Below are 72,089 nucleotides of genomic sequence, written 5' to 3'. Positions count from 1 at the left end.
TTTTGTTGAGCTCATTAAAATAATTTCTTTGGGCTATTTTCGTGACAAATGTCATTTTCACATTTGGCTACATATCGGCTACTTCTCTCTCTTTGGCGTTTGGTGCTCGGACCCATTTGACAGCTCTGCTTGAGGCGCATCCACATGCTTAACCGCGTGCGCTCGGGCTGAAAATCCTCTCGGGACTATGCCACCACCTGTGTCGCAAAACCAACGCGGACTCCCTATTCTTGCCCTGTGGGTGTTGCGCAGCGGAAGTGCAACCTTTTCTTTCGGAGCAACCTCGGTGCCAGTATTTGGGCTTGAAGGGGGCTTGCAAGCAAGTGTTGTTTTGCTTTTTCAGGCACACAGCACACGCATACTGACTCTTAACACACCCCCACCCCCACCCCCCCCCCAACGAAAAAAAAAACAAGACTGTAGCTGCTTGAGTTTCTTCGAAACACGTAAGCATGGTTTAGCCAGCCACGTGGTTTGAGTAACGCTGCGTTTACCTGAAAAATACAATTCAGCCGAAACATGTGAAGAAAACAAATCGTGACTCGTTTATACGACCCCCGTTAATATGGACGACTCGAATTAGGGACAATTTAAAAAAGCTAGCCGACGCGGCAAAAAAATGTCATGACATCTGACGCGAAGGCAACCAAGGGCCTGTGCTCAGTTGCTGGCTGAGTTTACTAAATCACACACACAAAAAAGTAGGCATATTTGGCGCCGTTCCTTTCTGCCCCTGTGCAAAGACTGCGGGGAGGGAGCGCCGACAAGCCGACATGGCCTTGAAAACAACCCGGCATGCCGGCCCGAACAGCGTTTCCTTCTGCTCTTTGTCTTTCGCCGCGCGCGCGCGGACAGCTGCGGGCAATGCTGGAAAAAAAGAAAATAAAAATTTTTCTCGTCACGTGACCGAATAAGCTGGAAGAAGCTGGAAGCCGAAGCCGAAGGCAATCTTTGCCGGCGGCATGGCCTGCATGGCTGCGGTAGCCGCGGCCCGTTAGATGTTGGGCACAATTTTCCTTCATGTCGGGCACTATTCGGCGTTTGCACGGACGTTTGTCTGCTGCCTGTAGCTGCTTCGAGTCCTATCGTGCCCTTTTCTACTGTTCCCTCAGTGGCGAACGTGTTCAGTTCAGGATGCTTGCTACGAAGACGGATTTGGTTTGCAACGATTTGGCGTGCGCGACTTCGTGAGGCCACCAGCGAGGGCGGATCTAGCACGCGAGAAGAGTGGAGAGTTGCTTCCATCTTGACTTTGTTTCGATACATGTAAGTCATCAAGCAGTGCATGCACAAGCGTAGAAAGTTGGGCTTGTTGACGTGAGTTCGTCTTGAAAACAGCGCTTAAGAAGGAAGGGAGGAAGGAAGGCCTCAGACGTTGCTGGCACATACCCACTACGGGGGAGTGGCCAAGACACAGGCGGTTAATTGCAGCGCTTAAGATGGACAACACGAGCGCCTTCGTCTTTCTCGTCCCATTCAGCAAGGCGGAAATTTGGGCGAGTTGGTAAATATTCATCATTTTTGCTCACAGCGCAACAAGAGCGGGACACGAGGCTAAAGACAAAAACAAACAAGCGCTGACTGTCAACTGTTTTTTTTTTATTGAAAGAAATGCGTATAAAGCCCCCACGGTGGGTGAGTGGTTATGGCGCTCGGCTGCTGGCCCGAAAGACTCGGGTTCGATCCCGGCCGCGGCGGTCGAATTTCGATGGAGGCGAAATTCTAGAGGCCCGTGTACTGTGCGATGTCAGTGCACGTTAAAGAACCCTAGGTAATGAAATTCCCGGAGGCCTTCACTACGGCGTCTCTCATAGCCTGAGTCGCTTTGGGACGTTAAACCCCCATAAACCAAACCATGAAATGCGTATATATACAGGCAGTGAAAGACTTGTCAAGACAACAAAAGTTATCTGGAAGGCACGTGGGAGGTCAGATAACTCAATTTCCTCTCAGATAATGTATATATGTACGCCTTTTGTTCTTCAATAAAAAACCAGTGAATAGTCGGCGCTTGTTTGTCTTTCGTCTCGTGCCCCGTTCTTGTTGCGCTGTGAGCAAAAATGATGAATATTTCTCGTCCCGTCTTTCCCGCAGTTATCAAGACGAAGCTGGGTGATTCCACGCAAGATCAAACTGCCTAAATATTTCATATTTTAAGTTTTTTTGATTCAGTAGGCCAACAGTGAATTTGGTTTTGTGAAAGTGCTAATATTTCAGAAGAAAAAAGTTATAAACGACGGCGTGGCAGAGGCAGCGTTTTCAAGCACAGCTCAATTTCGCAAATTTGTTATGACTTAAGAATCTAGATGTGAAAGCCATGATGGATATATTTCTCGTGCTAAATGTACAGGTGAGAAGGAATATGTCAGGCTTATTTCCTCATGATTGAGGTAGTTGTTTGCTGGAAAAAATTTCGAAAACGAGACTTTTCAAAACAAGACTATTTTCAAGAATTTTTTTGGCGCAAATATTAAGCACGTTTCCATCAAATTAGTACAATAGATAAACATTGAGGTGCTAAAAGGGTTTACTGGCTTTCATTGTTATATAAGATATGGAAGTGCAATAAATATTGCCCTAAATTTGGCATTTTTGAACACAGTAGTGTTTTTCAAAAATGTTTGTCAACCAAAAATCGCATCTCCAATTTTCTTAAAACTCTGGAAACAAGTCTCAAGAAGGAGGTGAAAAAAATGTATGAAAGAACATGTTGCATTATTTTGTCTCCAACAATGTTGTCCTAGCTCAAACTTGTAATTTTTTTAGCGTCAGCAGGAGCGCCTAAATAAGGAGACGGAAGCTGCAAACATGCTCTCCGCTGCTCTAAATTTTCTTCAGATCCCAACACTGAGACCTTTTCCATCAAGAGAGAGGATACGTAATGCTTTTTGTGGACAGACACTGATGTGTGATGTAAGAAGGAATCGATAGTGCCGTTATGGCCGGGTGCAGGTAACACCTTGGAGTGTGGCCCATAGGAATGCATCTAAACAAAAGTTTTGTATGTAATTCTATTCCTGCACAGTGCACCTATGAAGCTGTGTGTGTCCCCAGGCCCTCGCTTTGTCGTTTGACTGCAGGCATACTGTGGCTAATTTTCTTTTCTAATTCGCGTTTGATTTAAAAATACAATTTGGTTTCTTTTTTAGCCGCTGTTAATTTATTTCGATTGGTTATGCTGGTATATCCTAGATTGGTGATAGCTATGCTGCAGTAGGCATTCGTTCAACTTATGTACAATTTTCTTTAAGCTTTTGCTTATCACAGGGCCTCCAAAATGCCTATGGTACAGCTATGGTACAGAATGTGGTTTTGTAAAGCACCTCTGGCAAGCACATATTAGGATGTTTTCTTTTTAAAAAAACATTGACTTTGAAATGCTGCTGTTTACTTCCACGTTCATTTCTACTATGTACTTGGCATATTTTTAATGAAAGACAACCTTATAGGGGCACTGTGCAGTCAGAAAGTTAAATTAAGAACTTTTGTTTACCTGCACTCAGCGCTAGCGGTGCTACTGAATTCTGTTTATGTTACAGATCGGTGACAATACACACAGAGTATTAGGTACGCTCTCTCTTGACGGAAAAGGTCTGTCTTGGGATATGGGGAAAATTTAGAGCAGCGAAGAGCGTTTGCTGTTTCCGCCCCCTCATTTAGGCGCTCTGGGTGATGCTCAAAAAACTACAATTTTGAGCTTGGATAACATTGTTGGAAACCAAATAATGCAACACGTTCTTTCATACACTTTTTTTCCTTCTAGAGGCTTGTTTCATGAGTTTTAAGAAAAATTACAGATGGGGCGTTTTTTCCTTTGATTTTAGAAAAACACTACTGTATTCAAAAATGCCAGATTTACGGCAATACTTCTTGCACTTCCCAATTTTATGTAGCAATGAAAGCTGGTGTACTTTTTTAGCACCTCAATGGTTATTAATTGTGCAAACTTGAAATATATGTGTTTTATATTTGTGGAGAAAAAAATGAAAATAACGTCGTTTCAGACTTGTGTCGTTTTCAAAATTTTTTCCAGCAACCGACAACTTCCTCAACTTGACGGAAATAAGTCCACATATTCCTTCTCACCTGGACATTTAGCACGAATATTATACACATCATGCTTTCATATAGATACTTACGTCATGGCAAATTAGCGAAATTGAGCTCTGCGTGAAAATGCTGGCTCTGCCTTGATATCATTTATAATTTTTTTCTCCTCAATAATTCGCATTTTTACAAAACAATTCACTGTTGGCCTACTGAATAATGTGCACATAATAAGTAAAATCATTGAGAAAATTAAAAACGAAATCTTTAGGCAGTTTTATCTCTCATGGAACCACCCAGCTGTCAGAAGCGATAAGATGTGCGTCTAAAGTTGTAATTATATAACCCTTGCAGCGCAGTGATTAAGCATCGACCGTACTCGCTGCCATAAACTGGAACCGAGAAAGCGTGAGTACTGCCTCATGTTTATTTGGCATTATGTACGCTTGCAATCAGCCAGGTTTTTTTGTGAAGTTTACAGTTTGTTCTTTTTTATGTACGGTTAGTTTTACTAGCAGAAACATTTTTCTTTTATTTGAACCTTATGGTTTACGCTTCATGGGGCCTGACGTTCCAAAGCGACTCGGGCTATGAGGGACACCATAGTGGAAGGCTCTGGAAATTTGGACCACCTCGGGTTATTTAACGTGCACGGACATCACACAGTACACACACGCACCACTCAGCACTAAGTGCATATATATTTCTAGAAGTCTGTAAAACTAAATTCTGAACATTTTGCATAATAAAATGTATGCCCGATGATGCAGACAGTCTGTATTTACAAATGTGGGGCATTAGGTAAATTTAGCACCTCTCGCTGCTAAAGCAGTGCTAGCATCACACCTCCCCCCGCGGCAATTATTTTTTGTGTGTGATGCCTCAAAATGTAGTACAAACATTCATTAGAGTAAAAGCATCTAAGTAATCACCGAGAATAAATCCAACTGCTTTTGCTTAATTGTCGAATCAGATGTCTGATTATACCATAATTTTTCACATGCAGTTCAATTTAAATGCAGTGCTCTACACGTGGTACGCCCAAGAAATCAAGGAAATAAAGGGCTGAATTCTGTTTTATTAAAAGTGCACTAAGCTGTGTTTAACACTGGCAAAATTTAAGCTGTTCATCTTTACGACTTTGGGTGCTAGCGTGGCTTATGCTTTTCATAAAAAAAATACAAGCGTGCTGTGGCATTAAATGCTGCAACCCCAGCTTCAACTTGCAGTGTTCTTGGCTTCCAGGCTCTATCTTCTACTCTCTTTTAATGTGGCCCAGGATATGAAGTACACTGTCGGAAATCATTTCCAATAGTCGAAAGCATTCATTAAAGACTATTGCCTATCTGCGCTCTGTGATGCCTAGTCTGCTGAGCTGCCGCGCTGTTGTATGAAAGACAGCAGCACTTCCTGCGGCTTTCCAGAGCGTAACGGGCTGCCGAAAAGGTAGACGCGCCCTCCCGGTCGAGCCACTGTGATATATTCTAGTTCACTATAATGATGTCATTCTAACTGTTACAATGCTGCCTGTGAAATAAAATGATGTGGCTTTCTAGACAGTACATTTGTGCAGTAAATTTATATGAGCAGGAGTGTTTGCATTAAATTGTTACATGTTTATGGTGATAAAAAGATGGTATGCATTTTTCAGAGGATGACCTACATCATCGTGCCCTTATTTAATGCAGGTTGCCAGCAGCTGGTTTTGCTGCTCGCCCTACAAGCAGTGCCACTGCCTCCACTGGTCCAGGCCCTGCCCTTTTTTGCGCTTTGAAAAGCTACGAAAGCTGGGATTTCTTCAGTGAGTGCAACATTTAGAACCTTCTTACAGATTTCTGAAGGTATAAGATATCATTAACACATTCAACACTTTGCTTTTGAAATGAGCAATGTTCGGATGTTTGTGGGTGAAGACTTCTGCTTGCCGATTTATTGTAGACGATGCCTTTGTGAACTGCTCATTAGACTACACAACCCAGCACTGCTGCTTCCCTTTGGTCAGAGTGACTGAAAAACGATTGTTTCTGTTGTCGCTATGTCAGCAGAATGAGCATTAGAGCATGGTCTTGCATTACCAGCTTGTAATGGATAGTTCACAGTAGCAGTACCAGTTACTTATTCTCTGTAATTTTTGCGGTACAGTAATGTACTCCCATAATACCGTGGTCTGATGGAGGATATGAACTCATAGCAGTGTGAACTAATATTCTGCACATAGAGAATAAAAACTGTGTTCTAACATTCACAGTTTATGAATATTGGATTATGCTGCTTTTTATGCCTTTGTGATTGTGAAAATGTTTACTTAGGCATTATAGGGACACTTACAATGGATTGCAGTTTACGTGTATCAAGCCTATGTAATTCTAAACACGAGACCACTCTCACCAATAGTGAAGCTTTTGTAAGCTAGCGACGACCAAACAACAAAATACAAGTGTTACCGTGGCCAGCCGGGTTAGCAACTGCGCGTGTCTACAGTTAATTTTTGGCAGGGATAGCAGAGGCTTCGCTACATTGTTATTCACTTGAGAACGATGGCAACCAGTCTTTGGGTGTGCATGTCAGGAGTTTGAATCGAGTATTTGGATCACGAGTTTGAATCAAACATTAGGAAATATTAAAATTCAACTACCTCAGTCCTAAATTAGTTCTGGCTGCCATACAAACAATAATGTGTTAAGAAAGAGCCAGAGAGTGTACCAAGAACACTAATTAGATTCTAATTAGCATGACTGGGTAGAAGTGAGATTGATGAAACCGTTACTGCACTCCAAATGCCCCACATATTGCGCTCGACTATCTCCAGTTTGTTGATGAAAATTCATTCAAACTGGCCCCAGCGTGCATTATCTAAGCTAAAATTATTTTTGCCAAAAAAAAGTGTATGAGGTGATGTCAGTTTGACCATTTCTGAAAGGTGTGAAACCAGGCACTGCTCAAGAATGATCAAACATCCAAATTTTTTGAAAACACTGCAGAAATGTTTTAATGACATTTGAACATATTCTGGTTTTCGATATAATTCAGATCCTGTATTTTTGTGTGGTATAAGTAGTTTTAAGTTTAAATAAAATTAAAAATTTACTATTTTGACATTTAAAAAAAATATCAACTTCCTCTCAGAATGGAGTGCTTGGCTACCCAGACATCTATTACCAATAAAAAATGTTACAGCTGAAGAAACTGAATGCATCGATGTGACTCAAATTACTGAAGTTGGAGAAAAGTGTTTCGGAACATAAGTAAACACTTTTTTATTTCACCTTGAGGTGGTCAAAGTCAAAATACAGACGATGGCGGGTTTAGTGGAACTATTTATTGGCTTTCATTTTTGAAGTTTTAATAGAGGTAGTTTTTGTTCAAAGCGAGAAAAAGATTTTTAAAGTCGAGCTCTCGTGCTGCAAGTTGCGTCATCTTTTAACGCTTCGTCGAGTAACAGAGCACCTGTCATGACACATTTATGACCACATGACCACTTTAGTTTACCCTCACTCACTGTAGTGAATGTATAGGGCTGGCGCTAAGGAAGGTATCGCATGACATTCGGCGGGTGGTATGCAATATGCGAGTTTGTTTTCGCTTTTGAAGTTCAAACGAACCCGCTATGGCAAAAGGCCGCCAAGAGCAGCAAAACTATGGCTTTCAGTGTGTTGTCTCGCTTCAGCCACAAGGAAGGAACGACCACCTGGCACTATCGTAACACCAATCCTTTTAATGTCCGAATAAGATCATGGAAAGCATGTGCCCCGGAGCGCACGTGACGGTACGACGTCCTCACCATGGCTTCTGGTAATGCGAGACACGCTGGCGCTGGCACGGCCCGATCGAGTGGAGCTGCCTTGCTCTCGAGAGGTCAACCATACTGTGACCGTGGCACCGGCATGCAGTCGCCCCCTCCTTGAATTCTGTATACACTTTTTCTTGCTTACCAAGCAACGCTGCCAAAACTAGCACGCCTTTTTGCAAATGTCAAGTCCATGCCGAAAATGTAGTTTACCATAAAAGCACAGTGGCCCCATGCATAATTTGTGCTGTAAATCTCAATTACCGTGAGTTACTGCCTCCTGCCATTCGTTTTACCTCTTGCCACATTTTTGTCCTGCAGCTCATCGAGACTTCGAGAAGTAAAAATGACATGTGCTGATATGATATGCATCTCATAGGGCGAATCGCATATACACCATCCGTGCCTAAAAAGTACTCCTCACTCAGTGAAAATTATATCCAGAAGTACTGAACACTAAGCGCCTCACTGCTTTTAGCGCGGTTTTCAGTGATACCAGTTAATTTTATACCGCTTTGTTTTCATTCAAACACTCAGAGAGGCTTTGAGAAGAACAGATATGTGGTGGACTAAAATGGTTTTGCGAACACACTACATCCGCAGCGTTGCCTGTTATGTCTGTCATGTCTCTGAAAACAGTGACTTAGTGTGGTATGAACAAACTGAACAACAATCTCACTGATGCAAGTGCCAACCCGGCAGCACAAAGAAAATCTTTTCCCACGATTATCTGTTCGCGTACACAATGTTCTGAGGGCTGTGCTGTGCTTTGTGTGGAAGAGGCGCAAAGAGACGACGCAGCTCGTGGCAGACGAGCTCTACTTCATAAATTTTATTCTCGCTTTAAACAAAAAACCTCAATTAAAACTTCAGAAATGAAATGCAATAAATTGTTCTACTAAACTTGCCATGGCTGGTAGTATTTTTATTTGGACCACCTCAGAGTGAAATGAACGAGTTTTTATGGTCCCAAATGCACTTTTCTGCAAATTCAGCATTTTATTTCACTTGGAATCATTCACTTGCTTGAGCTGTAAATTTTTTTATGACTAATAGACATCTAGAGAAGCAGGATGGCTATTTCTTAATTTCCAAAAAGGAATTCATATTTATATAAGTGGCAGTGGAATTTTTACATTTTAATTTAAATTTAAAAAAAAATTATACCGTTCAAAAATACAAGATCTCAATCATATCAAAAGCCAGAATCTTTGCAAATCTCATTAAAACATTTGTCGTGTATCTTCTAAAAATCTTGATTTTTGGTTGATCATAGAGCGATGCCGGTTTCACACGTTTCCTAATTGTTCAAACTGCGCTCAACTCATGATTAAATTTTTTTGGCATCTGGCTGATTTCACACATTGCAAAAATTTTACATTAATTTTTTGAACAAATCGTATATGCTTGGGATTAAATCTGGGATGTTTGGCTTGGAATGACCCGTCATTGACAGAGTCGAGGGATGATGTTTTGGGTGAACTGTGACTTCTTTCACACTTAGCTTTCCTGATTGTGACCAATGTTCCCACAGTGCTCCTATCTCTTGACGTTGTTATTTGCATTTGAATTTTGTTTCTGGTCAGTCATAATACAAGTCAAATTTTTTTACCCAAAAAACCCTGTGTTTCTGGTTAACCACAGCTTTTGCACTGTTACTCTAAAGTCATCACGGTAAGGAGACACATAGTACCTTGGTTGTGACAGTGACCAGTGCGACTGACTGTAAGTGCCAGAGAGAATAATAAATATTGCAGTCAAAGTAACAAAAATAAATAGTGAGAGCAGGAGCTTTGTATAGCCTGCCCTCATTGAGTGCACCCACCATATCACATTTGCTAAAGCTCCCCCCCTGCTGCATGTGGCTTAGGCCGTCTTGCATTTTACTAACATTGGACAGCAGGTCAGTGTAGGCATTATCAACTGCAGGCCTTAACCCTCGTTGAGGTGGAGTTCCAAGTGTGGGCTCACTGAGAAAGAAAGTCCACTACAAATAATTCATCATAATGCTGATATTTTGTGTGGTGTACAAAACTGAAGTAACACAGCACTGCAACGTCAAAGTAAACTAGCTACGGGGTGGCACTAAGATGGGGTAAAACCCCTTGTGCAGTCATTTCACTGCTGACGGCGGCCCAGCCATATGCAGATGTTCTTTAGTGTGGCAAGCACACCAAAAGAAGGCCTCTGATTGCCATTTGATGCTGATTTATCGTGATCTGGCTGGTCACTATCTCCTTTTTTTGCAACCTCTAGTTGGATATAACCCGAGAACAAGGCTCCAAATTCCCGTTAAAGAATGCCCTCCAACCAATGGATCCGATCGATTCTCAGTGTTCTGGTTATTCTCCTTAGACCTGCTAGTGTGGCATCGCCATGGGGCGGCAGATGAAGAGGGATAAACCAGAGCTTAAATCAGACTAACCGGGACATCAGAAGAAGCGGTCAGTGCCATTGGTTGAAGGGCCTTTTTGAGAGGCATCTGCTGCTTTGTTCTTGAGTTGTTTCTGACTATAGCATGCTCTGACGGAACTCATGTCACTTTTGTGTTTTCATGGCACACATGCTCACGCACCATATTATATTTGCAATGCAGGAAGCCCCCAGTTAGCTGTCATCTAAAATTAATAAATTAAATTCTATGTAGCTATTGCAAGGAGGTTATGGTATATAGAGGCATCGGAAAATGCTCTTCTCGCGGCAGTGCCATTGCTGCATTATATAGCCCTAGTTAAGTTTTTGGTGCACACATCTAGTAGCCTCAGAGCATGAAATGGTTTTCACCTACTTATAGCGGTTGATGCCATTTTGTGATGAAACCTTAATTTGGCACAATGTTGTGGCACATGAACCTATCTGCCTTACTTTTTCAGGAAACAAAGAATTGTGAGAACTAATTTTTTTGGGCCGGTTTATTTTTCTTGATTTCATGCGAGCACTTGAGCACAGATTGTTTCATAAATTTTGTAACTAAAAAACATCAGTTCATTTAAGTTACTGTATTACAAAATCTCTCGTCCTTCTATGCCTCTTTAAGTGTTGTATTAAGTGCGTGTGTATTTTTATCTGCTGCCCAGGTATCTCCTGCTTTCTGGCCCTCCAGGATAAGAAATAGGTGGACTTGTAAGCATTTTCGCTGTAACCTTCCACAGTCTCTGACTTTGGGACCTCCTTCTGTATTCCAATGCTTTTCTCTAACCTTGTACCATAAACATGTAATAAACGAGCCTTGAACATTGAACCTTATTTAAAATAAAGGCCATTTGGGGTGTCCTTTTTTTTTCACTTGTGAAAACTCTTGTTCTGGTATTGCACTGTCTAAACCAAAACACGCAACTACTACACATTATACATGCCTGCTTCTTGTGTACACATTGCACCACTACTCTGCATGATTAGAAGGCCAGCGATTGCATTCTGGAAATATTAACCCATAGCAGTAAAGCTTTATGCTGCTGTGGAAGTTATGCTGTCTGGAAAAAACACTCGTTCTCAAAAATGTATCAATACTCCTAGACAGCCTAACGTTGCACTGGTATTGATGGCATAAATTTACGCTGCTGTGGGAGTAAGAGTTAACTCCTTTGTACTAAAATATAGTATTCCTGAAAAGGTGTAACTATAATCTTTGGCAGCATAAACTTATACTGCCTTTCAAGACGTAACTTTACACTAGAGAGAGTGTAACATTCGTACTGTTTGTCGCGGACTAAAACATAGTCTTTCTGAAAAGATGTAACTATAGTCTTGGGCAACAAAAAACTTACACTGCCTTTCAAGGTGTAACTTTATGCTAGAGAGAGTAACGTTTACACTCTCGTAGACTAAAACAGTCTTCCTGAAAGGTGCCACTACAGTCTTCAGCAGCGTAAACTTGCACTGCCTTTCAACATGTACATTTACACTAGAGAGAGTGTAACGTTTATACTGTTTGTTTGTGGACTAAAACTTTAGTCTGGAGCAAATAGTGTAATATTACCCTCCTAAAGGTGTTAGCTCAGCGACAAGTGGTTTACCCCCAAAAAGACTAAAATCACACTCCTTTTTAGAGTATAGTAAACCAAAGATATAACGCTCTTTACATCAACGCCTTCTAGACGATGGTGGCCTATTTTGTCCGACATCTCACAACAAAGCAAGCTTGGATCACTCTCCTTACTAAGACCGATATAAGCACTTTCGTGATAGCAATAGTCAGCGTTATCGTTTCGCGTGTCACAATGCAGCAAGCAGGCGACGTCCATTTCTGATAGGGGGACGCGATTACCGGCCGCTGAGGTCCTTTGCAAGTTGTGCTCTCACTGCAGCTGCTGTTGCCAGAAGCAGTCCGTTCTCGCTGTCTAGGAAACTGCATTTCAGCGACATCTGACACGGGATAAGAACTAAACGCTCAAGTGTTTTTGATTCAAGTGGCGTTGGCAGATCTCGTCGTTTAGAAGTGTTCGAATGAGCGAAAGCACTCGCGCTTCGATGTCTACGCTTTAACTTTCCGGTGCTTCGGACGTTGATCAGGTGAGTGGTCTGCGCCTGACTCACTTTGCCTCGCGATGTTTTCTGCCTGTCGTGCGTGGAATATCTGCCGAAAGTAGTGTTAGCCACTGAACGGCTCCAGTCGTATCGAGCCGGACGCTTCAGTACCGATTTGGCAGCCGCTGCAATGGCGAGCTGGTACAATAATGGGCGCTGTCATGCGGCGGCTTCATATTCCTGTATTGAGCCGCAGATTCTGCGTTGACCGAACGTCTGAAGTTGATGGGATTAAACAGGGAGCATACGGTGACTGTGTTACTTTGTTGCTTCACGCTCGCGTTATTCCGATACGTTTGTGGTTTGTGGACAAAGTCGGGGAAAGGAATTGCCCCTAAGTGGGTAGAAGATGCAGCGATGACGTAGAGGTAGAACATCCGCCTTGCGTGCAAGAGGACCGGGGTTCAAATCCTGGTGCCGCGCAATTCTCCACCGGGTTTAAAAAAAAAATTCCGCGTGTCGATGGAATTGCATAACCAGGCCTGGAGTGCGGCTTTATCTCGGTGACCAGAACCGACAACGCACTCTCTCACCAGAGCAGGATTTGGCCACCCTGGTGTAGTACTTGGCCACAACCTTCTATGATCAAACCAATTAACCCTCGGCACTCAGTCCCCAGCGGCTGCAGAGCAACTGATCACGGTGGCGGTCAGACCTGTGACGCAGCAGAGGGTGCTAAGAATCTCTGGCTCCGGACAGGCCGCCATTGGAATCTGAACCTGGCAACGTTTAACGCTAGAACTTTAGCTAGTGAGGCTATCCTAGCAGCGCTGTTCGAGGAACTAGCGGGAATTAAATGGGATGTGATAGGGCTTAGCGAAGTTAGGAGGACAGGTGAGGCGTATACAGTACTAAAGGACGGACACATACTGTGCTATCGCGGGTTAGAGGATAGACGAGAACTAGGTGTGGGTTTCCTCATTAATAAGGATATAGCTGGCAACGTAGAGGAGTTCTACAGTATTAACGAGAGGGTAGCAGCTATAGTTATTAGGCTTAATAGGAGGTACAAGCTGAAAGTGGTGCAGGCCTACGCACCCACATCCAGCCATGATGACCAGACCGTTGAAAGCTTCTATGAGGACGTAGAATCAGCAATGAATAGAGTAAAATCGCAGTACACTGTACTGATGGGCGACTTCAATGCGGAGGTGGGCAAGAAGCAGGCTGACGACCACGCGGTAGGTCACTATGGGATAGGCTCTAGAAATAGCAGGGGAGAGTTATTAGTCGAATTCGCGGATAGAAATAATTTACGGATCATGAATACCTTCTTCCGCAAACGAGAAAACAGGAAGTGGACCTGGAAGAGCCCCAATGGTGAGATTAAAAATGAAATCGACTTCATACTATGCGCTAAACCTGGCATCATTCGGGATGTGGCCGTCCTCGGAAGGGTGCGTTGCAGCGACCATAGAATGGTAAGGTCTAGAATTAGCTTAGACTTGAAGAGGGAACGGAAGAAGCTAGCGAAGAAGAAGACCATTAACGAGTTAGCCGTAAGAGGGAAAGCACAGGAGTTTAGGATAGCGCTGAAAAACAGATACTCGGCTTTAACTGAGGAAGATGATCTTGATGTTCATTCAATGCACGATAACCTGACATCAATAATTACGGAGTGCGCAGTAGAAGTAGGCGGTAGGACAGTTCGAAAAGATACCGCGAAGCTATCTCCAGTGACGAAAGATCTGATTAAGAAGCGCCAAAACATGAAGGCATATAACACTACCGATAGAATAGAACTAACGGAGCTATCAAAGTTAATAAATAAGCGCCAGGTAGCCGACATAAGGAAGTTTAATATGGATAGAATCGAGCATGCTATAAAGAACGGAGGTAGCCTAAAAACAGTGAAGAGGAAACTAGGCATAGGTAAAAACCAGATGTATGCATTAAGAGACAAGCAGGGCAATGTCATTAGCAATATGGATGAGATAGTTAACGTAGCCGAAGAGTTCTACACAGACCTGTACAGTAGCCAATGTAATCAGAGCGCTAATGAGAAAGACAACAGTGCACAGCAATGTGTCATCTCGCCAGTAACGAAAGATGAAGTAAAGAAAGCCTTAGAAGCAATGAAAAGGGGGAAAGCAGCTGGGGAGGATCAGGTAACAGCAGATCTGTTGAAGGATGGAGGGGACATCGTGCTAGAAAAACTAGCCACCCTGTATACGCAATGCCTTATGACCTCGACTGTACCAGAAGCTTGGAAGAATGCAAACATTATCTTAATTCATAAGAAGGGAGACGCCAAGGACTTGAAAAATTACAGGCCGATCAGCTTACTATCCGTTGCCTACAAAGTATTTACTAAGGTAATCACTAATAGAGTCAGGGCAACGTTAGACTTTAATCAACCAAATGATCAGGTAGGCTTTCGTAAAGGATATTCCACAATATATCATATTCACACTATCAATCAGGTGATAGAGAAATGCGCAGGATATAACCGACCTCTATATATAGCTTTCATTGATTACGAGAAAGCATTCGACTCAGTGGAAACCTCAGCAGTCATACAGGCATTGCGTAATCAGGGGGTAGAAGAGCCTTATGTCAAAATACTGGAAGATATATAGAGCAGCTGCACAGCTACTATAGTCCTCCATAAAGTCAGCAATAAAATTCCAATAAGGAAGGGCGTCAGGCAAGGAGAGACGATCTCGCCAATGCTGTTCACCGCATGTTTGCAGGAGGTATTTCGAGGCCTGAATTGGGAACAGTTGGGAATAAGAATAAATGGAGAATACCTAAATAACCTGAGATTTGCTGATGACATTGCCTTGCTGAGTCACTCAGGAGGTGAACTGCAAATCATGATCAACGAGTTAGACAGGCAGAGCAGATCGATGGGTCTAAAAATTAACATGCAGAAAACCAAGGTAATGTTCAACAGCCTAGCAAGGGAACAACAGTTCACTATTGGCAGCGAGAGCCTAGAAATTATGCCGGAATACGTCTACTTAGGGCAGGTAGTGACAGCTGATCCTGATCATGAGAGGGAGATAACTAGAAGGATAAGAATGGGGTGGAGCGCATATGGCAAATTCTCGCTGATCATGAGTGGCAGTTTACCAATTTCCCTCAAGAGGAAAGTGTACAACAGCATAATCTTACCGGTACTCACCTACGGGCAGAAAGGTGGAGGCTAACGAAAAGAGTTCAGCTTAAGTTAAGGACAACGCAGCGAGCCATGGAAAGAAAACTGATAGGTGTAACGCTAAGAGACCGGAAGCGGGCAGAGTGGGTGAGGGAACAAACACGGGTTAATGACATCCTAGTCGAAATCAAGAGAAAGAAATGGGCTTGGGCAGGGCATGTAATGCGAAGGCAAGATAACCGCTGGTCTTTAAGGGTAACGGAGTGGGTTCCAAGAGAAAGTAAGCGTAGCAGGGGGCGGCAGAAGGTTAGATGGGCGGAGGAGATTAAGAAGTTTGCAGGCAAAGGGTGGATGCAGCTGGCAAAGGATAGGGTTAATTGGAGAGACATGGGAGAGGCCTTTGCCCTGCAGTGGGTGTAGTAAGGCTGATGATGATGATGATGATGATGATGGGTAGACTTAGTCACTAGTACGTCTGACAACGCGGTAGCGTACCCGCTCTCCATAGAGACCCATGCTGTATAGGCACCCATAGTGTCTCCCGTTCTTATAGACACTCTTGCTTGTGCTGGTTCACTTACCGATGCCTGGCACAAGTTTCCACTAGCAACTGTGTTTGATCTCTTGCAGATTCGAACTCAGTCTGTACTGCTATAGTGCGACCATTAGGGGGCCCACAACCTTAGCACAAGAATACCGCAAACCTTCACCGAGTGTGACAGAGGCACAACGCCTGAATAACTCCTCAACGTGCTCTTCTATCGCATAGTATTAAAACTGGTCCTGAGGAAAGAATAGGCGCAGTAATCGTCTCAATTATAGGTGCGCACTTCAGTTTCGCTGTGAGGAAAGGGATGAATGCAGAATGTGAAAGGAGGAAGAGGCTCCTTCATTGTGGGCCCCGGATTAATTCCGAACACGTAAATGTGCACTGGCTTCGCACAGAGCACGGACTTGCTCTGCACTTAACTCGCACAGAAACGCGGCCGCCGTTGCTGAGGTGTGAACCCGAATCCTCGTGCCGATGCTCTGAATGCTTTGAGCAGTGGCAGCCCAATGCTCACTCCCCAAGGCACTGATACGCTGCTTTTTACAAACGCAGACATCCTCCAGCATTATCGGCTCGAGCGGTGTATACCCTCCAGCGCACCGGAAATTCTCCTGGGCGACGCCGTCCGTTGGCGTAAAAGATAAACAGGAACCTTCCGAAACCCATGGATATCTCACACTTCCCCAAACGTACTGCACTTGCATGCAATCACTGCTCAGAACCGGCAATATTCCGTCAGATGTTCTGGACATGCACACAACACAACGCTAAAAATTCAGCTACTGTAGATGCGTGGGAGTCCCTGCTGCGTACTCCCGAGCTTGCCTAACAGCGCCAACTCATTTCGAGCGTGTTTAGGGCCCCAGAGTCATGAGATCCCTGCCGACCTCCTCTACGGCACCGCAACCAGACTTCTGGCTCGTTCCCCTATGTTTGGGAGTAAATAAAGTGTTTATCAGCATGATCAGCCGCCGCCGCCGGTTATCAATGCGAACGCATTACTAGGTTATTAGGCATTTGACGTGTCCGCAAAAAGTGGATTAAAAAAAAGCAAATTGGTCTCATGATATGACGTCATCAGCTAGTGTATAGTAGTCACGACTGAATGTGCATGAGAATTGATATCAAAATAGTGTCAGATCACGGTCATGTGAGACATTGTAATTTAGTCGCGATTCTGAAGTCATTACCGCGGTCCTAATCAATGTTATCAGGACCAGATTTGTTGTCTGAAGGAGGAATTGAGTGATGGTTACCAAACGGGCCATAGAGTTGTAGAGTCATGGGTCACAAAAAGTGCCGTCTCATGTGTCACAGAATGGGTCACAAAAAGCGTAAGGTTGTGTTGAGGTGTTCACCGAGATCTGAGAGCTACTGCGCCCTTTCTTTTCCTTCAAAACGTGTCCTTTGCTCAAAGCACATGCTTTCGCATTCCTCCTCGTAAGCAGACTTAAGTGCCGTCAGTTTTTTGGTCAACAGAAGGGATACACGTGACCCACCCCGGTTCAATGCATACCTGATGCTCCGCTCGTTGATTTGAGCTTCTGATGTTATGAGGTGCATTATACGTGTCAAGACAATTGGCCAAGTCCGCTGAAACACGAGTATCACGCGTGCGAGCACTAACGCGTGTTTGCGTCGTGTCGAACGGCGCTCACTTCCCGTCGTTCGGCCAGTCACGCTGTAGACCAGCTAAAAGCGCTAACGCCAGCGCGGGAGTGGAGTTGCGGACGCAGGAGGGCGCCTACGCGCTTTAATTTGCGGTCGCTTGTTGACGTGAAACAACTACTGATTTGTTGCCTCTACAAACGACGCATAATGCACTGAGCAAGCTTGATTTTGATTATTGTTATAGCTTCGCTTTTATCGCATAGACAAGAAAGCCGCGTAAGATTACAAAAACACATGACCACTCACGTGCGCTCCGCGTCATCATTCCCATCAAACGAGGAATTGCAAAATAACCGCTATTGTTCCGCGCCAACTTCTTCAGTATGCATATAAACCAACTAGCCCAACTGTCGGCTCTCCTTAGCAGCTATTAACCGAGGCATATGACGCTGAAATCAATAAAGGTGATAACAAAGACGCGGCCGCTGATTAACACGGGCCCAAGGCCTGTTCGCGTCCAGTGCAGAAAACGGACCGGCTACTTGTGGTAGCGAATGAACGGAAGCAAAAACCGGCGTTACTTTGGTATCGGCCGCCGTTTCACCAAAGGCGTTCGAAGCGGTCGCCCTGCTCGTGACGCCGTCGGCAGAGGACGCTTTTTTCAGAGCTCCAGCGACTACGTCCGAAGCTAAGTGTTTTTTGGTACTTGCGCTAGTAGTACATGCTGTAGGGGCGATAGCTTGAAAACATGTCAAGGGTAGGAAGGCTGGCGGAAGTGTGTATGGCGAAGGTTCTTGTGTAAGAATTTTGGCAGACTTTTAAGCTGCGTAGTGCCGAAGGTTTCTGTGTAGGAATTTTGGCGGGCATTTACGTTGCGTAGTGCCAAAGGTTTCTGGGTAGGAATTTTGGCGGGCTTTTACTTTGCGTAGTCGGTAGGACGACGGGTCAGCAAGCTCGGAAAGTCAAGGTGGACGAGGACAGGGAGTTAGTGCTGTGCCAGGAGTGCGACCGTTGCTGCTATTTAGACGAGAACAAATTCAGGAGCTTAGGCGAGGCAGATGGGGCTAGCTTCGCGTTCGTGATATGTTATCGTTTTGAGGAGGGCGTTCAGACTTTGAAAGGGGAATGACCAGCTAGGACACCCTGGCGTCCGTCGTCTCATAGTCTCTATTGTGTGTATGAATTTTTTGTGCCAGGGTGTTTTACAAATTTCAGGATGGGACGTGAGGGAGATCAGGAGGGATGAAACGAATCACAGGATTCCGGAATGCGTCATAGGCTGTTGAGAAGGCGATTGGAGGCAAGGAAACGACGACGCGAAGGTTCCATACTATTGTCTCGGTGCAAGAGGAAAACCAAGAAAGGACAGCGAGCCTCTTGTTCGGAGCCGGAAACCTTTGAAGCGTGAAGCGTGGACCTTGGTCATCAATTTCTCCAAAACGACTCCAAACACTAGCGTAATGTTTGTGGTCGTGTGCTGTAACCTCTTTGGTACAAGCTGTGATAAAAATTTTACTATGAAAATACCAAAAATATGAAACAGTAACTACAATTACCATGCACAATAAATGATCTTTGAGTGTTTTACTTGTGATACATGTGGCAAACAAAGTAGAGCAACACACGTCCAACGTCCAAGCAACTCCCTTCAACAGTAGAATGATTCGCCGGTAGGAGTGAAGAATGCGATATTTTTTATTCACAACAACATAGACAGATTAGCCTGAGCCATAGTGATGTGGCCCGCCCTTGTGTTTCTGGGCTCGCTCTAAATGACGCGACGCGCTACACAACAGTGACACCAATTCAGTACGGCTGGTATTAAAACTTCGCGTAAAAAGAGCAAACCCAAACAGAAACGAGTAGAATTGGGACTGGTAACAACTTCCGATGCTTTTAATAAATAAAGCTGTCGTTTATAAGCAAAAGCGTATGCAAGAGCCATCAGTACAAAGTACTCATAACCACAGTAAAATACCAAAGAACAATCGACAGCATTAAAAAAAAAACTAGCGGCCTTAGCTTCGCTGCTTGAGAAGGCAGGTTCGTTTTCTGCTGATTTTTTTTTAATCCAAGCAATATATGTCTTTTCTTTCTTGTAACCCGCCTGTTCGCGCAGTAAATTTGCAGCAAGTAATCACGCTTGCTGTTCTTCAAAGGCCAAATTGACCAAAACAGTTACTGCGTGACTACACTATATCACATATCAACAGTGGGCCGTAGAGCCTCTAGATCTATTGATACCTATAATTTAGATCCGTTATACAGGGCGTCCCAGCTAACTTTAGCCAAGGTTTAAATAAATATCGCGGCACTCTAAGACGGCGCTACCAAATGCATGTTGCTGGCTATTGTATAGAGCAACTCACACTATTTTTGTATTGCACTTAACTGCGTAATTAGTCGAAATGAATTACCCAACTTCACAAGCAGCGATGATAGCCGAAAACGTCCACTGAGAAAGTTGTAGAACGGTTCACGAGACGTCCCGCTGAACAGTTTCTAACTCTTCATCTACTACGTATCGGCTTTTTTCCGCTGTCTGCAGACGCCCGCGAAATACAAAAATACCACGTGACATACCCACTTGCACGCCACGATAGCAGTGCTCTCAAACGTTCCGTCCAACAACCGAACAGATTATTTAGCCGGGGGTGCTGCTGATTAAGGGGACAGGGCTGCGACGAAAGCGCTGGCTGAGCGCCTGCGGAGCGCAAGCGATAAGTACTGCGTCCGCTTGAGGCTATCACCAAGCGCCGCGAGGGAGGCATACTTATTTATTTATTTATTTATTTATTTATTTATTTATTTATTTAGTTATTTATTTATTTATTCATACTACAGCCCCTTTATGGGGCTAGTGCAGGAGTGGATTAGACAAAAAGAATTCATACAAAAAACAAGCAAACAATAACATTTAAAAATTCACGAGAAATAAGGCAGATGGCACAAATTAAGCTCAAAATAACAGAAACACTGAGATACAGTACAGAAACGAGAATGAGTCAATACACTGTAACAACAAGAAAGTGCATAAAATCAGGTGTAGTTAACTTTTAACAGCAAATCGTTTAATGGCAGTGACCTAATTGTTCCGGGAATTCAGTTCCAGAATTCGAATGAAGGTGCAACACACCGGGATAAATGATCTGCTGGTTCCTGTACGGAACATTTGAGAGCACTGCAATCGCGGCGCTCAGGCGGCCATGTCACGTGGTATTTTTTTTTTGTATCTCGCTGGCATTTGCAGTGAGAAAAAAAAGCTAAAACGCACTAGATGGAGAGTTAAAAACTCTTCAAACGGAAGTTTTGCGGATCGTTCGAAAACTTTCTCATTGACCTTTTTCGCCTACCTCCGTTGCTGGTGAAGCTGGTTAATTAATATTGACTAATTACGCAATTAAGCACAATGCAAAAAATAGTGTGACTGGCTCCATAAAAAAAGCCAGCAGCATGCATTTGGTCGTGTCCACACCATTTGCATAAAATTTGGGGCCACACGTTTGACGCAGAATGTTCGAACTGGAATCAAACGACTTGGAATGTTCCGGAGAATAAAATTAATTGACATGAAGGCCAAAATATGTATGGGATTCGCACCGATGACCTTTCCGCCCCCAAAGCGTTCGTTGCGAGGACCTTCAGACGGTCGCTACGACCGAACCGCTGGTCACGGGAGGTTCCGGGTGGTGTCAAACGATTCGTCGTACTGTGATGCACACGTTTGTAAATTTTTTTAATGATATAACGAGGAAATCTACCGGATATAGCGAAGGTGGCTGCAAATTGCAGTAGTAGCGCAAAATCCATTAGGATCGCGCTGCTTGTGCCTTAGAAGGGGTGCTTCAGAAAAGGAAACATCCGCGGTTGTTTAGATTTGGTCTTCTCCACGTGTGCCGAGCACGGCGATGTAAACACTTCAAGCTCCCGTAGCTAACGCTCTGAAGTCCAACACTGATTCAGTGTTGGCGGAGAATTTTTCTTTGATATTTCGCGGGCTTTTGTAAGGGGAGACGCGGGTCTTGAAACGAAGATTTTTATTGTCAAAGAGATTGCTATGAAATTAGGAGTGTTCATGTGTTTCTTCTTACTGTTTCCAAAAATATATTTAGTTTAAATATATCTCAATTAGTTACCATACTGTAGGACAGCGTTTTTCGCCAATCGCTTGCGCCACCAGCATCGAAACCTTCGCTCAAAGCCTCGTGAAGGTGAGCGACACCCGAAGACGAATTTTTGGCCAAACCCAACAATTCTCGGGCCGCACGGCCCCTTTATCACCCGAGCCAGCCCGCCGCTTCCGTTAGGCCTCGCTCCGCCTAGAGCTTGTCCTACTGCGCCGTGACCTCCCCTCGAAGCCCCACCAGAGAAGCTCCACCATGCACTGAGAGAGCTCAGTGGTTAGGGCGCTAGGCTACTGATCCGGAGTTCCCGGGTTCGAACCCGACCGCAGCGGCTGCGTTTTATGGAGGAAAAACGCTAAGGCGACGTGTGCTGTGCGATTTCAGTGCACGTTAAAGATCCCCAGGGGGTCGAAATTATTCCGGAGCCCTCCACTACGGCGCCTTTTTCTTCTTTCACTCCCTCCTTTCTCCCTTCCCTTACGGCGCGGTTCAGGTGTCCAACGATATATGAGACAGACACTGCGCCATTTCCTTTCCCCAAAAATCAATTATAACATTATGCACTGAGAGACCCTCGATCCACGGGATTACGACCCCCATAACTGGACTCATATTTTCATTGTTCCAGACCGACGCCAGGAGCTGTCAAGAATTCCCGATAGCCCGAGAACGCCGCCACAAAAAGCCGTGAATGCCGGCATGAACGTCAGCGCGTGAGCCGGCTCGCCACCCGCTGTCTCCGCGTCCCACCTCAAAAAACCCACTGCACCCCACCACCGCTCATGGGCCTACAGATCAGCTGGCAAGACACCCCCACCCCATGCGGATCCCAGGGACGAGGAGCTACAGGCCGTAAGGGCGGAGGTAAGCCTCCTCTCCTCCCTAATCCATCCCACACAAACCGCTTCGCCCCCGTCACAAAGCCCCTCATCACACCCAGTCCTCCCTAGCCAACCCACCTCTGAATCCGATCACCCACCCGCCAAAAAGAAACGCACACCGGAATCCCCCCAAGTCACCCAAGACGACCACAGGAAACTAGAAGAAAACTCAACACAAAATTGCAAGAAATGGAGGCGCGCCTTGGGGCAATATTTACCATCACCATAGATCAAATCACTCACCGATTTGAACACCAGATGGAACAACTGTACAACAGAATGATGCAGGTGCTGGAAACGCGTTTAGCAGCTTCACACCCCTCAATCGCCAACCCCCCCCCCCTCCAGCATGGCGGGGAAGATGCTTAATTATACCCAATTACCTCTCCTCCAATGGAACTGTCGCGGCTTCCGTGGAAAGCGAGCGCCTCTTCAACTTATCGTCCCCAAACTCACCCTCGCGCCCGAATCCTCCTAATACAGGACCCCCAACACACCCGCCACACTCCCCAGTCATGTATCGGTTCACACCGGCAATAGGCATACCCCGCGCGCATCTACGCTCTTACGGCGCTCGCTCACATTTCAAACACATAACATAATATCGGGCGTGCCTCGCATCATCACCGAGATCGTACACCGCAGAAACATAATCCTACCTATTTTTATAGCCAACATATACCGCCCCTCTCCTCATCCAATGTCCTCACTGGAGACGCTCCTGCTAGAACTTCGTATACTCGCAGGGAACCGTCCTCTGATCATTGGGGGGACTTCAATTGTGCACACACTGATTGGGACTACAGAGCCACCTCGAGCAGGGGGCAACGCCTCTGGTCCATGGTGCGGGATCTGCGACTCATTGTGCACAATAATTTACACAATCCCACGAGAATCGGCAATAGCATCTGCATGGACACCAGTCAAGCCGCCTACTCGTGGTCATGACCTGGGACAGGACACACCATACACTAGGCAGCGAACACTACATTATATCTGTCGCTGTCCCGTTTAAACAGTCCCGCAAGAAATACCTTACACTCAAGCTAACAAATTGGGATGCCATCCGCAAACTGTGAATGGACACCCACCTGCCGCCATCACAGACATCGGCCAATGGGTGAGTTCACTCATGACCGATGTCGCCACACACACCCAACACACTGAAACAACACAGGACACCCCCACAATAGGCTTCCGACTCGCCCACCTCTGGGGGGCTTACCACAGCCTCCTACAGCGCTGGTAAAAGAACAAATTCAACAGCAGTCCTGAAAAAGCCGCTGGCGGCGCTGCAGACACAGATCAACCAACATGCAGAGGACCTCTGCCCCTCCGGCTGGGGACAAATCTGTGACAGCATCGCCGGTACTGTCTACCAAGCGAGCCTGGTATCTCCTCCGCGATTTCATCGACCCGATGCAGTCCAAAACAGCTACACAGCATCACGTGGCAGGGCTCATAGACAACACTCACTTATTCCCAGACGCCCCCCTGGACAACCTCAAGCAAACACATACATCACCTAGCATATCAAACCCCCTTCCTCCCTACACAGGCCAACCAAACTGTACCCTCGATTCCGATATTACGGCAGCGGAAGCCACACCCTTCTTGCTCTCCGTAACCTGTATGATCAATTTATCACCGATATTATGGAGTACTTCATCAAATGCTGGGCAAAGGGCACCCCCTCCCCCTTAAGTCTTAGCATCACGCCAAGGTTATGTTTATCCCCTAAAAAACTACTAACACTAGCCAACTTCCGCCTAATCTCTCACGTTGTGTCTCGGGAAACTTTTCGAGCACGTCATGCTGACGAGAGTCACTCAACACATGACGGACAACGACCTCTACCCCCAAAGTGTGGTGGGCTTCCGTTCCCATTTGTCTGCGCAGGATTCCACGCTGCAGCTCACAACCGACATTTGACCCGGCCGTTCCAGGTCACACAAAAGCCATCCTGGCTTTGTATCTATCTACAGCCTTTAATCGTTTTAACCATCAGGCAAACATGGCAGCCCTTTCCTCGCTTCATATAGATGTACGTACGTACACCTATATCGGAGCTTTTCTTACCAACCGCGCGGTTGAGGTACACTTTGGCCCACATACATCACCTCCTTACTCCCTCAGGGAGTCGGAACCGCTCAGGGCTCCGTCCTCTCCCCTTTCCTTTTGAGCGCGACCATGATCTCCCTCGCCAATAAACTCGCGACAGTACCACACCTCCGGCACACCTGCTATGCCGATGACATCACGGTGTGGACCACCCACGGCAGTGATGGTGACAGAGGACACACTACAAACTGCCGCCACATTCACACAAGAACACGCTCGAAGCATCGGACTCTCGTGCTCTCCACAGAAGTCCGAGCTCCTCATCCTCCGTCCCACCACCCGTCACTGTCCCACCACGCTCATAACCGTTGCTCTGGATGATCGCCCCATTCCGGAGGTGGACGCTGTCGGGGTCCTGGGCCTTCATATCCAAAACAGCGGTAGAAGCAGCCTTACCATAAAGAACTTGAGCAGGTGACAGGTGCGATCACGCACCTCATCCGGCAGCACAACCTATGTGTCTCATTCACGCCTTTATCCTGAGCCGATTCATATACACGCTCCCGTACCTCAGAGTTAGGGGTGAGGAGGTCTCCAACTTGGACGTGATGCTTCGCACCGCGTTCAAGACGGCCTTCCACCTACCCCTCCACACTTCCACAGAAAAACTAATCCAGCTGGGTCTTTACGATACTGCTGGGCAGCTTGTGTAGGCCCATAGACAGACCAAGTATATCCGATAAACGCAGACTCCCACCGGACGCTACATATTCTAAACACTCTCGGCATTCACGCCCCGCCTAACGACCCCATGTTTCCCTGCATCGCACGCTCTATCCACTCCAACCTCCTCGTCAAACCCCTGCCGAGAAACACCCATCCGCCACACCACGTGCCCCGCCGGCGAGTCAGGGCAAAGTCTGCCCACAAATATTACGGCTCCGAGGAGTATGCCGTGCGGGTGGACGCCACATGCTCGGGCTAGGAAGCGGCGGCAGCCCTGGTGGGTCTTACCCTTCAATCCCTTGCTATTCTCTCTCTCCCTTCGGTTTTCTCCTCAGGTGTGGCTGAGAAGGCAGCCACCGCCCTTGCAGTTGCCCACACAGAAGCACGTTTTATTCTCATAAATTCGAAAACTGCACTCCTAAATTTCGCATGCGGGCGAGTTCATCTCCCTGCATACTGACCTCGCCCGGTGCCAACCCGCCCCGCCAAGTGGAGCTGCTCTGGGTGCCTGCGCATTCGGGGAACCCCGTTAATGAGGCCACCAATAGCTTAGCCCGAGGCCTGATATGCCGGACACAGGCGGCCCCCGCGTCGTAGTTCTCCTGGGAGCGCATGCACATATTCAGTGAGCTGACTAAGGCTCACCGAGCCGAGAGACCGCCCTAGCCGCCACCACACCACTCACCTGATAATTACCATCACACCCTATGGCGCCGCCTCCAGACACGAACCCTCTCATCCCCTTATACTAGGTCCCGCTACCACCAAAGGCTCACCAACCCCTCTTGCACCCTCTGCAACCACCCCACCGCCACCCTCGCCCACATTCTATTCCAATGGCCGGCGGGTCCTCCCCCGCGGAGCCTGAAGCACCTCAACAGCTGTGAGGACTCGGAACCCCTGTTACGCTCTGAGAACCCGGTCCGGCAGAAGACTGCCATGGACCGGGCTGCCGACGTCATGTGCCGTACGAACATAAAAATTTGAGTGTAGTGGGTCGTATGGGGGCCCGTGTGCTCCAAACACCATTGTCATAATAAAATTTTTTAATACTACTACTACTGCCATACTGTAGGAAAATAACTGAAGCCTAATTACTTAAATTCTTACGGGTCGTTAATACACTTTCTTCATGTCTTGGTTTCGATTGAAATGGTGTTATATACAAGGACCTGAAATTTGGAGCTTTGCCAATTATATTATTGTTGAAGTATACCAGCATATAAAAATGTTAATTATCTCTAAGTACCATATTTATCAGGTATAGTTAGGTGGAATTATGGGTCACAAATATTGAAAGATTCAACTCAGACGCACAATACCAGCATAGCTACGCAGTTTAGTTCTTGTTGAATTCAACGGTATCAGATTAAGAGAAATTGCACCATAAAAACATGATAAAAGCTCCAGCAAGTCTATTCATGTTGCCAAAAACATGAAGCCCTTATGAAGTGCGCGCGCCAGCCATTCGGGGATAATTGTAGAGGTCTAAAAAACTGCGAAATGCTGATATAGTAAAAATATTTCACACTAGTGAGCAATATCAGGTAGTGGGGAAGGAGCTTAGCTTTCAAACAAAACCAATATGGCGGCCTTTGGGGTCGCGGTCGTGGGAAGTGACGGGCGTGAAGTCCTGCCGCATTCGCTCCGAAATCGTCGTTTCCGGGCTAAGTATACGCGAAGTATATAGATATTTTAATACTTGAAGGTAGAATTTATACCTCGAAACCTTTGAGGCGGGTACTTTAGAGTGCACTGAACCCAAATAGGACATTTTTGCAAAATCGAAGTTTTCGCAAATCGTTTCAGGACCAGCGTCTCCCTTAAGTGCTAGAAAAAAAGAACCACGTATAAGTCACGTTGGTAGAAAAAACACGATAGGTTGTTTCGTAACTCCTTCTACAACTCAAAGAAACTCAAGTGACTCTGAAGTGAATAACAAATTTTGGCGTAATTTATATAGACTAAATAACTAATTAGGTGCAATTTCAAAAATAATCCGACGAGGGCCACCCGATAGGAAACAGTATGACGTTGGTTTCACCCAGCTCCCGTGCGCAACTTTTTTCAAATCCTTCATTCAAGTTCTGTGAAATGCCGTGTACATCGGAGGATTAGTGGCAAGCAATGGCCCACTTTGAACAACCTATTAAGCAGGCGCTGGTCATACTCTGTAAACATTAGACAACTAGGGCCATTGTTGGCTGTGTAAAGGATTGGCGCTGCCAATATGGCTGGCACAATAGAGAACCATGGATCATTACTGGAAATATAAGAGTCGCACTGCCAATATCAAGAAAATAGTGGTCAACCAGGGCCGCTGATGGAAATTTACGAGGCGGTAATGCTGATATTGGGGAAACAGAGGACGAGAAGGACCATTATTGGAACCGCCAGATAGCGGCACTGCCAATATGGGATACACACACGAAAGGTAGGGTCATCATTGGAACTCTCAGAGAGTGGTATAGCGTATATTAAGAACACAGTGGCGACGCTGGTCCTTTACGGAACCGGCCTTTGCCAAACATATTAACAATGTTGGGCCGATGCCTTGTGCTGTCTAGCAGGTAGCTTGAAAAAGACGATCTTAGCTCCTGGCGACACCTGCATTTTCTTGACTATTGAAAGCGTCGCTGCTTGGGCCTGCACTGTACAAGTCGCTGTAGAAGATCTCCGGAAAAACGTTCCACTAGGCCAGGTACAATTTTTTGCCGTTTACTTAACACAAATATTCGTTTCAGAGACGCGTTCCCAGAATACGAACACGTTATACAATTTATTTATAGTAACCCCATTAACTTGTTGCGGTCGATACGTCAGGGTTTCCCCTTCAGCCCACTCTTGTTTTGTATCTACATTAAGTTCTTGTTAAGGCAGTGAGGTTGCAAGCAGCTGAAGTAATGTGCTAGTGTATGCTGACGATGTTCCCGTTCGTACGGTCGATCAAGTGAGCATTACCGAGAGTGTCAAATGCACCCGTGGATTTTGCCAAATCACCGGCAGTGGGGTAAATTGGTCAAAATGCCTTGGATTCTGGCATTGCCGCTGGCCATCAAAGTCTGAAATTTTTGCGAATGTGTCTTGGGTGAGGACCCCTGTCAAGTACTTTGGTGTCCCCCTTGATGCTTTCCGTGAAAGGGAGCGATACGACACTTTGCAGGCTAGAGCGATATGGGAGAGAGCAGCAAAGTGGACGTCACTGATCCTTTCCTGCGCACGGCATGCCAAGTGAGACTTGGCCGCGTGCAGCTACACTTTGTTATGTCCACCGAATTGTTTCGGGGAGGCCACGAAGGGTCACTGGTTAAAGCGTCTTAGAGTGAACGCCTAGTGAACGGATTGTGGTCTGCATGAGTTAGTAACGTGCCCCATAAATTAAGTGCCCACTTGTGCTAATTGGTGCATTACGGAATGAGCAAACCACCGTCGTCCCGCTCTTCCGCTCTTTCGAGGACTTCATCGACAAAGTCCCGTCAAAGCTGGGAATCGGATTATCGGCAGGCGAGAGCAGGCAACCGTGCACCGTCGAGCCTCCGAGCGGACTTAGCGTCTGGCTTGACCTGCTCATACCGAGTCAAGCCAACGCGCAGTCGCCGAGTCTGCGTAGCACCGCCTATACCCGAAGGTTGTCTTGACCAGCTCCTGTCGGAGTCGCGTATTCTAGTCGTGCGCTAGACAATCCGTTCGTTTCAACAACCGTATGATGTGTTTAGTGGTAAAAGCAGGTTTCTGTTGCGTTAATTCCCGTGCAGCGCCGCGAGGCTTACGAAGCCGAAGAATAAACGAAAAAGAGTGAAATATGTAGGTGGTACTTTTCACTGCACTCTCTCGAGCCATGTTGAGTTCAGCAGTGAAGGCTAGCGGATGCTATATTTGTCTCGTAAGCTAACGGGGTAACTCCGAACAAGAAATTATCCCCTTAAGAGCCCATTTCCTGCTCCCTCGAGCCGTCCGCTTGCAGCAGGCACGCGTCAGCAGGCTTCGTCAGGCGGCTGGCCAGGGAGGGCCTTGAGGTACTCGTCGAACGTCTTCCGTATGGCGCGCACACGGTCCAGGGTCCTGGAGGCTCCGTTGCACACGCCATCGTAGTCGGCGAGGTCCACGCCGAAGACCACCCAGCCGTGCACGAGCTCGGGAAACGTCTCGCGAAGGGTGCACATCTGCGACAGCGGCCGATGCGCAAGTTTAGTAGTAGCACGAGCGTTCACTGGCGGAAAAAAAAGGATAATGTAGACGTATGGCGGCTGCTGCAACTGCCTCGCCCGGAGCCTGTACGGCGGCCGAAGGTAAATGAAAGAAAGATAAAAGAGTAGTTGCAGGCAATAAGAAAGGAGGCCAAGAAACTTAAAAGCCGAAAGAAAAGGGCTATATACAGTGTACACATAAATAGTTAGGTACATCACAGACATGCGATGTGTCTGCGAGGCAGAAGGTTGCAAAGTGCCTTAGCAAGACCAACACCAAAGCGGAGGAATAGGCTGAAGAATACTGAGATGGGCACAGATCAAGCGCTGTGTTGTATTAACACTTGGTCATAATAATTTTTGTTCTCACTTCTTATGCAAAACCCCTCATAGTAGCGGAGTATTCAGGGAAGCTACGCTGCGCAGTCCTCTCAATGGGCCGCGTGAAGTAATGTAAGTGCGAAAGTTTTGTTTCGTCTGGATGTATTCACCGGCAAGCGAGATGTTCAGAGACGACCACCGATCAGATGTAGACACGGAGCCTAGAAACAAGCATAAACTTCCGTGAGCCACGGCTTTTCTCAGTCCCCGAAGGTTTGCTACGCAGACAGACGCGTATCTGGCCGTTGATTCTTGTGTGCCGCAGCTTGCTGCGGAATTCATCTGTCCGCCTGAGGCTGTGCGCACCAAACTTCGTCCGCGCGCGCTTCTGCTAAGTTTCCACTCACGGTTTGCGGTGGATGCCAGGTGAGTCTAAGCTGAGGAAGCGCAGAGTAGTGCGTTTGTTTCACTGTGTTAGGAGTATAGCCCTATTTCGACGAAAAAGCCGCTCCGCATGTGTGTGTGTGTGCGTGTGTGCTAAGCCTCCAAATTCCGAAAGCACGCTCCAGGTACAAAAAGACGACATAAAGCCTGCATCCTGTATTCACCGTTATCATTGACCCTCATTTAAAATTCCATCATGATGTATAGCTGAAACGTGCAAGAAAATTTCGTATGGCTTGCGTGCACTAATTAAAGCCCGAAGCTATTTCCCAATCGAAACTTTATTATCCCTTTATTACGCATTCATCCACAGCCACTTAATCTACGGTATCTCATCTTGAGGTAAGGCCTATCAGATTTATATCTGGCCATTAATAAAACTGCAAAAGCAAGCCATGCGCATCATAACCTGTACCCCTCGAATGTCACCCTCACGCATTTTGTTCACAGAGTTAAACGTTTTACCTATCTCGGCCCTTTATTTTTACAACATTGGTATCCGATTCTTTAAGATTCTTCATCATCAGTTCCCACTAAGCATATCTTCTCCCGGCACGATCATAAGCAACATCGTCACACGTTTTGCGCTAAGTAATAACTTTTTACTTCCTAAGGTCAGAACTAATTACGGGAAACAATGCTTTCATTTTGTAAACTTGGAAGCGCAAAAAACCGGACGACGGACAGAGTAAGGGAACACAAAAAACAGGTTCACGAGCGCTACTCGTTGGTAGTAGCGCTCGTGAACCTGTTTTTTGTGTTCCCTTACTCTGTCCGTCGTCCGGTTTTTTGCGCTTCCAAGTTTACAACATGCATCACCAACTAGCCCGGCAGCTTGCTGTCCTGAAATGCTTTCATTTTTTATCTATGTCAATTTGGAATTCTTTGCAACTTAGACTCCAAACAAACTAATACGCTTTCTTTGTTCAAGGTCAAATTAAAGCTTTTTCTTCTTAATAAGTGATTTTTTCCTTCTTTTTGGTTCTTGATCCTATGTATCAGGGCATCTGTGAGTGTTTTATTGTACATTCTCCTGCATTATATTGTTTGTATTTAAATATTTTGGTACTCATATTACACTATGCATCTATCTATTCATTCTATGTGCCACTAATTAATGTGTTGTATATTTTCTATTTTGTTGCTTATTGAAATTTATTGTCATAAGAGGTCCCGTCTGCGGTCTTCTACCATGGGACCTCTCGCTGTATAGGTTTGTAACTTTCTTTGGATTCAATAATAAACTTTCAACTTCAACCTTCCAACCCCCCACCTACATCCTCAGAGGTTTCCTCTCACCAGAAGCGCACGCAGCACCATCCATCCACCTACATATTGCTGGCGCTTCCTCCCTCCAGAAGACGATGAAGCACCGTAACAAGAAAGCGGCGGCGAAATGAATGAGGCTAGATTGATTCTATTCCGGATGACTCATACCTCTTGAATTCATTTTATTTTTCCCAATTTTTTTTATCTTGATTCAGTCTTCTGCCGTTTCCTTCCCCGCGCAAATGCTTGATTGGCATTCTACCCTATACCTTGGCCAATCCCCCCCACGTGGGTATGCGCCATATTACTTGAGGAGAATAAGAAGAAGAAGAAATGAAGCCTGCATCCACCGTCCACTCATCTACACAATGCTAACGCTTCAATCCGCCAGAAGGCGATGCAACACCTAAACGACGGCTAAATCAGGCCTGCCTCCGCCATGCACCCAAATACACATTGCAGACGCTTCCATCCACCAAAAGGCGATGCAACACCTAAACGACGGCTAAATCAAGCCTGCCTCCGCCATCCACCCAAATACACATTGCAGACGCTTCCATCTACCAGAAGGCGATGCAACACCTAAACGACGGCTAAATCAAGCCTGCCTCCGCAATCCACCCAAATACACACTGCAGACGCTTCCATCCACCTGAAGGCAATGCAACACCTAAACAACGGCTAAATCAAGCCTGCCTCCGCAATCCACCCAAATACACATTACAGACGCTTCCATCCACCAGAAAGCGATGCAACACCTAAACGACGGCTAAATCAAGCCTGCCTCCGCCGTTTACCCAAATACACATTGTAGACGCTTCCATCCACCAGAAGGCGATGCAACACCTAAACGACGGCTAAATCAGGCCTGCCTCCGCCTTGCACCCAAATACACATTGCAGATGCTTCCATCCACCAGAAGGCGATGCAACACCTAAATGAAGGCTAAATCAAGCGTGCCTCCACCATCCACCAAAATACGCATTGCAGACGCTTCCATCTACCAGAAGGCGATGCAACACCTAAATGAAGGCTAAATCAAGCCTGCCTCCGCCATCCACCAAAATACGCATTGCAGACGCTTCCAACCACCAGAAGGCGATGCAGCACCAAAACGAAAAAGCGACGGCGAAATCAATTCTGCATCCACCACCCACTCACCTACACACTGCTGACGCTTCCGCTCGCCAAAATGCGATGCAGCACCTAAACGAAAAAGCGACGATGAAATCAAGCCTGCATTGACCCACCTACACAATTCTGACACTTCCGTCCGCCAGAAAACGATATAGCACCTAAACGGTAAATCGATGACGAAATCAAGCCTGCATCCACTATCGAGCCACCTACACACTGCTGACGCTTCCACCCAGCAGAAGCCGCTGCAGCACCTGAACAAAAAGCGATGGCGAAATCAGTCTTGCATCCGACATCCACTCACCTACATACTCCTAAGGCTTCTGCCCGCCAGAAGGCGATGCAGCACCTAAACGAAAAAGCGACGGCGAAATCAATTCTGCATCCATCATTCACCCACCTACACATTGCTGACGCTTCCGCGCACTAGAAGGCAATGCAGCGCCAAAACAAAAAAGCGACAGCGAAATGAAGCCTACGTCCACCATCTACCCACTTACACATTGCTGACACATCTTCACACCAGAATGTGTTGAGCACCTAAACGAAAAAGCGACGGCGAAATAAAGCCTGCATCCACCATCCAAAACCTACACGTTGTTTATGCTTCCGCCCACTAGAAGGCGATGCCGCACCAAAACGAAACAGCGACGGCGAAATGACGCCTACGTCCACTATTCACCCACTTACACATTGCTGACACTTCCTCCCACCAGAATTTGTTGCAACATCTAAACGAAAATGCGACGGCGAAATCGCAGGACACAGTGTCGCCGTACCTTGAAGTGGAAGGTCTCCTTCGTGTCGAACAGGTAAAGCCGTCCCATCGTTGGTGAGTAGAAGCGGCCAATTATTGTGTTGTTTCCGTACTTGACGTCGAGCGGGTAGTTGCTTTTACTACAAACCTGCACATAGCAAAAAGAAAACAAGATATGATGGCTAATGGCAGCACTCAAACATTTTTCATGCATTAATAACCTTTGACCCACGTTACATGTTAACAGCCACAATCCGCTTTGTGCGGACGCATCTGAGGACGCCAGTGGCTGAATGTGGTGTACAAGTTAACAGAGGACCGCTATACACTGTGACCACTCCGAGATAACCCCCAAAATTACAATTTTTGTAAGCCAGTACAAAGGCAGTAGACTAGCACTCTTTAAGAAGATAACTCGCTCTATGGGCTTAACCGATCTGTCGGCGTATGACCATGTTGTTATTGCATATGCATATGGGCGATGTTCACGATTGAAAGCCAATAAAAGTCCTAAGTTCGTGGTTGTTGTGTTGGGTCTTACGGCGCATAAGCAACTAAGGCTATCAATCCCCAAAACAGGGTTATCAACGTCTATCCGCTGCATAAAAGACCACAAGTCTTCAGTGAGATACAGGCTCTTTAAAACATTCCAAGCTTTGAGAAACCTAATGACTCGCGACCAATCTACAATTTCCTATTCTCCTAAGAGCAAGCTTGGGTGGAAAAGAAGGGGTTGTAAAATGTTGTTAAAGCATTTTTTATTGGTTAGCCATGTTTAGTGCAAGCAGAATTCACATATGGTTAGCTTTGCTCAAGTGTATGCATACTTCTGGCGGAAATTTTCCTTCTTTCAGTAGCAGAAGTTCTGTGCAAGGTGTGTATGTCCAACCAGTCAGCCGTTGCACTGTGCATTACAGAAATGAGCTTTTGACGACGGTCTTCGCAATAGTGTTGTTGGGATACGGGACAGGGCCGAAGTACAGCCGCTTCTTTTACTACTATTCTGCTTACTAGCGCCTATGGTTATCTTGTGTCCTTTCTCGTCTGCGCTCCTTTGACGAAGTCTCTCTACGCAACAAAAAGCATCGATGCATATTTCATCGCAAAAGCGCTCGCTTCGATGGTAGTGTTTGCTAGTAGTCCACGTGTGGTGCCTACTGCACAAAAAGCACACAATGTGCACTTGTCTATTTCAATTCGCGCAGCACCAGCGCAAGCATGCATATGCACCTCTTTCACGGAGACTTCGATGGCGCCACTGTCGCAGGCCGCTCCCTCACGGGTCCTCTCGGGCACCTCGTAAGCCAGCACCGACACGGGGAGCGTCAGTGCTACGGCGCTGAGACGGTGCAAGTACTCCTCCCCTGCCGCGTGGTGGGCCACGTCCAACTGCAGCAGCGAAAATGGTCGAGCACACAACCAAGGTCGAACACATGCACACTGTTCGAGCCGGTTCCTTTCGCGAAGCTAACTTACTATCAGTATGCGCGAACGAATGGAAAGGCGGTGGGAAGATTGATGGGTTGTACTGACGGCACGCTGTTGTCGGTGTGCAAAATTCTGCAAAAACCTGTCTCTCTCTCTCTCTCTCTGTGCGTGCGTGCGTGCGTGCGTGTGTGTGTGTGCGTGTGTGTGTGTGTGTGTGTGTGTGTGTGTGTGTGTGTGCGTGCGTGCGTACGTGCGTCCGTGCGTGCGTGTGTGTGTGTGTGTGTGTGTGTGTGTGTGTGTGTGTGTGTGCGTGCGTGCGTACGTGCGTCCGTGCGTGCGTGTGTGTGTGTGTGTGTGTGTGTGTGTGTGTGTGTGTGTGTGTGTGTGTGTGTGTGTGTGTGTGTGTGCGTGTGTGCGTGTGTGTGTGTGTGTGTGTGTGTGTGTGTGTGTGTGTGTGTGTGTGTGTGTGTGTGTGTGTGTGTGTGTGTGTGTGTGTGTGTGTGTGTGTGTGTGTGTGTGTGTGTGTGTGTGTGTGTGTGTGTGTGTGTGTAAGCACTCATTAGTACCCTTAAATGTTGCCGTGTCCTCATGAAACCTGGCCGGTGGCGGTTAACTTAATGATTAGTCGCGCGAGGCTGTTCAGGAGCAGCAACCTATATCGCACATGTCCCACCGGTGGCAGCACCTGCCATCGCAGGGCAGTGGCGCATCGCTTAACCGCTGCACCACTGCGCCAGAAGTGGTTTGAGGACTCCCAGGGACCTATGAATGTTAAGTAGAGAAAGACCAATTCTGCATAAGTGGGCATTACTCCATTAGTTATCGCGTCATATCCTTAAGGCGGAGCGCTTACCGTGCTACGGAGGTGACTGCCTTCACTAATTTAGAGCGCAGATCAGAAGGGGTGCGGCGCGCGGCGACTGCATTCACAAAGTGGGCGGGCGGGCTTGCGCCTTCTCACGCGTAAAGAGTCTCTGCCGACTTTTTCACCTACGGAGCAATAAAAAGGAACGCACGCAGTAGGGAAGCGACACACTATTCTTAGACGATGGTACTTCAAGTGCTACATAAGTACAGTTTCTGTATAAGAAAAGATGTAATAGCTTTTGAAGAATGATTATATGGAAAAGCTAATACAACTTCCACCATGCTTCATGACATTCCCGCAGTCGCACATCGAACGCAGTGACGCCTTGTTATCCAAATCGAGGCTGATGTTTTAAGCTGCATTCATCAGTTCTTTTAAGTCTGGGTTCGCAGAAACTACATCTATTGTGCGTAATACAAAATAAATAACGACCGGACTAGTTTTCTTGATCTCTCGTCACAAGCTGCTTCCAAACGTATACAACTTGAGTACCAGGAGAATCAAAAACACATCAGACTGCTGCGCCTTCGATGACCATGCTTGGCAGCTGTTCTCTGCATTTTTATTTTTGTCAACGCCTTATGCAGCATAAAAACTTTCCCGCCACTAGCCATGCCTGCGTGCGAGAAGCTTGCGAATCCTGTGCCTGGATTAGCTTATGCCAAATCTGTCATTCTCAGCAAGGTGCAATTTTATTAAAACAGGTGTGAAAAGAACGCTCGTAAAGCTCACGTACTGGTCAAAGAGTGTGTTAACGGAATAATTTTAAGCATAGCTTAGTTTGGGTCAGTTGAAACAGCATTCATTTTTTGGATTAGAGCCACGCTGCTCCCGCACCGTCAAATCAGAGCCTATGCGTTACCGGCATCTGTTTTTTTTTTTTCCTCACAAAATTTTTGAGATGCGTTACATCGTCTCCTTACTTGCTAATATTGTTTATATGTATGTTTTGCATCCGTGTGCTGCTAATATTGTATAATTTTATTATTTTGGTTATGTAACAATGTAAATTCATTCCTGTTTGGGCCAAGCAGTGGCCTGCAGTATTCTGAAATAAATAAATAAATAAATAAAATACATGCGTAGTGGTCCCATGAGCGCGTAGGTTACGAGCCAAATGATGCTTGTAAAAACGCAGTCTGCCCATTTACGCAGCGAACACCACAGATGATGTAGTCAGCAGGGCAGCATACTGATTTATTTCGTCCTGCTTTTCTCCAAGGCTGCTAAATTTTCTAGCCTACAACAGTGTCGTGAAAAGAAAATGGCAGCTGTTCAGTTCCGTTACGCTCAAAAATAGTATCTACAGACTCGGCCAATATAGAGCAACAGGGGACTGGCGCTACACGTTTATGTTTTGTTGATTTTCTTTCTGTGAATGGTTCGTCCGGCGCGTTTTCTTAAACAGCTTATGCACCACCTAACCCAACAACACATTTAACTGCAAACATCCACAATTTTGCACAGAACAATAAGTGAACCCTCACACTCCAATTGACCCGATTTAGCACTGGGCTGTGTTTGGTGTATACCAAAAAACGCAGATGAGTAAAAGACAAAAGCATTGAATGACCTCCACACGACCCGCGAATACAAGATCTATCTGCGAGTTAGCTAGCGTTCAAGTAGCTACAGAATGACAGGAGCTTATAAGGGTCATCAGGCTTGATGCCAAAAACTGGTGTAAGAGCTGGTATATGATCTTATCATCGTCAGCCTGACTGCGGCCACTACAGTACAACGGCCTCTCCCGTATCTCTTCAATTAACGCTGTCCGGTGCCAGCTGTGGTCACCCGATCCCCGCACAGCTCTTGAAGGGACATTGAAATGATTTTGATCGCCACATTGTAGTGCTACAGATCCGTAAAGGTGGTCTCTGCGGGTATTTGAGTCAAATTTGGAAGCTCTACGAGTACCCTATAGAGAAATAATTTTAAAAATCGCTGTCGCAGTAGCTCGCAACTGATTATCGCGACAAACCTCACCGCGCATCCCCTTCCACGATGACGTCATTGCGCAGACGGGGTGAGTTTAAAGGCTGGCCTTCTGCCCACTGACGTCATCGGGGAAGGGGACGCGTGGTGAGGTGTGTCGCCATAATCGGTTGCGAGCTACTGCGACAAATATTTTTTTAAATTATTTCTAAATTATAGGGTCCGCGCAGAGCTTTCAAATCTGACTCGAATACCCACAGAGGCCACCTATAGAGATCTCTTGCACTAGAATAGCCCGATTGAAATCATTTCAGGGTCCCTTTCATCTCATCCTCCTACCTAACCTTCTGCCGGCCCCTGTTACGCTTGCCTTCGCTTGGAATCCATTCCGTTACCTCTAAGGACCATCAGTTATCTTAGGTTAACATTACATGTCCACATTGCATGTCCAACTCATGCCCATTTCTTCCTCTTGATTTCCACTGTGATGTCATTAATTCGCGTTTGTTCCCTGACCCAATCTGGTCTTTTTCTGTCTCTTCATGTTATACCTATCATTTTCTATACCACAGCTAACAGCTAGCTGCACTGTCCTCAATGAAGTTGAGGACAGCCTCCACGTTTCAGCCCCATAGGTAAATAGGTACAACATTTACCGCATAGGTATAACATAGGTATAGCAGCTGTTATGAAGGTTTTTCTTGAGGGATATCAGAAAACTGCCAATCATAACCTAAGAGTACCTGCCTGGTATATCACGCAAGCTGAAATCCGTAGCAAGATTGAAATACAGCTCTTATTCCCGCTAGGCTCTATACTTAACATGACTCCGTTCCCATCTCTCCTGTCCCACCTTCCCTTTCCCATACGCCAAACTGGAGCACTGCCTCAAGGAGTGTCCGGTGGCACTATTCACACAAATCCTCGCTAACCCCGATCCTGGAGTGCTTGGCTAGTCTTGACGCAAACGGAGCACTAGCTGTCCTAAGTGCTCCAAACAGTGGGGATTTTGAACACTTCATATGTGTTTAGTGAAGCGATCTGGTTTACTCTTTATATGCCAGACTGTGAAATTCTTGAGGTTTAAATAATTACACGCATACGTCCAAACTTCTCCACGACGTCATGTTGCATAAATTATGTTAACTAACTAAATTATATAAATTATTTAACTAAGAGGCTTGCCGCCGTAGCTAATTAGAGGTCTTTGGCGTTCTGGCACTTAGCTTGAAGTCGCGGGTTGAATCGCGGCCGCAACTACCGCATTTCGATGAAAGCGAAATGCAGAAGCGTTTCCGCGCTGTGTGATTTGCGTGCACAATAAAAAGCATCAGGTGGTCCAAATCTCACTTAGATGTTTACCTCGAAGTTCTTCCCCTCCGAGGTCCCCTCACAGCCTACATGCAGCTTTGGGAGGTTAACCCACAGATCTAAAGGCTTACTTTGAACAATCGACGGGTTTTTGTGTGCGCTCACTGCTGGACTAATATGACGGTAATGATTCCGTGAGAATGATCACGACCATCACTGTAATCAGTACAGTTAAGTCTACAGGGAAACAAAGGTACGCCATTGCTTTGGAGTAGCCCTCTAATGCACCTGTCTCACCCACGCAATGTCAGTAATTTTTTGACCAACTGTTCTCGCGCTTTGGAAGAAGCAGAGGCAAACGTTTTCGATCGCGCAGCGAAGACACCTTGCTTCAGCGGGCACCACTCACGATGGCCGGCAGGTGGCTTCCCTCCAGTGCTCGCAGGGTGGTGGGCGGAACGACCACCTTTTCGCTGTCCTCGGACACCATCGCGTGCGTGGTCAGGATCATGACGTCGACGGGGAGGGATCTGCGCAACACCGCTCAACGGGATAAGCACCGAAATTTCGAACGCGATGAAACACTGCTTGTACGCAATTTTACGGCAAAACCCTTTTACGGGAGCCCATCTCCAGTGGCCGTGTAACTGAAGCACGTTGCAGCCCATGTAACTAAAGTTGCATCTGTCGTATAAACTCCAAGCCAAGCCAAGATAGATAAACAATACTTGGCTTGGCGCCTAAGTTGATCGGTGCGAAGCCAAGGCTTCAGGTAACCACATGATTTCAGATCATCCAGACGTGGCCCTTATCACGTTTACACCTGACGGCATCGCAAAATTTATCTTTTCATTGGAACTCATGTCATCTGCCGGCGTTGAAGGCATCAACGCAAAGGTTTTGAAAAACATTAAACACGCAACTAGCAAAATTCTAGCACACATTTTCCAGGAGTCTCTGTCAACCGGCACGGTCCCTCAAGACCGGAAAGGGGAGAACATCGTTCCAGTCCCAACAAAGGACCAGATAACACATATCGTTTCAGCTCTCTCATAAGTGTGTGTTCAAAAATCATAGAACATGTTATTTACTCCCACGTCATAAACTTCCTAACACCCATCAGGTTTTTTCAACTTAACCAGACGGTTTTCAGAAAGGCCTGTTTGCGACACACAACTGGCATTGTTTGTGAACGACATTAGTTCCAACTTAGACTTAAATTGTGTAACAAAAGTAAAAACAGCGCTAATTTTTACACAAGCCACACAGAAAGACCAGACAGGACGGGCGCTTAGTCCAGATATGTTTATTGAAAGCCACATGTTGCAAATATATATAGCCCGAAGAAGGTGAACGCGATAAATACGTGATAATGGGTAGTTTTTTCTGAGTGTGCGTGTGTTTTTTGTTGATGGTTTTTTTCCTTACCATGTAAGAAATGCGCATGCGTTCACCTTTTTCGGGCTAAATATATGGAACATGTGGCTTTCAATAAACATAGTTGGACTCAGCGCCCGTCCTGTCTGGTCTTTTGTGTGGTTTGTGTAAAAATTAGCGCTGTTTTTACTTTTGTTGCACAATGTCACACCAATTACCCCGCAAGAGGTACTGTTAATAGACTTAAATATTGCCGTTCATTCACTCTTTTTATATTTCGCAAAAACTTTCGAGAAAAACTAAAAACTTCTGCATTTCATTGGATCAATTTTTTTCTCACTAACCACTTGCAGTTCATGTTAACGATTACTCTTCCAGCTTCGTCCCTGTCGTCTCTGGTGCATACCACAAGGCACCGTACTATACACACATCTTTTTCTCACATATATTAATTACCTACCCAACTGCACCTCTTATGATGTCCGTCTTTTCGCCGAATATTGCGTATTTACTGCCCCATATAGTATAACGCTACTGACAATTTAGCTTTCAGGACGATCTGGCAATAGTCTAGGAATGGTGTCGAAATTGGCTTAATGTTAACGTTAACAAAACAGCTCTGATTACGTTCATCAGACGTCCGTACTATATTTTCCGCAACTGCTAATTGACCGGGTCAGCTGTCTCTTCAGTCTCCTCTTACAAATATTTAGGCGTCCACATTTCCAGCGATCTCAAATAGTTTTCTCACATTATAAATGTTACTAGCGATGCTAACTGCACTCTTGGCTACATTGGACGTAACATAACTCATACGCCTTCTCACGTAAAACAACTATCATACGCAACCCTTTGGAAGCCAAGCCAAAACTGGAATTGACATGCACATTATGAGACCTGCATTACCATAGCCTAATCGCTACCATCCAATCAATTAAAAACCGTGCTTCCAGATTTATTTTCTCTCCTTACTTCTGCGCTACAGTGTTAATAATCTAAAAATTAAAGCTGGTCTTCCAAGCCTACAAGTGGGCCGGAAAATACCTACACTCTGTCTGCTTCAGAAATGTTATCATGCCTTATCACCTAGCAGTACATTCATTGTGCCAATTCATTGGACCACCAGCCGTGTCACCTACACCATGGCCGTTTATCCGTCGCATGCCCCAATAGCGAGACATCTCAACTCCTTTTTCGTAAGCACTGCCATCGACTGGCATGATCATCCCGCAGACAGCATCTTTCACTATAACCAACTTTGAAACCACCATGGAACGACTTTTCTGTTAATTCATGTCTAGTCCCCCTCATGTAAAACCCCGCCCTCGTGGGGTCTTTGAGGTATTGAAAACAAAAAAGCCAAGCCACGAGAAAGAAAAGAGAGGAAGAGGAGACGAAAGGAGAAGAAAATTAAGAATGATAGAAGCCAAGAGAGAGAATCGAAAAAAAAAGATCAGGAAGGAGGAGTAGGAAAAACTTCAAAGTCCAGGAGCCCTCTGGCCGCTCCCTCCAGCGGGACCCGCGCGATCAGTGGCTCTATTCGATTTACCGCGCTCGGGCAGCCCGCTGGCTGCCGGAAAGTTCGCCCCTGACAGCAAAGCGTCTCACGGTCACATGGGCTGGCGGCCACTGGAACCAGCAGGCCGGCAATCAGGCCGGCAAGCCAGTCACGGATCACGGAGGGCAGATGCCCTCATAGCTTCGCGTTCTGCTGCGTCTCATTGCTACGCGCGCGTACGGCAGAAATAGGCTGCTTGAGATCGAAAAGAAGACCTGAAGTTAACGAGGGCTGCCACAGACTGCAGAACAAACAGATTATCGTGCTCGCACCCGTACACATTGGTGACGACAATGCGAGCGTGTGCCTTCGGTGCACAGTGTGCTGTGTAAGCTTCGAGAAATCCTCAAAAGCATGTGAGCGTGGACACCGTAGTCACCGACTCAAAGTCAGCCTACGGAAGATTCCGCAGGGGGGTAATCTCTTCCGCGGTCCGAGCCATTCTATCCAAGTGAAGAGCCATAGAGCTCGTGTAGGTCCCGGCTCACTCGCAGGTAGCAGGCAACATCATCCCCGACTACTATGCCCGAGAAATGTCAATCCGGGCCCCGCACGAGCCGGAAGAGCTACCGCACCCGGTTACCAGCTTTCGGAACATTACCCGGATGTACAGCGAGGAAAGGTGCAGACTGCCCGAAACGAACCCCAAACTCACCACGCAACAACAGACGATCCTGCGTCAAGCACAGGCGGGATCGCTAGCGCATCCAGTACTGTTGAACCGCATGTACCCTGAACACGATGCGCTCTGTCCTTTTTGCAAACGAGAAAAGGGCACCCTGCCGCACGTCTTGGCAGAGTGCACAAAACTCAAGGCCCCCTCTCCTCCCCTTCCCGCCAACACCCCCAATCCCCAACCCCTTGAGCGATGGGAGACCTTGTTATCCAGCCCCGCCCTACCGATTCAGCTCGCACTGACGCACAGGGGCCAGGAGCTGCTGAGAACATATGGGTCCCGTAACTAGGGAACCACCTCGTCTGGTGCCTGCGTCCACCACCGATTTATTTCGGGCCCAATAAATGTTGTTTCATCATCAAGTAAGTATGACTGACGTATGACTGCAGACGATCGACCCTGCATGGTGATTGACTCTGTTGTGGTCGTTGCGATTTTTACGTTCGTGTACTGCTTCTTGCGGGCTGTAATCACCAAAGAATCGGGATACGTTCCGTTCAACTGTAGTCTGTCAGCCGCCGGCTTTTGCTGCCGGCAAGGAATGCACTCATAATATCGACAAAAGCGATCAGCTGACTGAATGTTCATCTAAAACAAGCGGGTAACCTGTACAAATTTAGCTGCGCATTGTATCTGTAATGCTACAGCTTTACCGCAGAGGACTGGCACTCGAATGAAAGGCGCTACAATCCGGCCTTGCGTGTCGGCGCCTCACGTACCACGTGTGCATGCATGATGATCCGCGCTGTGAAATTCTTTTTCCTCTTTAATGAGCCAAATGTGAGGAGATTTATGAGTACGGTTCTCCTCGATATTTTAAGCATTTGTGGCAGAAGGACCGAGCATCAACTCGCACAACAGATGGCGACGACAGAATCAGCACTAGCTAGATCGGCTGTCATAATTATGCGATATTACTATGTGACCACATATAAGCACGCGCAGAGATGCATCGAGCAGTGTGCTCGTGAAGGCTTTTAATAAAGGACATGTTTCAATCAATCAAGCGTTTCTCAAACCATATCCGCCTATTCATTCCGCAGAACCAAATGAAGACCATACGCTCTAGTATCGCGCTCAACTAACACCTCGCTAAACACGTTCAGCACAGGCATGTATGCGCGCTTCTGAGCGCGTATTTGGAGCGGGAATCTGCGGCCGCTCTCGCGAAAGGCCTCGAACACCATCGCAATATCACCCGGGGGCAAAAATTAAGAGCCGAAATATTTGATGAATCAGAACTATGCCACCGTAATATGAAGCGAGCCTTTGTGCTTGCTAGGTGGTGAGATGATCGAACTGCGATCACACGCACGTACACAAAACAAATATACAAGCAGCGAGAACTACTGCAAAAGGCACCATTGCAGGCGACACACACGCGCGAAGAACCGCGGTCCTTCTGGTTCATATAAAAATGGTCGCCTGCGCTTACCGCTACCGTACCACCTCTCCGTCGTCTGCTAGTTGCCCGAGTGCTGCCAGCACAAAATCGTCCTGGCGAGTACGGCTGCCCGTTGGCAGCCCGAAACCGCCCAGAGAAAAACTAACGCATTCTGGGCAGCCACCGGAAGCGAGCGGAGCAGCCCGAGAAAATCGAACGCCTGGCTCCGCGCTCTGGAGCAGCCCGCGGGCAGCCAGAGGCGGATAATCGAAGAGGCCCAGTCGTAGCTGGTCGTCGGGCTGTGTGGTCCGAAGAGCGGCCTCGCCTGAAGGGGGCGGGGCTGTGGATAGAGGGAGCGCAGAGAGGATATGGGCATTCCAGGGGCAATGGTAGAGAGTGAGTGGGGTAGTGTCACAAGTGGTGCAGTGGGGCCAAAAGAGGGCAGAGTGAAATATATGGGTAAAGTGAGGGGATGGGAAGATGTCTGGAGTTGTCGCCAGTATGTGCTCAGGATGTAATAGGACGTGCAATGTGGTGGTGAGAATATGGCGCAAGAACGACAGCAGTGGCGGACAGCAGTATGCTTTTCGAGGGGTTCGATGAGGTTGCCTGTGTTGTGGTTGGGGGGGGGGGGGCATCCGCCGGCGCCAGGAAGCTGTTTTCGGGAAAAGGCAACGAGATGAAGAAAAAATGACGGTCCATTTGCGTAGTTGGGCCAAATACGAATTAGGTGTGCTAGCAGTTCGGTTTTCACTTCGGTTCTGTGCTCGAATCCATTGTCCACGGATGGAAGTTGCTCGGATAGCGATAATGGTTTAATGTCCATGTATGTGGAATCCGTCATTCTCTACTTAGCATTCATATATGCCAGGGTGTCCCCATGCCACTCCCAGCGCAGCGGTTAAGTGAAGCGCCACTGCCCAGCTATGGCAGGTGTGGCCATAGTTGGGGCTTGTGAGACGAAGGTTGCTATTCCCTAGCAATCACTCGCGAGCAGTCATTAACAGACAGGCATACGGGTCGTTGCTTAAACGTCCGCCTTGTGGAAACCAACAAATTTTGTACAGTGGTGAGGTATCAAACCTACCTATTCATTGCGACATTCATTGTGGACAAATAAATCACACATGTAACCTTTTGTTCCAAGAAACATCAGTCATTTTCACACATATCGATCAGACTGAAAGAGAAATAGTCAAGGCTTACCATATTGGTAAGGCTGGTTTTTGTGTCAGCAAACCGTCATTATCACTTGACAAACGTGAAATAAATTTTTTTGCTGGTGCCTTTGCGGAGCTGCAGGTATTCATCAGTATTGATAAGATCGGTTGTTTTCTTTGTATTTGAAGGAACGGTATAAATGCATGCAAGTGTGTAATAAACTTTAATCGAAAGTCAGCGCTCGTGTTGTCTGGCTCTTTGGACTCATTTTCCGTGCTGTTGCACTATGCATTAATAGAAGTGCCACCTGCCACGGTGGCCAGTTCGCTCACAACCGCTTTGAACATGGTGATGTCACGAAAAGCCGGCGACATTGACGCGACACAGTGATCGAAATTGTCGATATCTTAATCTGTCTTATGGAGGGGTAGCCGCGGAAGACAGTTGGCGTCAGCGTGCCGTCGACAACTCTTGCTGCCGGAGAGCCCAAGGTGCAAAACGTCCGCACGGGTCACGAAGATTAACGAGCTAGCAGAGGTTATAATGATTGGCGACGATGCTGAACTGCCATCCGTTTACAGAGGGACCGACTCGCATAAGCAACAACGCGCTCTTTGTTTTCACAGCGCTGAACGAGGACAGCTCCGATTTCCAAGACCACTTGTATCTGTATGAATCTCTGTGGGAACGGATGTATCGAAGTGGCAAAGGACAGGGTGCGACGTGAGAAGGAATTCTAGCTGGCGGAAGGCACTCAGGGGCCTACTCGAAAGCTACATCTTTCTTAAAGAGACCTGTCAGGGGGGTATACGATGTCCGCAAAGCGCTGATTGAAGCAGAGCAAGTACAAGCATAATCCCAACAAACCCCGCAACCCTTTGACCGCCTGGGGTGGCTTGAACGACTCGACAGCTGCAGTCATGGCGATCAGGTCTGATGCCGTTTTTGTCAACGAAGTGTCCAAGCACTAACGCTTGACGCGCACCAAGGCGGCACTTTTTAGAGTTAAGGAGAAGTCCAGCTTTGCGCATGCAGCCCAGGTGGACAGCTAAACGGTCGTTGCGCTTTCTAAACGTCTTTCTAAAAATGATTACATCGTCTAGGTGCCACACGCATATTTCCCATTTCAAACCACGGAGTATAGTGTGCCTAAATCTCTCGAAGGTGGCAGGCACGTTGCAAAGACCGAACGGCATCTTAAATTTATAAATGCCGTCAAGTGTAAAAAGCTCAGTTTTCTCTTTGTTCACGGGATGCATGGGGATTTGCAAATAACTTGGTCGGAGATCTACAGAAGACAAGTAGGAGGCCGAAGAAAGGCAGTCGATGGCATAATTGATTTGAGGAAGAGGGTATGCATCTTTTCTAGTGACGGCATTCAGACGACGGTAATCAACGCAAAAACACCACGATTCTTTTTCCGGAGAATTACTGGAGCCAGCGACTCGACGACTTTTGGATAACACCTTTGGTTAACATCTCCTTCATTTGTTCGTTGATCCTCTTACGTTGAAACGGTGACACTTAGCAGAACTTTTGTCGGATCGGATGTGAGGCGCCATTGGCAACTCTGTGAAGGGTCGGAGACTAGGGAACGGAAGGTGGGCCGCCGGGCTGTGAAAAGTCAAACGCGGAGGAGCGTCACAGGAGGATGGCCAGCAGAGCACGGCGCTCATGCGTGGAGAGCGAAGGAACTGTGATTACTCGGAAAACTCTTCTGCTGTCGCATGCCAGGTGTCGGTAACCACGGCAACGAATACTGGCGAGTCGGGGCTGCATGGCGCATGCTTCAATCCTTCAAGCAGAACTACAGATTATGTCGAACAAATCACTGTCCACAGTTCAATGCGAACTTCTGTGACAGAGACCATGACATGAGGAGCCAAGACATTTTTCTTCATGCGGGTCAAATACTCGTATCGAATATGTCGAGAGTGCTATCGCTGCATAATACCGGTATGCATACAGCTGAAGAAAGAAGCACGACAGTATCACGGGAAACACAGACCACTCTCTCACCACCGCAGTTGTCTTCCACAAGGCCAAGGGTGATACATTTGCCCACAATGAGCTCACCGGTGTGGCAGTCGACGTTAGCGCCAGGCATCTCCAAAAACCCGAGGCCAAGAATGGCGTCGTGCGTCGATCGGGTGAGTACCGCCATTTCCGTGCTGGACACTGCCCCATCAAAAGAAACTTTAACACTGCAAACTGCAACCTCAGACAATGGTTCCCCGCTCACACCACCGAACTGGGCATTTTGTCCCACCAGAACAGACACTTTGCCCACGAGGAGTCACTTAAAAGCAGCACTCATAACAGAAACAGTAGCTCCGGTATCCACTATCGCAGGCACACCATCAACTAGCACGTGCACTTGGTTCCGTAACATGACTACAGGCGGAGGTATTTCTTCCGGTGGCAGACTTCCAGCGACATTACCCCCATCGGTCGCGCCGACTATAGGTTCCGGTGGTGGCGAGTAAACTATAGAGGAAACCGAGTTTTGCCCAAGCCAACCACAATCTTGTCGCGCATTCCTCTGCTCTCGCCTATTTCTTCTCCTTCCCCGGTGAACACCCTCTGGATGGTTCCAGCAGCAACCACCTTCCGTTTGCAGACTTATGCTCCCTTATATTTCCTCCTTCAACGGTTCCATACGGAGGGTCGTTCTCTTGGAAACCACACAGTGCTTGCGCATTCCTCACACTCGTCATACCCTCCTCCTTCCTTCCACAATAACGGCCCTCCTCGCGATACCCCCCTCCTCCCAAGGTAACCACCCTCCCAGTGGTTTCTGTGGCAGCCACCCACCAATTACGCCGAATACTGCTACTGCCACTAGCTACGCCGACATGAAACCCAGGTAGGGCTGCTTAACAGCTACCGCTGTAAAGGAAGAGAAAGAAGGAAAGAAGAGAATGAGGGGAGAAGGAAAAGCACGAGAAAATGGATGGACGCCATGGCTCTCTCATACCGAATGTTTTACCTGAGCCGTAGCTTAGTTTAGCTAGAACTACAAACGTCTGTCAGACGGGCATGTCAATAATATGGCCGTTGGAGAAAGGTTAATTTTACATCATCAGCTTTTATAGCCAGACATCATCTCCCCCGTGAGATCACGTGGTCGTCGTCGGTACGAAATGCAGTGGCGTCATGTCGCAAGGTCACGTCGCAATGTCGCAGTGTCTATGCAATCGGTCATCCACCCGAAGAGTCACAACCCATTACACACACATTACACCCATTACACATGAAAGCTGCTGGCACTCTTTTTACGGCTTCTAAATATTAACTTCGAAAGGACAAACATTAGGTCTTGAGCGTTCAAACGGCGGCATACCTATTAATGTTGGCCACTAATTTCCCTCTATCAGAACGATTAAAATGCACTCACTCGACACACCGAAAACTAAAGCTTATCACATCGCGGCAGGACAATACTTAAGATAAGCGATTGTGAATCTTGTCGCCAGCAGGCATTGTTTCTTATGAAAAATAACCTTAAAAATAAAATTAAAATTATGATCAGTTACAAAAGAGAAAAACGCGACAGAAATGTCTTGTTTGTTCATGTACTCACTCAAAAGCGCTCTAAGGAAACGAGAAAGCCTTGTTTGTTCATGTACTCACACAAAAGGGCTCTAAGGAAACAAGGTTTCCTTATCGCTCACCTTAGTTCTACCTTGAGTATGTCGTGTAGCAGACTGTTCTTCGGCACTGCGGTAGTACAGCCGAAGAAGATGTAGGCTCCGCTGGAGTTATTAACATCCGTCTGCGCCTGCTGAAGCAGTCTGAAGGCCTGTTAGAGAATATGAAGTAATGTAACTGCATGCTGCTATTGTGTGCCGCGCATACCACACAGACAAAGAACAGTACGTCTCTGCTTTTTTTTTCTTTGACAACTAGCTTTAAAATACCGGAAAGACGAAGTTCAGCTGGTTTTAAAAGTTTAAGGGCACACCGAACATATGAAATGGTGGAGCCCGCTGTATCGGCTATTTGTATAGAACTCTGAATGTATGAGAGTATTCTTTTTCACTTATTCGAACCTCCCAAAAACTCTGCTCTTACTGTTTTTGCTTGCTTGTCGAGAGCCATGCTGAAGTACAGAGCAAGGATAATGCACACATAGTACACCGCTAAAGTTGTCACATCAAAGCGGAAGCAAATGCAAGACCCCTTACGGCGTCACAACCATGCCAGGATATTCTCGGTTCCTAATACGAAATATTATCATTATCAGGTGCATGATATAGCAAGTCATTTTAACGTGGTAGCGTTAGAGCGCACATTGAGCGGAAAGCCCAGTGATTTGAGAATGAAGCTGTCATTGGTCCATGGCGATGTGACGTCACAACCACAAGACATAGCGCGGGTAATTCAAACAGCCCACAACAATCGCAAATTACAACAGCGATGACGTCAATACACAATTCCTCATTCGTCAACAGGATCATGTTATCAATGCATCACCATTACGTAGTGCCGTTAAAGAAACAACAGCAACTGCGCTGGAAAGAAAAATGGTCCAGCGGGAACTCGAACCCCTTTCCCTTGAGCTGAGACCCGGACGCCCGATTTCTCGACCACAGAAGAGCTTGCGTTGCGGGCGACAAAAAAAGGCCTTGTAGAATACACTACATAGCGGGCAACAATATCTAGGTAAATAAGATTATCGATTAGCATCACCAATTCTTGTCGCCACTGGATAAAATCTATGCGTACGAGTAAACGAAATCCGCCTGACGTGTCGTAGTGCAGCATTCGGCGGTCTGTGCCGCAGCGCCATGACATAGTGCGCGAGATCACCTCACGCTCTCATCACCGCAATTTTACAGATTGGTTAGAAAATACAGAAAAAAGAATGTAAGCATAGTTGCCCCTGCCAACATCCATTTCAAAGGGGATGCTTCTAAGTTCTAGCACATCCATCCATTGATTTATGCATACATCCATACATGCGTCTCTCATAGCATCAGTCACTTTGGGACGTTAAAACCCCATAAAACCATACATACATACATACATACATACATACATACATACATACATACATACATACATACATACATACATACATACATACATACATACATACATACATACATACATACATACATACATACATACATACATACATACATACATACATGCATACATACATACAGTAGCCAGCAAAATTTTACAGGACGTGGGTGTGCGGAAAAAGTTCATTCCAGCGCAGGCACGCAAGCCAATTGGCTGAAATGTGTGAAGGTACTCGGGGCCAACATGCTCCTTCCTCTGGTAACGGTATCAGGCTACTTGGTAGCGAGGTAAAGCTACAATAAACGTTTCTGAAGAAATCACGTCCCGCAAACTTTTGCTGCCGATAGAACATACATACATACATACATACATACATACATACATACATACATACATACATACATACATACATACATACATACATACATACATACATACATACATACATACATACATACATACATACATACATACATACATACATACACACACACACACACATACATACATACATACATACATACATACATACATACATACATACATACATACATACATACATACATACATACATACATACATACATACATACATACATACATACATACATACATACATACATACATACATACATACATACATACATACATACATACATACATACATACATACATACATACATACATACATGCCTGGAGGAGGGGCGCGCCATGTGACTCTCCTTGGTTACATATACTAACGAGGGAGGGCGCCGTCGTAGCAGAGACATGTGCACCACGAACGGCGTGACCGCTGCGCACACCCGGGAGAGCACTCTCTTCGGCTGGGGGTCGGCACACACGAACTGCTGGCATGCGCTCCGCTCTTCGCCAGAGGGGCGAGGAAGTAGCTCCCGCATCTCGTCCCGTCCGGCTTCGGAATTTCCCCTTGCCCTAGTGTGGGCGAACATTCGCTCGCAAGTTTGCTGGTGAGTCGGACGCCCTCGAATTCTTAGCGTATTTTGTTGCTGGCTGGCGTTATTGTGGTTGTAGCAATAAATGCAGGTTTGTGTCAGCCGGAGTGTCGTTCCTTTGTTCCCTCAGAGCAAGGCCCACCGTGGTCGGCGAGGGCTCAGTAGCGTACGCGATCATGGAGGGTTGACGGGCGGTTTTGAACTGTGTCAGCTGGGATTAAGCGGCGAGAACGAATTTATCTCCCCTATTACGACCCCACATCTAGCGCTCAATGTGAGGCCTGCTCTTGAAACATTGGACGACTGACTGTTGGGTTCGAGGAAGTGTCTTTGTCTGAGATTGGAAAGTGCTAGGCCTAGCGTGAATTTTGATGGCTAGGACCAGTGGCAGGCTTTCTTAGGTGTGAGGTGTATTGCACTGTACCATGTTTAAACTTGTCGACATGTTCAGTACATTTTTCTTCAAATCTTCTCTGAAGTATCTTCAGCCCGAAAACCACTTGGTCTGCGTCGAGCGAGCGCGATGTCTAGTGTTCACGGAATGGCTGTGCCCGAAGCGAGTACGGAAGCCGCGTGGGTGGTCCGAGTTTTCTGCACATATTTTTTCTCTGCTTTCTCTGTTTCTACTCTGGGAGTCGCGGCCCCGCGAGCCGGGTGGCCTGGGGCCACAGGTGCCGCTACGAGCCCGCTGGTATTACAGCTTGGCATCGGGCGCTCCGACACCGTCCGATAGGGTGGGCGCCAACCGCTTAAAAGCTGCTTCGTGCAGTTGGTTGGGTAGGACCACTCCACCGAGCTGATGTCTCCTCGCGGCTGCGCGCACGTAACCCTTTCCGTGTCTTTGCTTTGTTGTTATCAGAGTGGTAGTTAGGCCTATGGTTTTTCAGAGCTGCCTGCACCACGTCAGGAGAAGCACGACCACCGGACTGTGGTGTTGAGAGGAGGTGCAATTTGCTGCCCACTTAATTTTGTAACCTCGCACGAACTTTGCAGTCTCCTTCAATTCAAGAAAGGTCTTTTTTAACTCGAAATTTGCGTTTGCCCGACACGTTTTGCTACTGAGTTCAGCGGGGTAACGTATTTAATCCCCCCTTATAAAACCCCACAATATATAAGTACGTACATACATTCTTTCCAGCCGTTTGTAGCCGTGTGGCTGCGCTTGCGTAGATGCCAATGAGTAATTACTCCCTGATTACATGCACACATACATACATTCCCTGTAGCCGTGTGGCTGCGCTTGGGTATATGCCCATGATTAATCACTCCCTTATTACATACATGCATTATTTGTAGCCGTGTGCCTGCGCTTGGGTAGATGCCAATGAGTAATTACTCCCTTATTACATGCATATATACATGCATTCTTTGTAGCCATGTGGCTGCGCTTGAGTAGATGCCAATGAGTAATTACTCTTATTACATGCATACATACATGCATTCTTTTTAGCCATGTGGCTGCGCTTGGGTAGATGCCAATGAGTAATTACTCCCTTATTGCATGCATACATACATTCTTTATAGTCGTTTGTAGCCGTGTGGCTCCGCTTGGGTAGATGTCAATTAGTAATTACTGCATATATACGTGCATGCATACACATACATACATACATACATACATACATACATACATACATACATACATACATACATACATACATACATACATACATACATACATACATACGTACGTACGTACGTACGTACACACACACACACACACACACACACACACACACACACACACACACACACACACACACATACATACATACATACATACATACATACATACATACATACATACATACATACATACATACATACATACATACATACATACATACATACATAAATACATACATACATACATACATACATACATACATACATACATACATACATACATACATACATACATACATACATACATACATACATCCGCTGTTGCATTCAGTTCTCACTGCACACAGTCTGTAGACAATCTATGAACGGCTGAACGTAATTTTATTCAGAGCCTGATCCTTGGCAGCTTACCTTGAGCAAGGCGAAGGTGGAACGCAGGTCTCTGGGGCCGCTGACGGAGCGTTCGTCCACGTCCAGGACTGCGTGGTGGCGGACGCCCTTGCTCCAGTAACTGACAAACTCTCCTATCCCCGCCGCGCTGCCAAGCTGGCGCAGCGCTTCCCTGGACTTCCTGCATGCACAACCCGTATATAAAGGGACTAAGCATGACAGCCCAGGCATCGGTGCGTCTGCCCAATCATAGGGAGCCAGCAAGCAGCTCATTTGCTTTAATGCTGAATGTCTTGTGCGGCTGGATCGCCAACATATTTTTTTACGTGAGGAAAATCCTAGCTCAATGCGAAAAGATAGGTGAAGCACACTGTCAGTGTGGACTGAAAACAACTGCAATGCCCACCGCAAGAGGTAACGCCCGCGCAGCCAACTAAGCCACGGGAGCCAAACGAACAAGTATGGGCAGATCGCTGCATTGGTATTAGCCTCATTCATCTGACAATTGCAGGCATCTTCGTCGACATTTTTGCACCGTGCCCAGCTTGCTGATAGCTACAGACCCAACGCAAGTAGCAGTCTATGGCCGCCTACAATGGTTCCAGATAGTCCAAGTATCAGAGACCTTCTCAGTAGGCGAGAAGGCATGGAAGAAGGCCTTGTGTTCCCTGGAGTCCTTCTGAGGCATGTAAGAGGACTATGTAACGTTGTAGGCAATTTTGGCACCGTGGTACAGGTGCCACGCAAATACCTCGGTCCAGATTCATATTCTGTGCTCTTTTCCATCCCTTTAAAAAGAGGGACTGATACGTGCTGAAGCGATACATGGGCCGTGATGGAGGGTTCCGGAATAATTTGGTCTCTATGGTTTCTTTAACGTGCGCTTACAACGCACAGCGTACGGGAATTTTTACATTTCACCTGCATCAAAATGCGGCCGCCACACCCTGGTTCGAGCCTGCAACCATAGGACCAGCAGCCGAAAGCCACAGCCAGCCGGTGCGGGAGAATTTTTGACATCGATAAACGCATTATGAACATGCGCATAGGTTAGCGGTGCCGTCGTTAATAGAAAGTTTCACCACAGCGTAATCCGCTACCTCATGCATATTGCTGCCACTAGCTGTGAAGAATGCATGTGCAGATGGCTCCAAGAGACCATTTGCGGGCCACCTATTTGCTGGCGCACCTGACACATCGAGCCCATCTGTGCATGCACTGTGAGCGCTGGGGGTGTATGCATGGGGCCCGTAGTACCTTTCGCCTCTACTCGCAAACATTGCCAAGCGAGCACGTTTGAATGTGTGTTCACGTGATGGGCAATCAGTGATTGTTATGGTTGTCGTGGCTATACCGTTTTTAATGGTTCTGCCGTGGAGCGCATCGCACGGTGAAGCCAAAAACTGAAAGAAAAACGAAAGGCAAATACTTGTCCACACAATACCACGCTAACACTAGACACTATGACCATCTAATGGCATCACCGCCGCACTGCGCCAACGCGCCATCAAGGTTCCAGTTGGAGCTTCGTTGTTGCGATCATCTCTCTGTCGTAGTTCTGGCTGAATCCAAGCGCCTCCGAGAGACAAAGAGTCGATATAGTGGCACGTGGTAGGATTGTAGCGCATTCTGTCACCCCATGCCACCACGATGATGTTGCAGCGATGCTGTCCATCAATGACGGTTGTACAAGAAGTGCATCGTCTAGCATTTTGCACCGTGAAATTGGCAGCGCTTTGACTCTGACTTCTTCACTCAGCGAGGCGAAAAGTCACGGAGACTTTTACTGTTTGTATACTTAGCGAGCGTACCCACAGGAGCGGCATCACTACGAGAATCGCAGTGCTGCGCACAATAAATATGTGCAACGTTTTCCTTCCTTCCCGTACGAAGAGGCGCTGTGGCCCGAACAGCCGGAACGAGTAGAGACCACGACGGACCCCTGACGGAACAGGTCTTAACTGAGGCTTGTCGCCGTCGAGAGCCAGAACCCATTAGCGTTATTTTGCCGCAGAATCTTACTCGAAACCTGTTCAGTTAAGAAAGATTAACGTGTCATATCATCATCACCAGCCTGACGGCGCCCATTGCAGGGCAACTGCATCTCCCATGTCTCTCCAATTAACCCTGTCCTGTGCCAGCTGCGGCCACCGCATACCCACAATCATTTCCTTTACCTTGTTAGAAATTAACAGCAGCACCAAGTCGAAAGGTGTACAGTCCTTGCCACTGTCCTCTGGTATTCCTCCGCAGTGCAATATAGTCTGGTAGTGAACCTCTATTCTGATACATCTACATGAGCGATAACGCGTAGAAATGTTACGGATGTATCTTTCAGGATATTGTAACTTACTGGACTGATTGAAATGGACAGAAATACTGTTTATGCTAAAAAAACATGCTTCATTTCTTTTTGCACTTCATTGACTCACACTCCGATTAGCCCAAAGCAATGCGGGTCAAGCCCCTAGTGGCCAGGCGATAGTATTCTTAACTCTATGCGGCTACAGGCGCCGCATTCAAGAAGGGGCCATGCCTTGCGGGTGTACCTGTGCGTGATGGCCACGCCGTAAGCGCTCTTGCGGGCCACCCTTGCGAATTCCAGGAACGTGCGGAAGGAGCGCGTATGGTTGTGGCCGTCCCACAGGTCCACCTTCCCGTCGCCGTCGGCCACGAAGGTGGACTGGAAGATGACGTACTCGCAGAGGCCGTCTTCGCGCAGCAGCAGGTTGGCGTGCTTCAGGAGGTCCAGGGACAGGCCCACCGTGCAGGCGAACGGCATCCGGGACAACTGTGGTGGCGCTGCAGTGATTGTGCCAGTGAATCAAGTACATCATCATTATCTTGATTACGTCCACTGCCGGCAAAGGGACTCTCCTAAGGGCTAATTATCACTGTCCTGCACCAGCTGCGGCCACCTTATCCTTGCAAACTTTCCTATCTCGTGCGAGAACATTCTTGCAGGCTAGTTGGCACATGTTTTACGAATTCCTAGCGCAACAAGACGAGGGCACAAGAAACAAAGTGGACAGGACCGCAGAGCTTCTCATTTTTCCATTTTCTCATCTTCCCAGGTGACCTTGAGGGACCATCCATTCCACTAATATTTCCTGCCTTTTCCCACTGCACTGCTTGATTTTTCTTGTATACCAACTTGTGTTCTGTAAATCACTGTACACTCTTCCGGCCTCTTAACGTTATTCTTACCCTTTTTTTTCCATAGCTTCCCGCGTTGTCTTCAGTTTAATCTGAAGCCCTTTGGTAGTCTCAAAGGTTGTTTCCTATATATAGTTTGCATCGCCGTCTTAGTGGCCGCCATCTTTTGGTCCAGAAAGCAAGCGGCGAAAGTAGCCACCAAAGCGAAAGCCTGGCTGTTCGTTTTCCTAATCCGCTTATCGCCAATTATGGCAGCGCAGCAGCGAAAGCATTTGACAGAATTGACCACAAAATTTTATCTACAAAGTTAGAGCATTATGGATTTCGAGGAGTTTCTGGTAACCTTCTCAAGTCATATTTAAACCACCGTAAACAATGCGTCGTGATTAACAAAGCTCACTCTTCCCTATTAAATGTCACTTCAGGTGTGCCGCAAGGCAGTATTCTCGGACCGGTTTTATTTAATATTTACATAAATGATATAGTAAACACTAGCACACTTGCATCTTACATCATTTATGCAGACGACACAAGCATTTTTTTCCAGTCAGCCAGTATTGAAGAACTCACTGATTTCGCAAATGTTACACTTGAAAAATTCTCTCAATGGACTCAAATAAATAGTTTACAAATTAACGTTGCTAAAACAAGAGCCATATTATTTACTCCTGTACAAAAGGTTATCAGTCGGGATATCGACATAAAACTCGGTTCCGAACAAATAAAAGTCGTTAAAGAAATAAAAACATTGGGTGTGACGTTCAATCAACATCTAAACTGGAATGCCCACGTGGAACGCGTGGCGGGAAACCTGGCAAGAGCTTGTGGCGTACTGTGTAAGTTTAGAACGATGCTTCCGACTAAAATTAAGTTAATCCTTTATAATTCAATTTTCGCTCCCCATATTAACTACTGCAGTCTTGTATGGACGGACACAACTCAATCCAACCTTACCAAATTGATGCTATTACAAAAGAAAGCAATTCGTCATGTAGCAAATGCCTCATATGACGCCCATACAAGAGAACTTTTTGCTTCGTTTAATGTACTCCCCATACACCACATACATAAACTTAACCTCATTATGAAGTACAAATACAGTGTTCAAACTAACAACGAAACTTTCCTCAACTTATGTAATTTACATCGACCTTTAGAAGTGCCCTACATATTCAGAAACAGAGTACACTGGTCTATACCTTCTTCCCGCACTAATCAGGGTCGGCACATGCTGCAGTACCACATGCCTACATATTTGAATTTCCTACAAAATAAAAATATAGATATACATAACCTTAGCAAATACAAGTGGCAGAAATACCTTATTCTTGAAGACATATGAGTTTAATTATGTTTCTCCGACACAAACTGCTTTTGTATTGCGGATGTATTGTATCTTTTTATCATCGTCTATTTTCCTGCTTCTATTATGTGAACTTGTGTACACCCGATTATATTTGACCCTTTGGAGCTGTTGACGCGATTTTTTTTGTTTTCCTACTAGATATGTTTCTTTCATTTTCTGTGCGTTGAATTGTAATCTTCATATGTATAAATAGTCTGCGACGAGTTAACACAGATACATGTTCATTTCTCACATCAAAACTATTTCAGATATAGCACCTGTCTTACTGCACATTCCATTGCATACTTTTTTTTTCGCTGGTTCTAAGTCCTGCATATATATATATATATATATATATATATATATATATATATATATATATATATATATATATATATATATATATATATATATATATTGTATTCTGTAGGGGTTCCAATGCGCCAGTTTACAAGTGTAAGTACAGTATTACGACAAACGCGACTGTTCGTTTTAAAGGTTTATTGTGCCAACAGTTTCGGGAATGGTATTCCCTTCGTCAGGGCAGGCTTACAATGAAACAGTGTTGTCAATATAAGGACACAAAGCGGGCGAGGATGTATAAACTCCGCCCTCAAAGCAAACTTGAAAGTGAGGGCAAGGGGCCGTATAATGGACCGCGCGGCAGCTCTCACAGGGGCAGTGGCCAAATTAAACACAGAAAAAACACAGAGCAAAACGGGGAGGTGGAAATAGTAAAGGAGTAGAAAAGACAACGAGTTTGAACAGCGATAGAAAAGGGAAAGGGGCGTTAAAACCGGCTCTCGGCGCACCGGGAGGCCGCAGTCCCCCCCTTCTCGGGGTGTCGTAGAGAAGGGGGGGACTGCGGCCTCCCGGTGCGCCGAGAGCCGGTTTTAACGCCCCTTTCCCTTTTCTATCGCTGTTCAAACTCGTTGTCTTTTCTACTCCTTTACTATTTCCACCTCCCCGTTTTGCTCTGTGTTTTTTCTGTGTTTAATTTGGCCACTGCCCCTGTGAGAGCTGCCGCGCGGTCCATTATACGGCCCCTTGCCCTCACTTTCAAGTTTGCTTTGAGGGCGGAGTTTATACATCCTCGCCCGCTTTGTGTCCTTATATTGACAAGACTGTTTCATTGTAAGCCTGCCCTGACGAAGGGAATACCATTCCCGAAACTGTTGGCACAATAAACCTTTAAAACGAACAGTCGCGTTTGTCGTAATACTGTACTTACACACATATATATATATATATATATATATATATATATATATATATATATATATATATATATATATATATATATATATATATATATATATATTTGTGTATGTGTGTTTGTATATATATATATATGTAATAACGTGACAGTCTGTTGGCCTTGTCAATTAGGGGTGGGAGCCTCGTCAAGCTACTGAGTTTGTGGCTTTTTGCTCCTACCCTAGCATTTTTTTTTCTCTTCTTCAGGACAAAAAAATGCTGAATAAAGTTGATTGATTGGTTGATTGATTGACTAGGCAGGAAAGGGGAGGTGGTGCTTCGTCTCCTTACCAAGGGCGGTGGACTGTTCGCTGTTCGGGCTTGAGCTGAGAAGGGACGAATGGTAGTGGCAGGAGTGCTGAAGAGGCCACTCCCCACTGCGCTGGGACAAAGTTTTCTCTCTTGCACCCAAAGATGGCGCCCGTGACGTCATGTTAAAACTATAGTTGGGTAATAGCAACTGTTACACTTCTCATGATTACAGAATCCTGGCTTATGGGTCGCATTTAGACGCAGGCGTAATGCAAAGACGAACATGTGCTGTGTGATGTCATCACAAGTTAAGGAATCCCAGGTGGTCGAAATTCATCCTGAACCCCCAAATACACCTTTCGCAGTAGAGCTAACGTCCCTAACGTGTATACGTACAGGTTGTTTATTACTTTGAGGGAAATTAGGAGCGCGTGACCGCCGCGCTTCGAGAACCGCTGCCGCTGATTGCCGGGTGAGTGGACGGCACCTAGCGCATGCGCGTAAAGGGCAGCCGGCGGCGCTTATTGCGCCTTCGCCACCCATTCTCACCGGCCTCTAGCCTATTTGTATCGGCAATATCTTGGCCACTATCGGGATACCTCACTGGTGCAGCTCGAGGCCAGTTCTGAACATCCGCTATTAAACGATCAGTGCCATCTGCCCTTTCTTTTAAATTTAACGCCAAAGAGTTAGTACCCCCCCGTCGAAAAACTTGTCCGGCGCCGCCGGCGCCGACAGTTTGAAGCCTCGCAGACGGAGCGGCCGGAGGAACCAGTCACTTCGGCAATATAGATTGCTTACTAGATCACGTGACCTTCTGACGTCATCAAACCTGCTTACAGGATTGTGAGCAAACTGACCACCGTGCTCGGTGGCAGTTAGATTGCTCGCGAGAGGTTGCTCGGCAAGAGCAACCTAGGTCTCACAAGCCCCACTGGTGACAACACCTGCCATCGTAGAGCAGTGGCTCACCGCTTAAGGGGCAACTGAAGAGGTTTAGAATTCGATTAGTTTAAACGAGCCGAATGCGTAAAACTCATGCGAAATCTTTTTGCGCTAGCATCTGGTGACGTAATCGCCGGCTAAAGCGGCGTCGGCGTTGAGGCTTCGCTACAGAGCACAGCGACCAGCAGAGGCCGCAATGATGACGTCACGTACGACAGCGCTAAGTTCCGAGCGAAGAAGCTTTTGTTTCAAGGAATAAAACAAATACCGTCGAAAGTGAAGCTCACGAAGCATTGTTTGGGGGCATCGGAAGATGCACGGCAACATGTAAATGAATGCAGCGGATCACTGAAATTTCGGCAACAATGACGTCACCACGATTTTCTGCGCACTCCTCCAACGTAGTGAGGAGAGGCCTGAACATCATCACGGTATTAAGCGGTGATTACGTCACCATTTTAAATGCTAGCGCAAAGCCACTTTGCATGCTTTACCTAGAAGCTTCATAGATTCGAATTCTTGAATAACCTCGAATTCTCAAAAAACCATTTCACTTTCCCTTTAACCGCTGCTCCACTGCGCCAAGAGCAGTATGAGGACTCCCAGCGATCTATGAATGCAAAGCCGAGAATTAGCAATTCTGCATAAATGGGCATTATCCAATTAGCGCTATCGCGTCATGCCCTTAAAGCGGAGCTTGTGTGTCCCCTGCTGTTGTTCCATTCTTCCTACTTTTAGTAATGTGCAAAAAAAAAAGGACAAGGAAGGAAAGATTATGAAAAAACCACCGGGGACACTCAAGACTCCTTACGTGCTATGAGTGCGAAGGCATTGTGCACTGCTGTTGTTTACGTTGGTGCGTTTGTGGTTGATTATGTCTGTTCGCGTTGGTCACCAAACCGCACACCATTCGGAGCACCATGGGTGAATGCCCATTATGCAGAATTGGTCATGCTCTACTTAACATTCATAGATAGCGGCGATCGAGTCCGCGTACCATTACCAGTGCAGTGTTGCATGGCTGCGCCACTGGACTGGCGGGTGGCTGTTCCTGTCACAGCCACCCGTAGGGATTGTGCGACCCATGGTGCTCTTCCCGAGCAACCTCTCACGCAGCTGGCGCGACAGTCCTCTCAACTTACCCGAGCTTTCCCGAGTTACTTCGTGGAAAAGAAGTGCGGGCACTTTCTGTACACGCCACGCATGAGGCAAGCAATGCTTAAGCATTAATAAAACAAGCCCAGTCGATTCCAACGCCGTTGCGGCGCATGCTGGGCGACCTAGATGGCAAACTGTTGCTTGGTATGGTACATGGGGTTCAACGTCCTGAGGCCAGTCAGGCTACGAGGGACGCCGTAGTGGAATGCTCCGGATTAGTTTAGTCCGCCTGGGGATCTTTAACGAGAGTTGGCATCGCATAGTACATGGGCGCCTTTTGTGACTGGTCACAACTAAAAAGTGGGCCGCGACAGCCGGTATTGAACCGGTAACTCCGGCTCAGTAGCCGAGCGCCCTAGCCGCTGAGCCACCACGGCGGGTTACATCGTTGTTTAGGAAGTGTGTCCCAAATATTACGGCAAGGCGATCGGAAGGGTTCAAGTTTTTTTAAGGTGATAGCCTTTAATGGCTCATACTAGCGATGACCATCCGTCCGTTACATCGTCACCTAGGCTACGCGACCTTGTGATGTCACGTGGTCATGTGACCTTAAGGTTATGAGTCGCAAACCTCTTTCGCCTTCTCGGGTTCGAACCCGACCGCGGCGGCTGTGTTTTTATGGAGGAAAAACGCTAAAGCGCCCGTGTTCTGTGCGAAGCGATGTCAGTGCACGTTAAAGATCCCCAGGTGGTCGAAATTATTCCGGAGCCCTCCACTACGGCACCTCTTCTTCCTTTCTTCTTTCATTCCCTCCTTTATCCCATCCCTTACGGCGCGGTTCAGGTGTCCAACGATATATGAGACAGATACTGCGCCATTTCCTTTCCCCAAAAAACAATTATTATTAATATTATTATTCTCGCAGTTAAGAGATATCTAAGTGCCTCCAACGAATTTTTTGAATATCTCTCCCACACACACGTGTCCAGTTACTGACGACGTGAATACATTAGTGATCAAAGCAGCTGCTGAGCGCGGTAGCAGCTCTGCGATATAAGCAGCTGCGGTCGTACTTTCGTCGCCTGTGTCAAACAATGTTGCTGCACAACCACTGTTTCATGTTTGCTTCGATTTTGATGTTTTACAGCAACTACGAGGTGTCACAGCCTTTGCAGCACGGTGGCGTACTTATTTATATACAAGGTCACTGCCTTCAGGAGCTGCTAATATATGATTGAGCTTTGTCCTGATCGAGCCGCGATGGTCACGGGCGTAGCCAAGAATCCGTGAGTCTGACTGTGCGCACGGAAATGTGCTCAGGGATCCGTCCCTTACACATTTTTACGTTACCCTGCGTGACACATGAGAGTATGCGAAAAAGCTACCAAAAATATGGACACGATCGCTATGCGTCTAATTACAAATTATCGTGCATCTTCACAAATTTTCCCTTTCCGACTCACACTGTCAACACTGCCCTTGGAGAAATTACTGGCGGTGCACCAAGTAGGAAAGAAAGTCAAGCATGTGCAAATAATTATTTATCCGGACTGTAATTACTTCAAATTGCTGCGCTCTACCAATCGGAACTCGGGTTCCTGATCGCAGGGTAACCGCGCTCTGTCGGGCAACGAAGCCAAAGGCGCACGGATGAACGGATATCGTCGCTCACCGAATACTGATGGAGCCAAACGCGGCAACTTGGCAAGCACGCCCCGAGAACGGCAAAGCGTAACCAGCCCTTCTCACCATCGTCGTCGTCGTCGTTGAAGGCGTGGTGGTGGACCTTTGCCCCAACACTCACGACGGGCTTGTAGGTACCCGCGCGTGGCCTTGTGGCATGCCTGCCTGTGCAAGAGAGCGAAGCAAGGGAAACACAGAGACCAACGAGCACATTTCATAAACCAAGAAGGCTACAAGATAGCAAAAGCCCTAGATAAGATGGCGCTGAAGTATCCCTCCTCATTTAACGGCACCAGCGTAGGCTCCAGTGCCGTACTACTTTGTGCCAGCTGACCTGGTCATCTCAGCTGGTAGACCGACTGCCCTGGACAAGTAAGTCGGGACTCCATTTCGGACCAGGACAAACTTTCCTTTAGCTACGAAGATTATAGATAGGTGGTAAACTTCCCCTCTGTAGCTGTGTGGCTGCGCTACAGAACGGTCCAATGAGGGGTTCGACAACAAGCCTCACACCAGGTTGCAGCACTGCAAGAGACGCCGGGCAGAAAAGTTCAATGCGTCGTTGTCCAGCGAGACATCAGAAGTCTCCGGCAGGCATTTAGCCTGGTGTGTGACTTAGTGTGTGTTCTGTGCCTGGTGTGAACTTTGGAATTTTCTTTTGGCGAGTTTGGTGTTTTGCACTGCGTAGTATAGTGCTGGAAACTATAGACTGCAGTGTGGTGCTGGCAACTAGAACTTAGGTCACGTCGTCATAAGCCAATTAGCCGTGTAGTTGGCTGACACGGTTGTGCTCCCAGCCATGTAACTGCCAAGTGTTCATTGAATACTGTTTGCAGTATCCCTTGATCGTCTCATGACGTTTACGCGACATGAAGCATTTAAGATGGCTGGCGAATTTAATCCGAGCACTGGCTGGCATTTTGGCGTAGATTTCTTACCTGTTACTTGCCGGATGATCACGAAGAGGCCACCGGCGACCAGAAAAGTGCCGATAAAGATTGCTGTCCCAAACTTGACATAGTGAAGCCACGTACGCTTGGAACTGAGGAAAAAAGAAAGCGTGAGTCCAATGGCACTTGCCTCATTACCCACGATGCGCCATGTGTCAGCACAACGTTGGTACGGCATGTTCTTTTCGGTACTTACTTTGCTCCTGTAATTAGTCGAAATAGTAAGCTGAATAAGGGAGCAATTTTGTCACGAAGCTTTGGCGAACTCTCTTAAAAATACAAGTGGCTTAAACGAGCCAGAATGATCAATTCCGAAGAATACGTCCACTCCCATCAAGCATGTATACGGACAGGCGCGCGTTCTCCCCATTAGCTTATCATTAGCCGATGGACCGACAAAGGAACTAGAAAACGCCGAAGCCGTGGCTTCAGCGTATTACTCTGCCGGTTGAAAATAAAACACCTTTCTTATTTTAAGGGGCTCCTTAAAATGCATAATACACAGCCGCCGCGGTGGCTCACTGGTTATGGTGCTCGGCTGCTGACCCGAAAGACGCGGGTTCGATCCTAGCCGTGGCGGTCGCGTTTCGATGGAGGCGAAATGCTAGAGGCCCGTGTACTGTGCTATGTCAGCGCACGTGAAAAGAACCTCAGGCGGTCGATATTATCCGCAGCCCTTCACTACGGCGTCCCCTCGTAGCCTGAGTCACTTCAGGGTGCTATATCCAATAAAATTCAGAATGCGCAGGCGCTCACCCCGACGCGAAGGCCTCCCGTCGCTGACAGAAAACGCAGACTCTGAAAGAGAAGGAATTTAATTTGGATGCGCAAAGCAGGGACAAAATGCATTCTGATGGTGGAGTGGGTCACGGTTGGCCTAGGAAACACAACAAGCGAGATACGCCGTGTACTATAACGTTGGACTCGATCGCAAACATGGAGTATGAAGAAAACTAATCTTCCCTTTTAATTCCAACCATGCCACCACTTAAAAAATAGTAAGAAGTGTACATTGATATAGACCGGTCAGAAGTGTTTGAGGCGTTAAACACCCAAGGAGAAGCGTTTAACTGGGCCCCCGTTTAAGTATGCCCTGTGCCATGTATGGCATACGTGTATTGAGCCTAAAATTCTGGCATGCTTTGCAACAGACGTAGCGATTCTGCCGCATTGCACTAGGTGCAGGCATCTAATTAATGACGGTGAATAAAAGCCACTCCCGGCGTCGGCAAATACTTACGAGCCAGGATAGCGATTTGCGAAGCATCCGCTGAAATATAGCGAAAGAACAAAGTAAGAATGGCGCTGATCGCGTGCGTTAGGTTTCCGCAAAGTTAGAAATCTCAGGTGACGTATTGCCGCATGGGATGAATGTCACACGCTTTGCAACAACGTTATGCGCTCGCGTTTTGCCGTGTGGGATGAATGTCACACAACGTTAAGCGAGCTCAGCGTAAGAACGCGTGCAAACAGACTGGGTTAATCTGGATGCAGGGTTTGAACACGGGGCTAGGCTCAGGGTTTCGATGGCAGAGCTGGTATTTTTGCCGCTTCTTCCTTCGTGCACCAACGTATTCGCACAATATCCCTGCTCAAAAAGCACCGTTTGAAAAGAGCTGGCTGGATTGAAGAACTTACTCATGTTTCACCGCGGTTGTTGCTGTTCGGCCGATAACTGCAAACCTTGGAATGTCAATGGCGCACAGCTCCGAAGTCTTCGTTTTCTGCTTCCTCGATCTCCTCTCGGGTCACGCGGGTTTCCGTCGGCAGCCGCTTAAATGTGGGCTTGTCGGAGACTCAACGAAGAAGAAAAGCAGCGAGATCAAGTTGAATCAATCGATCATTTTCTCCTCTCTTGCCGGCGGTTCGCGGTTCAGAGAAAGCAATATCTGGAGGTTCCTCTTTCGAGACTAGGACTGCATCTGTTTCTTACATTTCTTCTATCGTTCGGTGCGAGTGCCAAGAGATTCCCGTTAAGCAGTGTATGCGGCTACCTTCACGATTACATAAGTGCAACTAATCGATTATCTTGTTAGCTATATACAAAATTCTTTCGCATGTCCAAAAAAGGCTACATTGATTCTATTCCGGATGACTCATACCTCTTGAATTTATTTTATTTTTCCTTTTTTTTATCTTGATTCAGTCTTCTGACGTTTCCTTCCCCGCGCAAATGCTTATTGGCATTCTACTCTATACCTTGGCCAATCCCCCCCACGTGGGTATGTGCCATATTACTTGAGGAGAAGAAGAAGAAGAAGAAGCTTCCAACGCTGTCCTTTATCTGGAAGCCCGTATCCCCAACCTCTATTCCCGCTTCCAACTTCTAACAGTGCGTACTTTCCTCAAGTCTTTTGACCCGGCCCCAGGCGTTAGTATTCCAATTTTTGTATCCCAACCACACCTTTTTTTGACTAATCACTGGCCACGTTATCAGCTTCCGCAAGTTAGGTTCACGCAGAATCTGTTAGCTCCGCTTCAGGTTGATCTGATCTCCTTGCAACGAGTTGCTGACACGCAGGCTGATCCCGTCTTCTATTACGACTTTATTTTCCCGTCCCATGCGAAGCATATGCCCGCACATACCCTAAATGGTCTTCTTTCTGAACACCTACAGAATTTTCCACATCATACTGTTCTCTCCACTGATGCCTCCGGCAGCTGTAAGAAGGCGGCGATTGGCATATATTCGCAGGATCTAGCTTGGAGCTACTCCGTTCGTATCCCTGATTATACTCCTATATTCTTCGCAGAGTTTTTGGCCATTGGTTTGGCTCTTCTCAAAATTCCCAGACATGTCGCACGGGTTCTTATTCTTACAGACTGCCTTTCAGTTATTGTCTCTCTCCAAAATTCGGAAAAATCTTTCTTGACTCGTTCACTTAGGTTTTTTGTTCCAAGCACAGTGCGCGAGATCCGTTTGGTCCGGGTACCTGGGCATTCAGGCGTCTATTTTAACGAGGTGGCTGATTTATTGGCAAGGTCAGCTCTCAGCGCACCTGTAATATATCCCGTCCCTCACCTCATTCTGTTAGCAGCTTCACGTTTCCAGCGGTTCCAACATATTTCAGCCACCTTGAGTGATCCGTTGCTCAATACCGTGGACTTACAACACCTAAAGTACCCATGGAATATCCGGTGGTGTAAGTCAAGGCTTTGTGAAGTGTCCATGACGCTTCTGCGATGTAGAATCCCTCACTTAAACTTGTACTTATGCAGGTGCGGGTTCGCTGCGACAAACCTTTGTGTATCATGTGGGCAAGTTGAATCAATCGATCATTTTCTCCTCTCTTGCCGGCGGTTCGCGGTTCAGAGAAAGCAATATCTGGAGGTTCCTCTTTCGAGACTAGGACTGCATCCGTCTCTTACAGTTCTTCTATCGTTCGGTGCGAGTGCCAAGGGATTCCCGTTAAGCAGTGTATGCGGCTACCTTCACGATTACATAAGTGCAACTAATCGATTATCTTGTTAGCTATATACAAAATTCTTTCGCATGTCCAAAAAAGGCTACATTGATTCTATTCCGGATGACTCATACCTCTTGAATTCATTTTATTTTTCCCAATTTTTTTTATCTTGATTCAGTCTTCTGACGTTTCCTTCCCCGCGCAAATGCTTCATTGGCATTCTACTCTATACCTTGGAAAATCCCCCCCACGTGGGTATGTGCCATATTACTTGAGGAGAAGAAGAAGAAGAAGAAGAGATTTTATAGGCAACAACAACAACGACAGACAAAAACCTTAACGCGGCCCCTAACACCTGCCATAAAGTGCAATCCGCTTAAACTAATGGAACGTAAATCAATAGGGTGGAGCCTAGGATAGCTTTTGAGAGAAGGAAAGACAAAGAACTCCATTTCCCATCGCGAACCATACAGAATGTCGACACAGCTCAGAAATTGCTGATCTCTACGACATGCTACGGGCCTGCCGGAAAAACAAGGCCATACCCCCCTTCTCTTCCCCAACTCGTAACTCGTGGGAGGCCGCCCTGCTCTACGCAGGCCCTGTGGGCCAGAAATGTCTCATAAACAGGACCGCCGTATAGCAACTGCGACCAAAGTAATGTTAAACAGCCTAACAAGGGAACAGCAGTTTACAACTGGTAGCGAGGAGCTAGAAGTGGTAAAGGAATACGTCTACTTAGGGCAGGTAGTGACCGCTGATCCGGATCATGGGAGGGAAATAACTAGAAGGATAAGAATGGGGTGGATGCGCATATGAAAGGTTCTCTCAGATCATGAATGACAGTTTACCAATATCCCTCAAGAGGAAAGTGTACAACAGCTGTATCTTGGCGGTAGCCACCTACGGGGCAAAAACGTGGAGGCTAAGGAAAAAGGGTTCAGCTTAAGTTAAGGACAACGCAGCGAGCCATGGAAAGAAAAATGATAGGTGCAACGTGCAGAGACCGGAAGCGGGCAGAGTGGGTGAGGTAACAAACGTGGGTTAATGACATCCTAGTCGAAATTAAGAGGAAGAAATGGGCTTGGGCAGCGCACCTGATGCGAAGGCAAGACAACCGCTGGTCCTTAGGGCAACGGAGTGGATTCCAAGAGAAGGCAAGCGCAGCAGAGGGCGGCATAAAATTAGGTGGCCGGATGAAATTAAGAAGATTGCGGGATAGGAGGCCACAGCTGGCAGAGGACAGGACTGTTCGGAGAGATATGAGACACGCCTTTGTACTGCAGTGCGGGTAGCACCACTTGCTGAGCGTGTTGGTAAATCATGCTTACAATTGTACAGCCCAAAGACAAACACGGAGAGGTAAGGAAACACCACAAAGCGCTTGTCCGTGTTTGTCTTTGCGCTGTGTAATTGTAAGTGGGTGTAGTCAGGCTGATGATGATGATGGCATGGATAACACTTTTGCCCTGCAGTGGGCGTGGTCGGGCTGATGGCGATGATTAACTTTCAACTTTGCCTTGATCCCTGGCTGTGAATCGCTCATTAACTTTTGTCTCGTACAGGGCGAAAGTACTGATGTTTCATACGGACGGGGGAACAGATTTTTGAGATATAGGTGTTCTACTGTTAACACATCATAAGGCATGGAAGATGCACTTCCCAGCACCCATGAGCACAGGTAATCTGTGAATTCAGCCGCATACTCACCTCCCGCTGGGCTTCAGCAACAGTGCCATTTTGTTCATAAGTACAGACGTTCAGTGCGATAAATTTAATGAAACGAAGGCAGAGAGGTCGGCCAGAAAGATTGAGATCTGGCCTGTTACTCTGCACTAGGGAAGGGAATTAGGAGGAGAAGAGGGTCGCGATGGGTGACGATGTGGTGAGAAGGGAGATGAGAGTATGGCATCATAACCATTTGATGGCATCATAATCACGAGTCGAGGCCCGTGTCACTCAAAAAACGCGAAAACGCCTGCATTGCCGGGGCTGCTTGCCAACGCTGCGGCCAAGCGCCTAGCGGTAAGTCCTCAGAGCCTGCTGTCTACTCTTCAAGGAAGGAGCCAACGCTAGTCTAGAGCGCATATACCGGACAAACTACTAGCACATGCTCCACAGTCTCGGACATGCCACAGTCCGGGGTGTCCGCTCGCCCAATTAAATGTAAGAACTTTCTCGTGATTATTGCTACAGTGTATCGGTTCGCATTAGTTGTGTCCCACGGATGGAGCAGCCGCTCCCACTGAGGGGTTCAGACCATTCTAGCGGTTCCATGTTCCATTCCGTCAATCACCACGTGACAAGCCCTACTATCGCTCGACTGTGCCGATCCAATCCGGCAATCAGAGTGTAACACGCTGTACCCCCTCTCTTTCTCCCCCACCCGTCACCCATCACCTCCCATTCTCTCTTCTTTTTGCCTTCCTTCTCCTCTGAAAGTGGAGAGGGTTTTCCCGCTTTCCACTTAGCTACCTTCCAACTGATGTTTCATACGGACGGGGGAACAGATTTTTGAGATATAGGTGTTCTACTGTTAACACATCATAAGGCATGGAAGATGCACTTCCCAGCACCCAAGAGCACAGGTAATCTGTGAATTCAGCCGCATACTCACCTCCCGCTGGGCTTCAGCAACAGTGCCATTTTGTTCATTCGGTGAAACCGCCTTCCGAAGAAGAAACGGGCAACTAACGAGCGATCTGAAGACTCTGAAGGCTCGCCTAGCTTTGCACACAAAGCACGCATAAAGGCCTGCGTGGCTTGTTGATGCCTGCAGCCATTCCCGTGTTCTGACTGGCTCACCAAAAGGAGGACAAAGGATGTCCATCTGCCATTTATATCTTACGCCTTGAGCCATGGACTTCCTGGCTGCCAGCAGTCATATGAAAGCTTTGTCCTCCCACTTTGCCGAAACCCCGCTGTTATCCTTACCTGTGTTTTCTCATGTTTAGTAGCTTCTGTAGCAGCAAAATTGTGACTACAAATACCAGGACCTCCGAGATGAGAAACGCTACAAGTATGAAGGCCTGCACGTTCAGCTGGTGGAGGTCATCGTCTACCAATTGTAGCAAACGGGGATCAGGAATTCCTAGCGAGTGTTAGTGCACGGAGCATGAAGACAAACTTTATCTAGCCCAAACGTTTGCTTGTTTCCTTCAGCGCATTCAATGAGCAGGAATATTTGCAGAGCCATGCAAGCGTTTTCACAAAGGCGTAGTTTGGGTTGAGGAGTAGGCCTCTTTTTCCGAAGTACTAGTTTCATGCTTCATAGCAAACTTGCCGCTTCAGGATCTTAAACTTCGCATGCTGCACGCCGCACTCGCTTTTTTAGGCAGTCCTTGAAATCACTTTTTCCTGTCTCTTCTCGCCCCTTGTGACGCCCTTTAGACAGCTATATTAGGGTGCGTCAGCATGCTAAATTCCACAAGGCGATAGCCCGTTCTAACTTGTGCTTCACCTGTGCGACATCTACTTCTATAAAGGACACGGGTCTTTTGCTGCGGAAGTTTAATGCCGCAATGCCCCTGTCGAAGGCGTCGACGAAGCGAAAAGTTGAAGATGAGATCTCAGCCTCGATGGGAAGAGTCCTTTTTCTTCCCTGAATCGCGAGACAAGGTGCTGTGTTTAATCTGCTGCTAAACGGTGTCTGTGGCGAAAGGTTATAACGTGAGACTCCACTTCTTGTCCCGTCACCATGGCATGTATGGTACACCAACTCGAAACATCCCTGACGACAAAGTGGCTCAACTGAATGCGTCACTCGAAAGACAAAAAGTATGGTGGAGCTGCCATAAAAAAACGTAAACCAATAAGCTCCTGCCTGTCTGACAGCAGGACCATTTTCAAAAGCCTAAAACATGGCTGCGGTCAATGTGGCTTGAACCATACGCACCTTATACCCTATTTACACGGGCAGCCCTAACCGTGGTTAAGCTTAACGGCAGTAAGGTAGTGTGCTTTATTCTGCTGCGCTCAGTTGTTACCGCCCGTTTTGTTGTAATCCGAACATTGCGCTCTTGAGAGCGTTAATCGCATGCTTTGCTCCGCCGCTACGTTCCCCGTTGTGCGCCTTTGAAAGAGTTGGTTTGGTCCGGAATAAGCCGGTGTCACTTATGCCGACTGGGCCGTGCGAGACCATGGCTCGCGGACACCATTCCTTGGAAGGCGGGGTCTTCAAGACGAAATGGCTGTGGTCAGGAATCGCAACACACGTCGCTCGAGTGAATAAGACCATATTTGCTACCCCCTGCGCTTCATTGATAGCCTTGGCAGCAACTCTGGCAGTTCAGGTTTCCACTTAAAGCACACAAATATCTGCATGATCCTTCCTAAACCGGACATGGCATAAAACTTCGATTCCTAATTGCGGCGGTGACGCAGATGGCTGTCAGGTAATATAATTACGAAAAGGCAGCAGAGGTGTAATGCACCAACAGTTCTGATTGGCCACTGATACTTCTTTTGCTCTGGGGGGAAAGCAAAGCTGACTTTTATTTTACAATAACGGTAGAACACTATACGATGCAAACGCACTACACAGGCAATGCAAAAGCCATTGATCCCAGTTGCCGGTTTATGAACTGCGACATATATCGCACGGTGAGAAGAAAGCATCTCGGTACTGCTGCGCACAGTTGAAATGATCCGATCTGTTCGAAAGGGATCGGAAAGCAAATGAACTTTTGCGAGCTTCACAAGGCACATGTTTTGAACTGGCGTAAAAAGCAACGAGCAGTCGTAGTTAATGCCTTTCTTCGTCATACTGCT

The 72,089-nt window shown here is 46.8% G+C and overlaps 1 protein-coding gene and 1 long non-coding RNA gene across 2 annotated transcripts; both read right to left on the bottom strand.

Annotated features, from left to right (window-relative positions):
* Positions 1 to 29,268: 29,268 nt before the first annotated feature.
* LOC144125029 (uncharacterized) lies at positions 29,269 to 64,090 on the bottom strand. Its single transcript, XM_077658067.1, has 9 exons — positions 63,901 to 64,090; positions 63,029 to 63,127; positions 55,776 to 56,028; positions 53,248 to 53,407; positions 48,902 to 49,029; positions 39,481 to 39,601; positions 34,760 to 34,918; positions 33,552 to 33,677; positions 29,269 to 29,577 (listed from the first exon to the last, which is right to left on the bottom strand). The coding sequence occupies exons 1-9, from the start codon at positions 64,088 to 64,090 to the stop codon at positions 29,389 to 29,391; spliced, it is 1,425 nt and encodes a 474-aa protein (XP_077514193.1). The 3' UTR covers positions 29,269 to 29,388.
* A 577-nt stretch (positions 64,091 to 64,667) lies between these two features.
* LOC144103876 (uncharacterized) lies at positions 64,668 to 65,643 on the bottom strand. The gene is made up of 3 exons (XR_013308351.1): positions 65,551 to 65,643; positions 65,153 to 65,182; positions 64,668 to 64,710 (listed from the first exon to the last, which is right to left on the bottom strand). It is a non-coding gene; the product is annotated as an uncharacterized LOC144103876 (long non-coding RNA).
* Between the last annotated feature and the right edge of the window lie 6,446 nt (positions 65,644 to 72,089).

This window comes from Amblyomma americanum, chromosome 1 (genome assembly GCF_052857255.1).
Source record: "Amblyomma americanum isolate KBUSLIRL-KWMA chromosome 1, ASM5285725v1, whole genome shotgun sequence".
Taxonomy (NCBI): domain Eukaryota; kingdom Metazoa; phylum Arthropoda; class Arachnida; order Ixodida; family Ixodidae; genus Amblyomma; species Amblyomma americanum.
The sequence above is the reverse complement of the archived record's forward strand: the minus strand, read 5'-3'. Positions and strand labels throughout refer to the sequence as shown.

Bases quoted from the DNA above. Each gene is read 5' to 3' on its own strand.
- LOC144125029 (XM_077658067.1), bottom strand. From the start codon at position 64,090: ATGCCGTACCAACGTTGTGCTGACACATGGCGCATCGTGGGTAATGAG. The intron at 63,128-63,900 runs GTAAGAAATCTA...TCTCTTGCACAG, and splicing joins GATCATCCGGCAAGTAACAG to GCAGGCATGCCACAAGGCCA. The intron at 34,919-39,480 runs GTGAGTGGTGCC...TCGCTGCTGCAG, and splicing joins GAAGCCACCTGCCGGCCATC to TTGGACGTGGCCCACCACGC.